At 38.5% G+C, this 72,089-nt stretch overlaps 1 protein-coding gene and 5 pseudogenes across 1 annotated transcript in view; 1 reads left to right on the top strand and 5 right to left on the bottom strand.

Annotated features, from left to right (window-relative positions):
* The window catches only part of LOC102482527 (40S ribosomal protein S7 pseudogene), a 12,381-nt pseudogene extending 6,678 nt beyond the window's left edge, over positions 1-5,703 (bottom strand).
* Positions 5,704-15,309: 9,606 nt separating this feature from the next.
* Positions 15,310-40,243, bottom strand: LOC102482110 (small nuclear ribonucleoprotein Sm D2 pseudogene; annotated as a pseudogene).
* A 2,109-nt stretch (positions 40,244-42,352) lies between these two features.
* Positions 42,353-42,907, bottom strand: LOC102481690 (adenylate kinase isoenzyme 6-like; annotated as a pseudogene).
* Positions 42,908-51,901: 8,994 nt separating this feature from the next.
* LOC106735387 (40S ribosomal protein S24 pseudogene) lies at positions 51,902-52,334 on the bottom strand (annotated as a pseudogene).
* Positions 52,335-56,893: 4,559 nt separating this feature from the next.
* Positions 56,894-72,089, top strand: part of RABGAP1L (RAB GTPase activating protein 1 like) — a 762,391-nt gene continuing 747,195 nt past the window's right edge. The window contains exons 1-3 of the mRNA XM_006153335.3: positions 56,894-56,912; positions 67,172-67,350; positions 69,941-70,130. Coding sequence (XP_006153397.1) covers positions 67,213-67,350; positions 69,941-70,130 — 328 coding nt within the window. The 5' untranslated portion in view covers positions 56,894-56,912; positions 67,172-67,212. The remainder of the gene's footprint in view (positions 56,913-67,171; positions 67,351-69,940; positions 70,131-72,089) is intronic.
* Positions 58,668-58,973, bottom strand: LOC102498501 (enhancer of rudimentary homolog pseudogene; annotated as a pseudogene).

The following is a 72,089-nucleotide window of genomic DNA, read 5'->3' as shown; positions in this document are numbered from 1 at the left end:
TGAACTGCTGCATAAGATAGCCCACTGCATATAGCATGATAAGAGTTCAGTGCCCTAGATACCTCACACCACTGAATGAAGTAGCTAATCTTGTTAACACCAACTCCCCTCCCCCCCCACTTTTAGAGACACGATAGGTTTCACAAATTGAGGTTATTAGAATCCTTCCAAATTCTACCACCATTTTTATTTTGGCTCAGAGTGGGATGTTCGTGTTTTTAATTTAAATTCTGTATACATTTCTATCTTAAAATACAGCCCATCTGACAAACCACTGAAAACAAGTGGTCTGGCTTTTTGGAGACTATCATGTGAAGTAGTCACAAATATGAGATTAATGCAGACCCGAAGAGAGTTTTTGTAAATGCCAGATTTCCAGGAAAGGAGCCTGTTGTAAATGGCAAATATAGAATTTATTTATATGTCAGTGAAGAATTTCTGAGTGTCACCTCTTCTTCACATATATACCCATAGTCTGTCCTCACTATCAGCAGTACACAAAATTATAGAACTTTAAAATCGGACTTTTACAGAGGATGCAAATAACAAACACTATTTTTAGAAATAATACAAACCTGTGGTTTTAAGTTTTGAAGGTGTGAGAGACATGTAACACTAGTTTTTGATAAGCCATACATTGTTTATTCTGTGCTTCTAGGTGTTATTTTTGTTATTTGAGGCTCTCTGCTAAAAGCATGATATAAATGCAAATAGTTGAAAGATTGTTGTTAGGAGTTTCTTTGAATAGTTTACTTCTCTGTGGTAAAATTTATCTTGCTATAACACTTTGAATAGATTACATTTCTGCTTTAGTGAAAAGTCAACCATTGAAGGGAACCTATACATATACCAGCAGACATTGTGGTTCCTGAGGTTGTTTTAACATAATTTTGTTATTCAGCAGCTATTTGCTATCACACCTCATTCATTCATTATTGTATAGTTGTCAGCCCTCATGTGCAGTTTCACTTTCTATGGTTCGAAAATGGGTGAGTATAGTACTGTACAATAAGATATTTTGAGAGAGAGAGATCACATTCTTATAACTTTTATTATAGTATGTTATAATTATTTTATTTTATTATTAGTTATTGTTGTTAATCTCTCTCTTTTTAAAAAGTGCTTGTTATAGGGTATGTGCGCTCACTAGTGAGAGACAGGGGAGAGAGAGAGAAAGTGAGAAATCACTATATCACAATATACTTGAAGTAGTAAGTACCTACTTAGACCCTGTGGCAGCTCATCTCTGAAACATTGGAAAAGCCTGCGGGACCAGCAGATGGCGTAATGGTTACATCACTGGACTCCCACATAGTTGATTGCAGTTTGAGTTTCAGACCTGGTGACTTAAAACTCAGGCTGGGTGCGTGTGCGTACATGTTCAAAATCCAGAGAAGAGAATGGAGGAGAAGGGATTGGGGTGTGGCAACTTCCCCAGGGGGGTGATTTCTCTTTTTCTATCTTACCACATGTGCCCTAAAGCAAAAATCTCTCTTTAAAGGAAAAAAAATGGAAAAGTCCACAAATAGGCTTCATTTTAATAAGAAATTTCTTATAAATAAAACTCTTCAAGTTCTCACTGGGAGCTTGCTTATTTTAGTTATAGTTTTTTTGTTTGTTTGTTTTTGTTTTCTGCAGTGCATATGTGCTCCCTCGAGAGAGAAAGAGAGGGAAAGTGAGAAATCACTCCCAAAGGGGGATGGCCATGCAGTAGTCCCTTCTCCATTCTTCTTGGGATTTTGGGCATGCACACACATGTTCCTGGTATGCTTTTCAAGCTGCCGGGTTCAGGACCCATGGCCAACCATGCAGTTGGCCATGTGGGATCTACCCGCCTTAACTTTCATGCCATTTGCTAGCCCAACTTATTTTTTATTTTATATATTATACATGTAGATTTTAAGCTTGTAGCAGATTTGAAAGAGGAGTCATTTAGAAGCAGTGAAGTGCTTCCATATACATACATACTGATAACAGGACAGTGAGATTGCTGAAAACATATGGCAGTGAAGAAATAGGAAAAAAGCTTTACATATACATGTTTATGCACATGCATGTGTATGTGTAAATATATATATGTTTGTATACATACACAGATATGTATTTGAGAGGAAATATTCAAATAAGCCGTAGTATAAGGGATAGATCCTTGGGTGACCTAATTAGTTTGAAGGATATCAATTGAATTTATAGTACTATAGAATATAATGAAAGTTTATCTTACTTTCTGTTACTAAGAAAAGGTTAAATATAAGATTGGTATTAGTGGGACCAGCAGTTAGCATAATGGCTATGTCGCTGGACTCCCACGTAGTCGACCACGGTTCAAGTCCTGGACCCGGTGGCTTAAACTCACGCTGGGCCCAAGTGCGTGTGTGCCCAAGATGCCAAGAGGAGAATGGAGGAGAAGGGATTGTGGCGTGGCCATCCCCTCTGGGGGGGTGATTTCTTGCTTTCTATCTCTCCGTCTGTCTCCGTCTGGCAAGCGCACACGCCCTATAGCAAAAACCTCTCCAAAAAAAAAAAAACCCACCTGGGTGCATGTGCATGCATACCCATGATCCCGAGAGGAGAATGGAGAAGGGATTGTGGTGTGGCCATCCCCATTGGGGGATGATTTCTTGCTTTCTGTCTCTCTGTCTCTCTGGTGAGTGAACATGCCCTATTGCAAAAACCTCTCCAAAAAAAAAAGATTGTTATTAGTATGTGAATTAGGGTTATCTAGAGAAACAGAATCAATAGATATATAGATATATCATTTGATAGGTGTAGATATATGAGAGGGGATTTATTATGGGAATTGGTTCACGTGATTTTGGAGTCTGATAAGTCCCATGATAGGCCATCTGCAAGCTGGAGAACCAGGGAAACCAGTAGCATAACTTAGTTCAGTTCCAAAGGCCTGAGAATCAGGGAAGCTGATGGTGTAACTCTCAACCTGAGGCCAAAAGCCTGAAAAAACCTGGGAGGCTGTTGATGTAGGTCTCAGAGTTGAGTGCTGGAGATGTCCTGGCTCCAGAAGACAGAGGGTGATTGAATTTACCTAACGTTCACTTTCTGTTTACCCTGACCCTCAGTGAATTGGATGCTGCCTTCCCACGGTGGGTAAGAGCGGGTTTTTCTTCTTTTTTTTTGAGAGGTTTTTGCTATAGGGCGCATGTGCTTGCCAGAAAGACAGAGAGAGACAGAGAGATAGAAAGCGAGAAATCACCCCCAGGGGGTATGGCCACGCCGCAATCCCTTCTCCTCTATTCTCCTCTCTGGATCTTGGGCACGCATGCACACGCGCCCGGCGTGAGTTTAAGCCACTGGGTCCGGGACTTGAACTGCAGTCGACTACATGGGAGTCCAGCGACATAGCCATTATGCTAACTGCTGGTCTCATCTTCTTTTTTTAACAGATTTTTGCTATAGGGTGCATGTACTCGCTAGAGAGAAAGAGGAAGACAGAGAGAAAAATCACCTTCCAGGGGCATAGCCATGCTTCAATTCCTTCTCCTTCATTTTACTCTTGGAATTTTGGGCATACACATGCGTTAGGAGTGTTTCAAGCTGCCAGGTCCAGGACTGGAACTGGGGTTGACTATGTGGGAGCCCAGTAATGTAATCATTACACCATCTGCTGGTTCCTTTTTTAAAAAAAAAAAAAAGAGGTTTTTGCCTTAGGGCCATGTGCGCTTGCGGTAGGTGAGAGGGGACAGTGAAAGGGAAAGGGAGAAATCATCCTCCCCACCATGCGGGTGGCCACACAGCAATCCCTTCTCCTCCATTCTCCTCCTGGGATCTTGGGCATGCCTGGTGTGATTTTCAAGCCACCAGGTCTGGGACTTGAACCACAGTCAGCCAGGTGGGAGTCCAGTGACGTAACTGCTACACCATCTGCTGGCCCTAGAGAGGATTTTTCTTAATCAGTCCACTGATTGAAATGCCAATCTCTTCCAGAAATACCTTCATGAATATACCCAGAAATGATGCTTTATCAGCTATTTGCGTATGCCTTAGTTTTCTCTATTTGACACCTAACATTAACCATTACAATGAGGGCATTAAACACATTTTTTTGGAGAGGTTTTTGCTACAGAGTGCATGCGCTCACCAGAAAGACAGAGACAGAGAGACAGAAAGTGAGAAATTACCCCTGGGGGGGGGGGGGATGGCCACGTCGCAATCCCTTCTCCATTCTCCTCTGGGACTCGAACTGCTGTTGACTACACGGGAATCCAGCAACATAGCCATTACACCATCTGCTGGTCCTGAGGACAGTGAAGTCTTTATATTAGAGAGATTTTCTGTATGAAATAGCATGAAAATCAGAGGTTAAACTTAACAGTTTACTAGTATAATGGTTACCAAATTGTTTATTTGTAATTAATGATTTCCAAAGAGGTTTGAATAACTTTAGATTTAATTTTCTTGTATATATGACACACATGGACCTACAGATTTTATGAAATAATATACCTAGTTCAATACAGTATTTACTATATAGTTGTAGCTAGAAGCTATTTGCTTATATAAGGCATTAGAGTTATGATTCTTGACCATTTTGACCAAGAATTTTTTTTTTTTTTTGGAGAGGTTTTCGCTATAGGGCGCGTGCGCTCGCCAGACAGACAGAGAGAGAGACATAGAGACAGAAAGCGAGAAATCACCCCCCAGAGGGCATGGTCACGCTGCAATCCCTTCTCCTCCATTCTCCTCTCGGGATCTTGGGCACGCACGCACACGTGCCCGGCGTGAGTTTTAAGCCACCGGGTCTAGGACGCGAACCGCGGTCGGCTACGTGGGAGTCCAGCTAAATAGCCATTACGCTAACTGCTGGTTCCCCCAATAATTTTTTGAGTGTGATTGGATAATCTCTCTGTTATGGATGGCACATAGTTGTGATCTTAGCATAGGCATCTTTTTTTTTTTTTTTAAACAGATTACAGTTAGGGTACTTTATTTAGTAATTTTCTTTACAAATGAAATTCTGAGAATTCAGAATTTACATCCTTGTAGGGACCAGCCGGTGGCATGATGATTAAGGTGCTGGATATTCCCATATGACCGACCATGGTTGGAGTCCCAGACCTGGTGGCTTGCTTTCTCACTTTCTCTGGTCAAGTGAAAATGAATGAATGAATAAATAAAATTTAATAAAATAATTTAACAAAAGATTAACATCCTTGCTGGTGAGCTTCTTATAGACACCAGAAAAAGTTTCGACCTTGTGCTTCAATTGTTCTACTAGACTTTGTCCAGGTGGACCTTGATGAGCGGCTGCCATCCAGCTTTGTATGGATGCTCTTGCCCATGATTTCACTGGGGAAGACCAAGTCTTTCAGGATGGTGTTGTGCAGAGCGGTCAGAGTGCGGCTATTGGGATGCTTTTGCTTATTTTTTGTACTTTTTTTTGAGTTGGCTTAGGCAGAATTATCCTCTGAGCAATAAAGACCATGTGATTCCCACTGAACAACTCCCCTCATGTACTAGCCGCACTTGGATTTTCTGGAAGGACTTCAGTTGAGGGACAGGAACAAAGATGATGATATTTTTCTGACCACCACTAACTTCAATTTCCTTGGCCACTGTGATGTTCAGCTTCTTGAGCTATGCCTTTAGGTCTGAGTTCAGTTCCAGCAGAGCCTGGGAGATGCTCGACTGGAACTCGCCTGGCTTCTCACCATTAGACTTCACGATCTTGGCGCTAAAGCTGAACATGTCTGCTCCTTGATGAGCGCTGGCTGAGGAAGAGGCCCAGCTCTGGCGAGAGCTCATCAATTCCCCAGCATAAGTATCATTTTGAAAGCCTTTCCGGAGACTCTAGAAATTCCTCAAGTGCTTTCAGGACATCCTATTCTCCCATTCTCATTATGGTACTCATCATATTGTATTATATATAACTCGCCTGTTTCTGCATTAGACCATAGCATTTTGAGAGTAGAAACTGTTGGGACCAGCAGTTGGTGTAATAGCTATGTCGCTGAACTCCCATGTAGTTGGCTGCGGTTCGAGTCCCAGACCTGGTGGCTTAAACTCTTGCTGGGTGCGTGTGTGTGCGTGCCCAAGATCCCGAGGAGAATGGAGGAGAAGGGATTGCGCCGTGGCCATCCCCCCTGGGGGGTGATTTCTCACTTTCTATCTGTCTGTCTCTGTCTTTCTGGCGAGTGCATGCACCCTATAGCAAAAAACTCTCCAAAAAAAAAAAGAGTAGAAACTTTAGGGCTCTGAAATTGGTCTACGTTAGGCTTGAATCCTATGTGGCATTGGGGAAGTTTTCTGTAAAACGATGATAATAGTACTTATTGTGTAGGATTATTTATCTTAGTAAGTTAATGAATGGGGATGAGGCATAGTGTGATTTGTGGTGTATAGTTAAATTCTCATACATGTGTCTTTCTCCTTTCTTTCTTGTTGTGCCTGACAGTTAGTACAGTTTAAGTAGCTCTTGTTAATGCATTATTCATCTTTCTAGTGTCTATCTATCATTAACCTTATTAAATGAAAACCTCTTAAAATGAATAACTAGTTGATCACAGAACAGTCTTTGAGAGACATAGCAGCAAATTTAGTCTCCAAATTAGATTATAGCCTAAAGATATTAAGAAAAATGTTTTTTTAAAGATGAAAAAGAAAGAGCCTGAAAACTAGCATTTTTCAAGTAGCTATAGCATCTGTGATTTTTCTTTTGTCTTGCCCCTAGATTTGATTGGTTTTATTGAAGGGTACTCCTTTTTTGGTTTGTCCATTTGCAGGGCTGGAAAATTTTACAGGGGAACAAAAATCAATGGATTGTAAAGGTATAGTTGTCTTATTACTTTATGATTTTGTCAGGAGCCATTTACTTTTACTTTAACCATCATTCCTTTTTGGGGAAAAAAAACTGAGTATATATAATAGTATTTAAAATACTATTTCAGGATCTGTTCCAATGTACACTATTTAAGCAGAATAATCAATATTTTTGGGGAGAGGTGGAAGTTAAGGTGATGTTTGTAGGGATTAGAAAAACAGGAAGAAATAGAAAGACTACTCTTTAGGGCAAATAGCATGAACAAAGTAATGAAAATTAAATAGTCTCAAGATCAAAATATCAAAATGGTTATCCTAAATTCAAGAGGTAGAACAAAAGAAAAATGACTACCTTAGAGTTCATCTGAGGTTTTCCGTAGATAAATTCTAATGTATAATATAGACCAGTAATGCTGGGGAATAATAGTCATTTATTGAGTGTTTTCTATGTGCCAGTTACTGATCAAAGTACACTGTATGTATTCATTTAATTCCCAAATTACCTTAGAAGGTATTATCTTCCTCATCCTCCTCATTTTACAAACAAGGAACCTGAGGCACAGAAAAGTTATGTTACTCATTTGAGATGAACATAATTAGTAAATAATGAAATTGGGACTTAAACTCAGACAGTTTCCAAGGCCTATACTTTTAGGGAGCACACTATAAATTATCCCTCAAATATTAAGAAATAAGATTATATGAGGAGGATGGTACTAGTTTATAGAGGAATCTTTCACATCAATTTGAACTTGATGCAAGAAACTCTCACTAAAGGTTTGATTTCAGTTGAATTAAAAAATAAAGTATTTGGGGGTCAGCAGGTGGTGTAGTGATTAAGGTGCTGGACTCTCATATGGCCAACTGCAGTTTGAGTACCCAGCTGCTTGAAACTCATGCTGGGTGTGTGTGTGTTTTTAAAGAATTATTTTATTTAACTTTGTTTCTTTATTTTAATTTGACCAGAGAGGGAGCGAGGGAGAGAGAGAGAGAGCACGAGCGAGTGAGCCAGGTCCAGGACTCGAACCGCAGTTGGCCATGTGAGAGTCCAGTGCCCTTAAACCACCATGTCACCTGTCGGCCCCAAAGTGGAACTATTTTTTTTTTTTTTGAGAGGTTTTTGCTGCAGGGGGCGTGTGCTTGCCAGCCAGACAGAGACAGAGAGACAGAAAGCGAGAAATCCCCCCCCCGGGGGGATGGTCACGCCGCAATCCCTTCTCCTCCATTCTCCTCTTGGGATCTTGGGCACGCACGCACACGTGCCTGGCACGAGTTTTAAGCCACCGGCTCCGGGACGCGAACCGCGGTCGACTACATGGGAGTCCAGCGACATAGCCATTACGCTAACTGCTGGTTCCCAAGGGTAGGATTTCAATATATGGATTTGGGAGAATTCAGACATTCAGTTGTACACCAACAATGGTATACATTTTCTATCTTTTTTTTTTTTCCTGTGGTTTGCTCTCTTCCTCAGTCTTGCCATCTGTAAAATGCTTATAAAAAAAAAAGGTGTGAAAGATAGAATCACTGCATTGTAAATGGAAATACTTCTTATAAAGAAGGATAACATTGAAGCCTACTAAAAATGGCAAAAAGGTGAGGGGACAAAACTTTGTCATAATTAAAATATGGTAGGAGCAGCAAAAATACCAAAGTTGTGTGGAAAACTTGTCAGGTTAGCAGTGCCCAGTTGGTGAAGTTGAACCTGTTGATCCTGAAGTAACAGATACACCCCCATCATCCACCTGATTCTCTTAGGAGTTTCAAACTCATGAAGATGCTTGGCCTGGATAGGCCATGATTATCCATTTATTTAAAGTGCCAGCAAAAACTCTGGGAAGAAAGTGGCAACAGATTTTCAAAGCATTATGAGCAGCCTCCTTTTATCTTCTTGCTTTTTACTTTGTGATGCTATTTTTTATTTATTTAAAATTAATTAAAAATAGAGTTCATTTTTTAAGGACAGTTTTAGGTTCACAGTGAAATTGAGGGAAATGTACAGAGTTCACTTATACCCACTGCCCTGCACGTATGTATTAATAGTCTCCTTACTGCCAACATTTCTTTTTTTGTTGTTGTTGGAGAGGTGTTTTGTTTTTTGTTTTTTCTTTTTTTCTATAGGGCGCGTGTGCTCGCCAGAAAGACAGAGAGAGACAGAAAGACAGAAAGTGAGAAATCACCCCCCAGGGGTGATGGCCATGCTGCAATCCCTTCTCTTCCATTCTCCTCTTGGGATCTTGGGCACACACGCACACATGCTCAGCGTGAGTTTAAGCCACCGGGTCTGGGACTCGAACTGCGGTTGACTATATGGGAGTTCAGCGACATTAGCCATTATGCTAACTGCTGATCCCGTCAACATTTCTTAATTAAAGTGGTACATTTGTTAAAATTGATGAACTTATATTGACATATGATCACAACATCTAAACTCCAGAATTTATTATGGGTTTTGACAAATGTATGACAAGATGTATCCAACCATTAAAATATCACACAGAATAGTTTTACTGCTTTAAAAATATTCTATGTTCAGCCTATTCATCTCTTTCTCCCTCCCAACTTCTGGCAAAAATATATAGTTGGAAACCCATAGTAGATAAATATTTAAAGTTTCTCTGTACATTTTCATGACTTGATAGTTCATTTCTTTTTAGTGTTGATTAATATTCCATTATGTGTACCACAGTTTATCCATTTACCTCCTGAAGGACATCTTGGTTGCTTGAGTTTGGCAGTTAGGAATAAAGCTACTATTATCGTGTGTGCAGGTTTTCTTATGGACCTAAATTTTCAACTTAGTTGAGTAAATACCAAAGAGTATGATTGTGGGATCATATGAAGAGACTGTTTACTTTTTTAAGAAACCACCAACCTGTCTTCCAAATAAGCAATATCATTTTGTATTCCTACTATCAGTGAATGAGTACCTGTTCTATATCTTTTTTTGGTCTTTGGTATTGTCAGTGTTCTGGATTTAAGCCATTCTGATCGGTGTACAGTGGTATCATATTATTGTTTTAATTTGCAATTTCCTAATGGCATTGATGTTGAGCATCATTAGATTTGCTTGCTTGCTACTATTTATATTCTTTGGTTAAGTGTTTGCTCAGGTCTTTCTTATTTCTTATTCTGTTATTTCTTAATACCCTTTTTTTAGAGGTAATGTGAGGGACATTGTATATTAATGATTAAGACTGGGTCCTTTAAACTCAGATCGACTGTATTAGAAACCTGGTTCCATCATTTAATAGCTATGTCACTTTGTGAAAGTTACTTAAGCTCTTTGTGCCTTAGGTTCTTTCTTATAAAAGGGAGTTAACATGTGTAAGGGAAAGTGAGTTGAAAATGTAAAGGGCTTAGGTTAGGGCCCGAAATGTAGTAGTAAGTACTTCATTAAAATACATTGTTATTAGTCTATTATTTTATGTATTTAGTATTAGTTTCTGCTCTTGATAATACTCCCTCTAAAAAACTGCTAAACTTATTTAAAGTGTAAATTATTTTGGGGGATATTTGTGACATTTGTATTTTTTACTCTTTATTAAATTTATAAAACCACATTGATACCACATGAACATATTCTTTTGGTAAACTATTCAAATCATACACAAGTGTATACAATAAAAAGTGAAAATCTTTTGTATGTAACCCGTGTAGTCTTCTCTTTCTAGCTGTAATCACTATTAACATTTAATCAATTAATAGTGGGTTGAGGTTGAGCAGATTGGTCTGAGATTTTCCATAGTAGAAAAACCCTGAAGGCAGCTTTTCTTGCCTAATGCTCTTTCTGGGAATATATGTTTGTATTTTTTTTTAAAATGAAATTTGTAACTGAAGTATAACACATGTATTTTAAAATGCATACACATGTGTATTGCTCAGTACATTTTTATGAAGCAAACACAACTTCATAACCCATAGCTAGATGAAGAAGTAGAACATTATTCACATCCCAGAAAACTTTCTATATTTCCTTTGTTTTTAAAAGTTTACTTATTTATAAGTGAGAGAGACAGATAGACGAAGATACATTACCTTTTACAGGGTCCTGACACCTCAGTCCAGCCCCCAGCCAGCCCAGATCATGGATATGCGTGTCTGATGTACTCATGGAGTTCTCCAGCTGTGAACAGGGAACCTTCCCATGTGGATTGGCCTTGCAGAGCATTGTGTTTTCCCACCATACCACTGTCTGTCTCTGTCTTCCCTTATATTGCCTTTAAATTTTTTTTTTTTTTTTTCTGTAGGGCATGTGTTTGCCAGAGAGCAACAGAGAGAGAGAGATAGAGATAGATAGGTCACCCTCGGGCTAGGTGGTGGGTGGGTCATGTCACAGTCTTTTCACCTCCATTTTCCTTTTGCACATTTGGGCCTGCATGCACATGCTTCTTGCATGTTTTTCAAGCCACTGGGTCTGAGACTTAAATTGTACAGTCGGCCATGTATGATCCAGCTGCCTTAGTCCCTACACCATCTGTTACCTCTCTGATATATTACTTTTTTATTTTTGGTCATAGGCTGTGTGTACTTGCCAGAAACAGAGAGAAGAAAAGTGACAAGTCACTCCTCCACGACCCCCATGCCACAATCCCTTCTCCTTGATTCTCCTGGGATTTGGGGCATACACATGGTTCATGTGATTTTCAAGTCACCGGGTCTGGAACTTGAAATGTGATCCACTGTGTGGGAATCCAGTACCTTAACCACTCTGCCACCTTCTGGCCCCCATATTGCCTTTTAATATTGCCTTTATATTCCCCCTAGGAATAATTATCCAGAAGACATGTTTTGTATCTGGCTTTTTTCACCCAACATAGTGAAATTTATCCATACTGTTACACATTATTACAGTTTTCCAATCCTCTTTGCTATATTGTATTAGATTGTATGAATAGACCGAGCTTATTCATTCTGTTTGTTGATGGACACATGGGTTATTTTCAGTTTAGGGCAATTATATTGAATATTCTTGTATATGTTATTTGCTTAATGCATATGTGCATTTTTTTAAAGAATTATTTTATTTTGAATTTATTCATTTATTTTTATTTGACCAGAGAGGGGGAGAGAGAGAATGTGAGAAAACAAGCCACCAGATCTGGGACTTGAACCATGGTTGGCCATGTGGGAGTGTCCAGCACCTTAACAGTTATGACACCTACTGGTCCAATGCATATGTGCATTTCTGTTGGCTATATACTTAGGAGTGGAATTATTAAGTTACAGAATATGTATGTTAGTTATCTATCCTATATAACAAAACAAATTACCCCCAAAAGTTAGTGATTTAAACGAATAAATATTTATTTTCTCATAGTTTCCTTGGGCAAGGAATCCAGGAGTAGCTTCGCTGAGTGTTTCTGGCTTAGGATCTCTTACAGAGTTGTGGTCAAGATGTTGCCCAGTCAGTGTTGTAGTCATCTGAAAACGTGACTGGGTTTGTGATACACTTCTGAGCTAGCTCACTCAGATGACTCTGGCAAGTTAGGTTAGCAAGCAAGTTTGTTGGCAGGAGGCTTTAGTTCCTCACCATGAGGATCTCTCCCTAATGCTGCTTGAGCATCTTTGACATGGCAGCTAGCTTTATCTAGTACAAGTGATGTAAAAGAGAAAACCAAAATGCCTTTTAAAACCTAGTCTCCAAAGTGACACTGCTGCTTTCTCCTCATGCTTTTCCTTAGAAGTGAGTCTCTAAAACAGTCCATACTCAAGGGAAGGGACATTATACTCCATTTTTTTGAAGGGAGGCATAGCAAGGAATTTATGGATAACTTTTTATTTATTTATTATCATCCTTACTAATTAATTTGACTAGGGTGAGAGAGAAGGAAAGTGAGAAAGCAAACCACGAGGTCCAGGACTTGAACTGCTACTGGCCATGTGGGAGTCCAGTACCTTAACTACTACGTCACCTGCTGGCTCCTGTGGATAACTTTTTAAAATACCAGTATGTTTAGTAGATACTGTCAGATAAGTTTCCAGAGTGGTTATTCTGACACACTTATGCAACAGTTTAGGAGCATTCCATATTCTTTTCTTTTTTTTTGAATAGAATTATTTCCTTTATTACTGTTATTATTTAATTTCACCAGAGCAAGACACGGAGAGAGAGAGAGAGAGAAAGCAAGCTGCCAGGTTCAGAATTTGAACTGTGGTCGGCCATATGGGAGTCCAATGCCTTTAACAACCACACTACTAGATAACTAACATACATATTCTGTAACTTAGTAATTCCACTCCTAAGTATATAGCCAACAGAAATGCACATATGCATTAGGACCAGCAGGTAGCATGACTATTAAGGCAGTGGACACTTTTCTGGCCCTGAGACTGTCTCCCTGCCCCCATAGTTCCATAGTCTTGCTAGTACTTGAAATTGTTCATATGTTGGGACCAGCAGTTAGCGGAATGGCTATGTCACTGGACTCCCATGTAGTTGACCACGGTTCACATCCCGGACCCAGTGGCTTAAACTCACGCCGGGCGCGTGTGCGTGTGTGCCTAAGATCCCGAGAGGAGAATGGAGAAGAAGGGATTGCGGCGTGGCTATCCCCCCCAGGGGGGTGATTTCTCACTTTCTGTCTCTCAGTCTCTCTTTGTCTGTCTGGCGAGTGCACACGCCCTATAGCAAAAACCTCTTAAAAAAAAAAAAGAAATTGTTCATATGTTAATTATATACAATTAAGAAAAAAAAGTCATTGAAACTTAAGTCAATTTGAGTCCTGTATCTAGAGGTTTGAAAATCAAGCTGGGTGCATGCATGCATGTGTGCGTGCATGTGCGTGTGTGTGTGTACACCTACAGTCCCATGAGGAGAATGGAGAAGGGTTTGTAACATGGCCATCCCCCTGGGGGGGGGTGACTTCTCACTTTTCCTCTCAGTGTCCCTTTGTCTCTCTTCGCTAAGTGCTCATATCCTGTGGCAAAAACCTTAAAAAAAAGAAAGGAAAAAAGAAAGATCGCTTTATTGAGAACTTTAACTCATCTGACATGACAGTGAAATCTTTTAGCCTGTCTGAAATGACAGTTGAATCTTTATTTTCACTTAAATTTAAAATGTCCAAAATGAAATCTGCCAGTCTCTTTCTTTTTTTAGTTTCTTCTAAAAGGTGCATGCCCTCACGAGAGAGAGAGAGAGAGAGAGAGAGAGAGAGAGAGAGGAAAAGTGAGAAATCACTCCTGAGGGGATGGCCATGCCTTAAGCTCCTCTCCTTTAGTTCTCCCGTACCCCCGTCATGGGATTTTGTGTGCACATTCACCCAGTATGATTTTCTTTTATTTATTTATTTATTTATTTATTTATTTAATTTTTGGGAGAGGTTTTTCTTATTGGGTGCGTGCGCTCACCAGAAAGACGGAGAGACAGAGAGATAGAAAGTGAGAAATCACCCCCAAGGGGGGATGGCCACACTGCAATCCCTTCTCCATTCTCCTCTTGGGATCTTGGGCACACACGCACATGCGCCTGGCTTGAGTTTAAGCCCCTGGGTCCAGGACGCGAACCGTGGTCGACTACATGGGAGTCCAGTGACATAGCCATTATGCTAACTGCTGGTTCTCACTTAGTATGATTTCCAAGGAGCTGAGTCTGGGATTCAAACTGTGCAACTAGTCATGTGCGATCCAGCACCTTAACCTTTATACCACCTGCTGGCCCTGTAAGTATTTTCTTATAAATTAAAAATACATCTAAGCTTAGGAAATCATCCTCCACAAGACTTTTAAAATATGCCAGACGGGTTAGAGTATAGTAGATTGACTTGAGATGTTCCTTCTGGCAACTGTACTTGCCTAGAATCTCTTTTTTAAAAAATATTTATTTAATTATATTTATTATTATTATTTTAAAATTTGCTGTAGGGTACATGAGTTCACAAGAGAGAGAGAGAGAAGTAAGTGAGAAAGCAAGAAAGCAAGCTGCCGTGGGATTGGAACCATGTTCGGCTATGTGGGAGTCCAGCGCCCTAACCACTAGACCACCTCCTGGCCCCCACTCCCCTGCCTAGAATCTCTTCTATTAGAGAAGCAGGCTTTTTTTCTTTCTTTCTTTCTTTTTTTTTTTGTAGAAGTTTTTGCTATTAGGCGCTTGTGCTAGCCAGAAAGACAGAGAGAGACAGAGAGACAGAAAGTGAGAAATCACCCCTCCCCTGTTGGGGGGGGAGGGATGGCCACACCACAATCCTTTCTTCTCCATTCCCCTCTCGGGATCTTGGGCATGCACACACATGCGCCGAGCATGAGTTTAAGCCACCAGGTCCGGGACTCGAACTGTGGTTGACTACATTGGAGTCCAGTGACATAGCTGTTACTCCAACTGCTGGTCTCATCTAATAAAGAAGTTTTATGAAATTTTGCAGTATTAATTCCTTGTACTCACCTCAATTTAGTGACTCAGTTTCCCAGCTTAAGATCCACTTCAATTTGTGGTAGCCAAAGGTAATTGACTTTTAACTTTGGCCCTTACATGCTAGAAATGTCTGATTTATTTTATAAGATGCTCAATATAAGTGGCGTGGGAGGTGATCCCACAGATCACTTAAGGTTGGGGTGGAGTTGTGGTGGCTCATCTTGCCTGCTTAACCTGTTGGTTGTTACATAGGGCAATGACTCTTGACCTCTGGACTCATAGACCCCATTGAAGAGTGTTTCTAGGGAATAGGAGGAATCTGAGAGGGAACTGTCAGTGTTCTCTGCCATCTTCTTCCTTTTGACAACAGTATCTGGGAAATGCGGGAAATCCTTGAGATGCCTTATAATTGTTTAGATCATTTTCAAAAGCTACTGGTTAGAATAAGCATGCCAGTCGAGATGGAGAAAATTGTATAACTTGCCTAGAGAATTACAGAACTAAAGCATATTAAAGAGTAATCTAAATTTTATTTCATTAGGATATTTTACTTACAATAAAAAATTTGGGGGAGTTTTATTTAAAATATAAATTATACATTGCATAGATAATGTAGATATATGTAGATATAGATTATGCATTGAATTACACATTCAAATAACTATTTTCTGAAATTTTTTAATTTTATTGATAACATTCTGGGTAATATATGATCATTGTAACACATTTGAAAGAAAAGTACAAGTAAAAAGTGAAATTCTACTTTCTCTATGTTTAATAAGCATACACATTTTTTAAAAAAGAAATGAATTTATAATGGACTTGGATATCTTTTTGTGACAAGTCTGTGGCAGTATAATATTATATAACTTATTGAACTGTTTCCTTATTATTATGATTCCCCCCCATTGAAAGCATTGCTAGCATGCATGTATTCATAATTGTATTTTTATTTTTTAAAGAAATATTTATTATTATTGTTATTTTTAAAATTTGCTTTAGGACGTGTGTGCTCATCTGAGAGAGATGGGACGTGGGTGGGGGGTATTATGAGAGAGCAAACCACTACATCCGGGACTTGAACTGCAGTTGGCCATGTGGTGGTCCAGTGCCTTAACCATCATGTAACATGCTGGCCCCTGTAATTATATGTTTTCTTTTTAAAAAAACATTTATTTATTTATTTGTCATGATTTTCTAGCTGCCTAGTCCAGGACTTGAACTGTGGTCTGCCATGTGGGAATCCAGTGTCTTAACTGCCATGCCACCTGCTGGCCCCATAATTGTATTTTCATATATAACTGTGTGTATATATGTAATTAAAGTACAAGTTTACTTTGGTGCAAAACCATTTTGTAATTCATGCATAGTTATTTCATGATACACATTTTCTTTTTTTTGGGAGAGGTTTTTTCCTATAGGGTGCATGCACTCGCCAGACAGACAGAGACATAGAGACAGAAAGTGAGAAATCACCCCTCAGGGGGGATGGTCACGCCGCAATCCATTCTCCTCTCGGGATCTTAGGCATGCACGCACAGGCGCCCGGCATGAGTTTTAAGCCACCGGGTCTGGGACGCGAACTGTGGTCGACTATGTGGGAGTCCAGCGACATAGCCATTACACTAACTGCTGGTTCCCCATGATACACATTTTCTATAAACTTTTGAAGGCCCCCCTCATAAATAAGTGAATATAACAAAAAGGAGATCAATTTCATCCTTGAAACAAAGATATGACAAAGGTAAATATCCTCAATCATTCTGTTTTTAAGGTAAGAAATTCTATTTTCAGTGAATGGTAGTGATTTTTCCAAAATCAACCTGTCACTTGGCTGTTTCATATTTTGACAGTTCGCATCCTGTAGATCTTTCATTTTATAATTTTTTTACAGTTAATCACTGTATATCATTACAACTTATAAACTTAATTTTCCAGCATGAATACACTGTATATTAGTCCAGTCAAAGATATTACCATACCTGTTAATATCAACAATTTTCCATTTTTGTGTCCCTTAAATGTTTTGTTTCTTTTTCCCTTTGACTCCCTTCCTTCCCGTTTCTCATCTTTCTCCCAGTTTCCAGTATCCATAATTGCTCTCCATGCTTTTATACCTTCCAATGTTTCAGTTTTTCTGCCAGAGAGTGCAAAAATTAAGTATATATTGAGTGGGGACATACAGTGCCTCTCTTTCACAGTCTAGCTTGCTTCACTTAGCAGTAAATCTTCCATATTTGTCTACTTTCTATCAAATGGCTCTTTTTTTTTTTTTTTTTAAGACCAAGTAGTATTGTGTAGCGTATATGTGCCAACCCTTTCAGGCCATTTATCTGTTCATAGACATTTGGGTTGGCTTAGCAATTGTGGATAATGCTGCAATAAACATGAATGTGCAAGTAAGTACTCTTTTGATAGAGTGTATGAGTGTATTCTTATCCTTTGGGCAGATACCCAGGAGTTGAATTACTGAGTCATGTGGTAGTTTTATTTGTAGGTCTTCGAGGAACCTCCATATTGTTCTCCACAGTGGCTGTACTAATTTACATTCCCACCAACAGTGTAGGAGAATTCCCTTTTCACCACAGTCTTGCCAGGACTTATCATTCTTTATTTTTTTAATCTTAACCATTCTGACAGGGGTTAGGTGGTATCTCATTGTGATTTTGATTTGCGTCTCCCTTATGATAAGGGATATTGAACATTTTTTTCATATGCCTTTTTGTCTTCCTTAGGGAGTTGTCTGTTCAGCTCATTTGGCCATCTTTTAATTGGGTTGATTATTATTTTTCAGGTTAGCTGCTTGAGTTCCCTGTGTATTCTGGTTACCAGTCCCTTATTTGAGGTATAATTTGCAAATATATTCTCTCATTCCAAAGGTTGTTGATTCATTCTAGTTATTGTTTCTTTTGCTGTGCAGAAGCTTTTTAACCTGATGTAATCCCACTTGTCTATTTTTGGGATTATTGCCTGTGCAATAATCTTATTTACGTCTTTGCCTACTCTGATGTTTACAAGAGTTTCCCCTGTGTTTTCCACCAGTAGTCTTATAGTTTGAGGTCTTAGGTCTTAGGTTTAGATCTTTGATCCATTTTGAGTTGATTTTTGTTAGTGGTGAGAGATAGGGGTCCAGTTTCTTTTTTCTGCAGGTGGATATACAGTTTTCCCAGCACCATTTGCTAAAGAGATTTTCTTTTCCCCGCTGGATTTGTCAAAAGTCAGTTGGCTATATGTTTTGGGGTTTATTTCTGTGCTCTGAGTAGTGTTTGGTTTATGATCAGAAGATTAAATATTTGTAGACTTAGTTAATCAAATGTTTATTAGTTGCATACAAAGCATGATGTGCTATGGGGACACTAATAAAATGCCAATTAGTCAACTTAGTGGTAGCCTATAGCATGTTAAAAAAATATTTGCCAGAGGTACATACACTTGCTGAAGAGAGAGAGAGAGGGAGAGAGAGAGAGAGAGAGAAAGAGGGAGGGAGGGAGGGAGGGGGAGGGAGGGAGATACATAGGCAGAGAGGGAAAGTGAGAAAGCAATTCTATTGAGGATGGGCATGCTACAGTCTCTTTTCAGTTTCTTCCATGATGTTTGGGGAGTTTGGGCACACATACACATGCACCTGGTGTGTTTTTCAAGCTACGGGTCTGGGACTCAAACCATACAGTTGGCCCTGAGGGATGTAGCTGTCTTTACCACAGGCTGACCTTAGCACCTTTTTCAGTGGGGAGAGAGATGGAGAAGGAAGGAGAGAGATGGGAAGAGAAAGCGAGAGGACACATGCCAGTTGGAGACTCGAGAGGGTCTTGATATTTTGGGCAGGGTCTTGCCATGCTGTGTCCTCCTATCTCCTAGTTAGCTAGGATTATAGACTTGTACTACCATGCTGTTTTAGGTTGGTCTGAGAGCCAAACTTGGGCCTTGGGCCTCCCATGTGGTGTCAGCCTTGTACAGTGGTGTCTTACTTATTGTGCCACCATGACTGGGCCCGGTAGCACATTTTAAAATGGAAATTTGCATATCTAACTATGTATTATATTTAGTAAAATATGAGACATTAGAAAATTTTCAGGTACTAATACTGGATAGAACATGTAAATTTATACTAAAATGAACATGAGACTTTTAAAAAAAGACTATTTATTTAACTTCATTATTTTCATTTTCCAATTTGACTGGAGAGAGACAGAGAGAGAAAGGGAAAGCAAGATAGCAAGCCGCCAAGTCTAGGACTCGAACCTTGGTTGGCCATATGGGAATCCAGCACCTCTATCCAGCATGCCACCTGGGAGCCCCAGATATAAAGCTTTTTAAAACATGAGGGGAAGTGTTGCTTATTCTTATAAAAGTAGTCATCCATTTTTCATTGACACTGTCTTGAGAATTTTAATCATCTTGTGGAAGTTTTGAAAAGCTAGGAAGGTCATAGGCACTGTTAATAATTTTAGATTTGTTGTTGTTGTTAAGTAATTAAAGTTTTCCTGGTGACTCTACATAATGTAATAATGCTTACTCTTTAGAGAACCAAATTGGCTTGAAGTATAGAACCAAAACTGAAGCGTAGGTAATTAAAGCTAAACTAATACACTGATATTCTAATTTGTTATGTCTCAAGCTCTGTTGTGCTTATTAATAAGGTATGCTGAGATAGAATGGCAGGCATCATTTGTAAAAGTTTTCCTCTTTAATTGCAGTTTTGTTTTTACATGACCAGAAATTGTCTGATTTGGCAGTGTATACTTTACATAAAAGACAGTTAATGTTTGCTGTTTGTTTTATATTTCATTTAAGAAATGTGGTTTCTTAACTATGGTTAAGGGATTAGCCTTTTAACTCCCATTAGGTGTGGGACGAACAGTTGGTGTAATGGCTATGGTCGCTGGACTCCCACGTAGCTGACCATGGTTTGAGTCTTGGACCCAGTGGCTTAAACTCACATTAGGCGTGTGTACCCAAGATCCAGAGAAGAGAATGGAGGAGAAGGGATTGCGGTGTGGCCATCTCCCCTGGGGGTGATTTCTCACTTTCTGTCTCTCTGTCTCTGTCTTTCTGGCAAGTGCATGTGCCCTATAGCAAAAAAACTCTCTCTCAAAAAAAAAGATACCATTAGGTGTGAAGTGGATTTGGATTTGATATTTGAGTTGTCTTATGTAACTAAAATCTTTGATAATTTTCTGTGTTGAATGATCTTTCCAAGTAGAAATTATTTCTTCAAATGTGTAAATTTAGCATACTCATTTAACAGGTTTTATGAGGTGGTATACCATGTTCTTTATACTTTCTAGGAAGCCGAGAATACAAAGATGAATAAAGTGTGGTTGTCCCAGAAGAAATAATTCTAATTGATGAGATACACATAAATATATTATACAGTTGGGACCAGCAGTTAACGTAATGGCTATGTTGCTGGACTCCCATGTAGTCGACCACGGTTTGCGTCCTGGACCCGGTGGCTTAAAACTCACACCGGGTGTGCGTGCGTGCATGCCCAAGATTCTGAGAGGAGAATGGAGGAGAAGGGACTGCGACGTGGTCATCCCCCTGGGGGGAGATTTCTCCCTTTCTATCTCTTTGTCTCTATCTTTCTGGTGAGTGCACATGCCCTATAGCAAAAACCTCTCAAAAAAAATATATATATATATGATACAGTTAAGTGGTAGATCAGGAATATAAAGTATGTAAAGTCTAAGTGCTGTAGCAGCAGTTATTGTCTCTTTCTGGGAGAATTGGAGAGGATTTGTTAAAGACTTATTCAATTGTTTGGGTTTTTAACACCTTCTTTCTCTGCAATTTGTATAAAACAGGGCTTCTTAAACTATCAGCAAAGAATCTTTAAGGTAGGTGAGAGTAGGAGTATCCTTTAGGAGTTTATGATATACCTTAGAACAGCTTCAAAATTTCTTGAATTCTTTTTTATCTTAAGAATTCATGTGATTTTGCATTTTGTTGCATAGTGTTTATATAGATATCCAAATATAGAATTTTTTTAGGTTGTTGGAAAAGTCTCGAATGAGTTGAAAAAACCACTCTCTAAGGATGACATATAAATAGCCAAAAGGCAAATGAAAAAATGCTCAACATCCCTCATTGTAAGAGAGATGCAGATCAAAACCACAATGAGATACCACCTAACCCCAGTCAGAATGACTAAGATTAAAAAAACAAAAAATGATGAGTGCTGGTGGGGGTGTGGTGAAAGGGGAACTCTTACACTGCTGCTGGTGGGAATGTAAATTGGTCCAGCCACTGTGGAGAACAATTTGGAGATTCTTCAGAAATCTACAAATAGAACTACCATATGATCCAGCAATCCCACTCTTTGGTATCTACCCAAAGGACAGAAGAATCTTCAGTCAGAAAAGTGCTTGCATATCGATGTTTATTGTGGCATTATTCACGATTGCTAAGACATGGAACCAACCCAAACGCACACAAACAGATGAATGGATTGAAAAAGTGTGGCACATATACTCTGTGGAATACTACTAAGCCATAAAAAAACAACAAGACCCTGGATTTTGACAGAAAGTGGAGGAATATGGAAGATTTCCTGCTAAGTGAAGCAAGCTAGGCTATGAAAGAGAGACATTGCATGTCTCCACTTAATATATACCAATTATCCACACACTATGGCCCAAACTGAATGACTAAAGGATATAGAAACATAGCCAATGGTTGTGAATACCAGATACATTGTGGGAAGAGGGAGGGTGAAGGAGTAGAGTCTGAGAAAGTACATTAAAGAGAAAAATAGAGAGACAAGGCATTTATGGGACAAAGAAATGGGTTATTATCTGTTGAGGGATAGCCTTATAGTATTGTCAGCTGGACCAGTGCGAAATGCACACAGGTTGGAGTTTTAACTTTGCAAGCTAAGTAATGTGATTGATGATAATAAAACAGATAAAGGGTTTTTTTCCCCCAAAACCCAATAATTACTACCAGAATAAACAAAACATTTCCTGCTTGTCTCTTGGAAACTGGGTTAAGTGAAGAGAGTGGACAGCACATACCAGGTTTAGCATCCACCTTCTTTTTATTGTATCCCTAGGATATTTCAGCTTATGTCTGGGGATAAATGCTGCTGGTTTGAGAAAAAACAGACTAATCAGTCAGATCATGGAGCATTGCATTTTCTTTTTTACTCTTACTATAGTGTATCCTTGGGGGAAATTAATTTGGTCTGCCACCTATATATTTGAAGACAAAAGTCTGATTGCTTTTTTCTTCCAGAATTCTTTCCAAAAAACCTGGGGGAATTCATGCCCACAAACATTAACAGACCACTTTGGTCCATTGATAATAGGACTCTTCCTACATCCTGGCCCTGGCATTGCATTTTTACATGCATAGTAAGGCTTATATGTTAAAATAAAACACATTCTTTTGTTGGTTTCTTCCAGGAACAGAGACCTTCCTTTCCAATCACCAACCTATAAATTTGTAAATCCACCTATAGCCTACAAACCTCTGCTTCCAGATGTCCCACGTTTTTGGGCCAGAGCAATGAAAGATTCTTTACACTAAATTGTAAACTTTGTGTCTTTAACTCTTGAAAAAATAAAAGGGAGCCACTGTGTGTGTCTGAGCAGCATGAGAAACATGCTTGTCTTTCCCCAGGCCGGTCACTCAATATCATGCCTAGTAATAACCACATTAATTATTATTTCTATGGAGTTGGTTATTTCCATCCACATAAATTAGGCTAGTAATGTGTGCCCATTCTTTTGTTTGGAGGAGATCATGTAGTAACTGCTCATTAAATATTCATCACCTCTTTTCCCCTTTCCTTCCCACATTCTGTTGCTTTCTTTCTCCTTGGCTTTAACGTTGGTCTTATAACTGCTTGGTGTGGCACGATTAGCTTGCTTACTGTCCTGTCAGGTTTTATCTGCCAGTGAACAGAGAGCACAATGTTAGCAGATGCTTGGGGCATAACCAGATAAGTACTGAAATTACAGAGACAAGCTGAGGAGCAGTCGTTACATAGTGAAATGATCAGATTTAGCATCAGAAAGGCTCCTATGTTAATAAGGGGAAGATGGGTCAGACTATAAAAGTTGGGGTAAGAATGTAGGCCTCAGTGCACTCAGAGTCCATTTCCTGAGCAACATCAAAAGAGGCGGTGTTGACTTCATTTTTTCCATAGTGGTCAGAGTAAAACCAAATGGTTTGAGGATTTTCAGACTGAACTAAGTGTATGTTCAAGAATAAATAATTTCTGAAACTGTATGGTTAGACTCAACAAATTTATGTTCCTTTTTTTTTTGTAAATGATAATAGCTGTCCCCATGATTCTCTTGCTATTTATAACCAGCTTCTTGATCTCAAACCTCATCTTTTTCGCCAGCTATACTGTGCATGTCAGTTGGAGGCTCAAGAGAGTCCAATTAAGTCACTTAAGAATTTCTACAGGTTCTTAATTAAGAACAGAAATAAGACAAATTTGCATAAAGATAAATTACTAAATGTTATTATTGGTGAAGGTATATTAGAAATCAGAAGAAAATTCTAGTATTTCACTCTTTAGCAAGAAAAGAAACTCCCACATAAAAATAGAAGAGAGGAATAGGGTTTTGTTTTTAGTGCAGTCATGACACCTGCCATTGCAATAGTCCTTCCAGATGGAAACGTGGTGCATGAAACTAGGCAGGCATGTTTTAAACCTTTTAACTGGAATTCCTCCTTCATTGGGCTTATAATGGGTACCTGACCAGTGGACAATCATTATTGTAGGAGATGTATTACCACAAAATGAAATTGATTTACTTGTTCTAGTCAATATAGCTACATAAATCCATATTTAATCCATATTTAGTCAATGTAGCTAATTAAATTCACATTTAATCCATGTCATATCCCACTGTGTCTGGGACTTGAACCATGTAGTTGGCCTTAGATTCAGCTGCTGTAGCCACCACACCACCTGGCTAGCCCAAATTTGTAAATTAATTTGAGTAGAATTGACATTTTTAATTACACTGATTCTTCCAGTCTAAGAACATGGGATGTCTTTCCATTTTTTAAGGTATCATATTTAGTGTCTCTTTTCAGTTTTTCTTGTAGAGTCCTTTCACCCGTTTGGTTAGGTTTATTCCTAAGTATCTTATTTATTTATTGGCTATCTTGTAAATGGGATTGCTTTTTTCAATAATGACTCAGTCTCTTCATTGTTGGTGTATAGAAATGATACAAATTTTTGTATGTTGATTGTATTCTGCAACTTCATCGAACTCATTAATCACTTCTAGGAGTTTTTTGTTGATTTTTTTAAATTTTCTCTATATATAATCCTGCCATCTGCAAATAGGGAGAATTTTACTTCTTCCTTTCCTTTTCAATGATTTTTATTTTATAGTACCTTTTAGTCTGAATGTGTTGGCTAGGACTTCCAGTACTGTGTTGACAAGGAGTGGAGAAAGTGGCTGACCTTGTCTTGTTTCAGTTTTAGGGGGAATGCTTTCAGCTTTTCCTCATTCAGTGTGATGTTAGCTATAGGTTTGACATATATGGCTTTTATTACATTGAGAAATGTTTCTTCTGTATCTATTTTGTTGAGAGTCTTAATCATTCTTTTAGTAGAGCAAATTAAAATATGTTCTTGGCTTATAGAAGTTTGACGTATTTTGACAAGATTATAACAAGTTATGAAACGCTTTATCATTTGAATTTTTTTTTTTTTTAATTGCTAGAGTGTGTGTATACCCACTAGAGGGAAACAGAGAGACGGAGGGAGAGAGGGAAATGGTATGGTTATGCTGCAATCCATTCTCCTTTTCCTTTATTCTGTTGAGATTTTGGACACATATGCACATGGTATCTTTTCCAAGCTGCTGGGTCTAGGATTTGAACCTTGGTTGGCCAAGGGGTCTGGCTCCCTTAACTGGTAGGCTACAGGCTGGTTAATATCCTTTTTTTCAATTAAAAATTTTTTTAAGCTCTTGTTTTACTACCGATTAGTCATAATGTCAGGTGTTATTGTAGTTGTGTGTTAGGGTTATAATAAAACGTGGATAATATTTAACATATTATGCACAAATTGCTTAAATGACAAATTTATTGGTTAATTTAAGGTGCCAAAGTGGCTTTGACTAGTAAGAAAAAAATTATTTAAAAAAAGTAAAGTTCAGATGTAGCAGTAACTACTCTGGTTTCTGTGATTATCTTAGAAACAGTTTTCCATCTGTAAATTTTAGTTTACAGGTGGTAATTTTGTTATAAAATATTTGAGTTTTTATCTGAATTCCTGTGTTCAGAAGAAGGAGAGGGTTCCTGCCTTAATTTTGGCCTCTAGGGAAAAAGTACAACAAATAATATTTAGCTGTGTGTTAAAAAATAAGTGGAGAGGGACCAGCAGTTAGCATAATGGCTATGTCGCTGGACTCCCACGTAGTTGACCGTGATTCGCGTCCCAGACCCGGTGGCTTAAAACTCATGCCGGGCGCGTGTGCGTGTGTGCCCAAGATCCCGAGAGGAGAATGGAGGAGAAGGGATTGCGGCGTGGCCATCCCTCCTGAGGGGTGATTTCTCGCTTTCTGTCTCTCTGTCTCTGTCTGTCTGGCGAGCGCATGTGCCCTATAGCGAAAAATACCTCTCCAAAAAAAAAAATAATAATAAATAAGTGGAGAATTTAATGGGAATAAAACCTGATAAAACCTGTTGTTTTCTTTTTGGGGAGAGATTTTTTTTTTTTTTTGATAGTGTGTGTGTGCGCTCACCAGAGAGACAGAGATACACAGAAAAACAGTGAGAAATCACCCCTGAGGGGGAATGCCCGTGCCCAAATCCCTTCTCTTCCATTTTCCTCTTGGGATTTTGAGCATGCATGCATAGTTGCCTTCGTGTTTTAAGCTGCCAGGTCTGGGACTTGAACTGTGGGTGGTCAGAGTAAAACCAAATGGTTTGAGGATTTTCAGACTGAACTAAGTGTATGTTCAAGAATAAATAATTTCTGAAACTGTATGGTTAGACTCAACAAATTTATGTTCCTTTTTTTTTTGTAAATGATAATAGCTGTCCCCATGATTCTCTTGCTATTTATAACCAGCTTCTTGATCTCAAACCTCATCTTTTTCGCCAGCTATACTGTGCATGTCAGTTGGAGGCTCAAGAGAGTCCAATTAAGTCACTTAAGAATTTCTACAGGTTCTTAATTAAGAACAGAAATAAGACAAATTTGCATAAAGATAAACTACTAAATGTTATTATTGGTGAAGGTATATTAGAAATCAGAAGAAAATTCTAGTATTTCACTCTTTAGCAAGAAAAGAAACTCCCACATAAAAATAGAAGAGAGGAATAGGGTTTTGTTTTTAGTGCAGTCATGACACCTGCCATTGCAATAGTCCTTCCAGATGGAAACGTGGTGCATGAAACTAGGCAGGCATGTTTTAAACCTTTTAACTGGAATTCCTCCTTCATTGGGCTTATAATGGGTACCTGACCAGTGGACAATCATTATTGTAGGAGATGTATTACCACAAAATGAAATTGATTTACTTGTTCTAGTCAATATAGCTACATAAATCCATATTTAATCCATATTTAGTCAATGTAGCTAATTAAATTCACATTTAATCCATGTCATATCCCACTGTGTCTGGGACTTGAACCATGTAGTTGGCCTTAGATTCAGCTGCTGTAGCCACCACACCACCTGGCTAGCCCAAATTTGTAAATTAATTTGAGTAGAATTGACATTTTTAATTACACTGATTCTTCCAGTCTAAGAACATGGGATGTCTTTCCATTTTTTAAGGTATCATATTTAGTGTCTCTTTTCAGTTTTTCTTGTAGAGTCCTTTCACCCGTTTGGTTAGGTTTATTCCTAAGTATCTTATTTATTTATTGGCTATCTTGTAAATGGGATTGCTTTTTTCAATAATGACTCAGTCTCTTCATTGTTGGTGTATAGAAATGATACAAATTTTTGTATGTTGATTGTATTCTGCAACTTCATCGAACTCATTAATCACTTCTAGGAGTTTTTTGTTGATTTTTTTAAATTTTCTCTATATATAATCCTGCCATCTGCAAATAGGGAGAATTTTACTTCTTCCTTTCCTTTTCAATGATTTTTATTTTATAGTACCTTTTAGTCTGAATGTGTTGGCTAGGACTTCCAGTACTGTGTTGACAAGGAGTGGAGAAAGTGGCTGACCTTGTCTTGTTTCAGTTTTAGGGGGAATGCTTTCAGCTTTTCCTCATTCAGTGTGATGTTAGCTATAGGTTTGACATATATGGCTTTTATTACATTGAGAAATGTTTCTTCTGTATCTATTTTGTTGAGAGTCTTAATCATTCTTTTAGTAGAGCAAATTAAAATATGTTCTTGGCTTATAGAAGTTTGACGTATTTTGACAAGATTATAACAAGTTATGAAACGCTTTATCATTTGAATTTTTTTTTTTTTTAATTGCTAGAGTGTGTGTATACCCACTAGAGGGAAACAGAGAGACGGAGGGAGAGAGGGAAATGGTATGGTTATGCTGCAATCCATTCTCCTTTTCCTTTATTCTGTTGAGATTTTGGACACATATGCACATGGTATCTTTTCCAAGCTGCTGGGTCTAGGATTTGAACCTTGGTTGGCCAAGGGGTCTGGCTCCCTTAACTGGTAGGCTACAGGCTGGTTAATATCCTTTTTTTCAATTAAAAATTTTTTTAAGCTCTTGTTTTACTACCGATTAGTCATAATGTCAGGTGTTATTGTAGTTGTGTGTTAGGGTTATAATAAAACGTGGATAATATTTAACATATTATGCACAAATTGCTTAAATGACAAATTTATTGGTTAATTTAAGGTGCCAAAGTGGCTTTGACTAGTAAGAAAAAAATTATTTAAAAAAAGTAAAGTTCAGATGTAGCAGTAACTACTCTGGTTTCTGTGATTATCTTAGAAACAGTTTTCCATCTGTAAATTTTAGTTTACAGGTGGTAATTTTGTTATAAAATATTTGAGTTTTTATCTGAATTCCTGTGTTCAGAAGAAGGAGAGGGTTCCTGCCTTAATTTTGGCCTCTAGGGAAAAAGTACAACAAATAATATTTAGCTGTGTGTTAAAAAATAAGTGGAGAGGGACCAGCAGTTAGCATAATGGCTATGTCGCTGGACTCCCACGTAGTTGACCGTGATTCGCGTCCCAGACCCGGTGGCTTAAAACTCATGCCGGGCGCGTGTGCGTGTGTGCCCAAGATCCCGAGAGGAGAATGGAGGAGAAGGGATTGCGGCGTGGCCATCCCTCCTGAGGGGTGATTTCTCGCTTTCTGTCTCTCTGTCTCTGTCTGTCTGGCGAGCGCATGTGCCCTATAGCGAAAAATACCTCTCCCAAAAAAAAAAAAAATAATAAATAAGTGGAGAATTTAATGGGAATAAAACCTGATAAAACCTGTTGTTTTCTTTTTGGGGAGAGATTTTTTTTTTTTTTTGATAGTGTGTGTGTGCGCTCACCAGAGAGACAGAGATACACAGAAAAACAGTGAGAAATCACCCCTGAGGGGGAATGCCCGTGCCCAAATCCCTTCTCTTCCATTTTCCTCTTGGGATTTTGAGCATGCATGCATAGTTGCCTTCGTGTTTTAAGCTGCCAGGTCTGGGACTTGAACTGTGGATAACTATGTGGAGATCAGTGATGTATCTATTACGCCACCTGCTGGTCCCCAAACCTCTGATTTTTGACTTTGTGCTTGCGTATTAGTTTATCATTGTAAAATTCCCACATGTAGACTTTGGGAATCAGATTACTTGTATAAAGTACATTACTATGTTTAAGGCTATATATTTATTCTCTGGGCTTGGTTATAGCTTTTAGTAACAGTGAATTTTAATTTTGTATTTATAACCTATTCTGTGTTTTTTAAGGTAGAAATAATTACTGCAAAAATGCATCACAACTTTTCTGATGACCCAGTAGAAAATACCTCTACTTAAACTGAACTTTAAAATATCCAGCAAAAAAGTAATGTAAAAATGGTTTGGGATACCAGAATGCACTTTTTCAGTGTAATTAAATAAGACTATCATGTAAGAGGATCTATATCAACCTTAAACTTTTTTTAACTGATAGAGTTGGCCTGAACACTATATTTTTGTAGTTGCCCGAAGCTTTCAGATTGTCAAGATATTTTTTATATTTCAGGTTTTGACTTTAGCTTTATAATGTGACATTAGTTAAAACTGGGAATGTATAAGATCACTTTTCTTCTTTAACATACTTCATAATTTCTAGTGGGATTTGGTTTTAGGCTAAAAATATAGCTTGATCTTTCTTTTATGTCTTTCTTTCATCTTATGTTTGTTTATAAAAACCAGTAAAGTACAGAGTTGAAAGTTATTATCCTGATGATTGAAGTTGTAAAAGCCTGGAGTATTTGAATTCATATAATTTACAAAGGCACGAGTGGTTTTCCCTCAAAAGGAAATCTAGCTATTAGAATTTACTGAGGATCATGTTAAAAAACTGTATTACGTGATCAGCGACTCTAAGCTATAATAGCTTAGAATATAGTAGTTTCTCCCATGGTTCTGAGATGTAGAGACCCACTTTTGGAGAACGTTAGCAAAGGATTTGTGTGTCCATTCCAATGTTCAAATCTCATGGCTTATTAGGGAGATGAATATGTACTTGTGCACCCTACCCCCCATATTTTTTTTAGAGAAAAGAAATCTTAGCACACACAGAAACTTAGGCTTAAGTAGCATACTCTTGCTAACCACAGAATTTCTGTTTATCAGCATATCATTTTACATACATTTTCCTTCTCTTTGGAATATTTTTGCATTTAAGTGTCAGTTACACTTTTTTTTTGAGTTACAATTTACATGCCATAACATTCACTATCTTAAGGGTACAGTTGGATGGGTTTTAGTATGTCCACAAGGTTGAATATGTACCAATGTCTAATTCCAAGTACAGTATACACTTTAAAGGAAGATGTTTCTTATATTTTAAGTAACCTACAATTTTCTTTTCTACTTTAAAGAAAACCTTTTTTGTTTTTGGGCTTTCCTCTGAGCTCCTGTGGAGTTTTCTAGTTTTAGTTTGAATGGTTATCTTGTGGCTTTTTTTACATTAGTCACTGGTGCTTAGTACATTCTAATTGCTGGATGCTGTCTTGAGGAAAAATTGCCTTACCAGTTTCAAGAAACCCTAAACATCTATCTCTGTATTAATTTATTTTCTATTCTACTTTAGAGTAAGAGACAGTAGAAAACAATATCATTTTAGGTTATTTTGCCTTAAGTTTAAATGTTGTTCTTTGACAGTAAAACTTTTTAAAGTGAATTTTGCCTTAGGGCACATGTGCTCGCCATAGAGAGAGAGAGACAGACACAGCGAGAGGGAAAGTGAGAAATTAATCCCGAACTTCATGCTCTTCCTGGGAATTTGGGCAGGTGTGCAGCACACGCCCGGTATGATTTTCTTTCTTTTTTAAAAATGTATTTTATTTAACTTTATTTTATTTTTTTTTTTGTTTGTTTGTTTTTAATTTGACCAGAGAGGGACAGAGTGAGAGTGAGAGTGAGAGAGAGAGCAAGCAAGCTGCCAGGTTTGGGATTCGAATCTTTGAACCATGGTCAGCCATGTGGGAATCCAGTATCCTTAACGACCATGCCACCTGCTGGCCCCAATCCTGGCGTGATTTTCAGGCCACTGGGTCTAGAATTCAGACCATGGTCAGCCATGTGGGAGACCAGCGATATAACTGCTACACCATCTGCTGGCCCCAACACTAAAACATTTAAAAATAATTTAATTATTCACTTTTTTCTTGCATGACCAGTTAAAGTTTATTATATACATTAGTATTGAAAAATTTTAAAAGTTGGGGCCAGCAGGTGGTGTGGTGATCAAAGCGCTGGACTTCCATACGGCGTACAGTAGTTTGAGTTTTGGACCTGATAGTTTAAGAATCATGCCAGATTGGGGCCAGCAGGTGGCGTAATGGTTATGTTGCTAGACTTTCATGTAGTCAGCCATGGTTCAAGTCCCAGACCAGTGGCTTAAAACTCATTCCAGGTGCATTTGCATGCATGCATGCTCAAAATTCTGAGAGGAGAATGGAGAAGGGATTGCAGTGTGGCCATCTCCCCGGGGGGTGATTTCTTGCTTTTTATCTCTCTCTCTCTGTCTCGGGTGAGTGTATGTGTCCTATAGGGAAAAAAAACAAAAACAAAAAAACAAAAATATGCTGGGTGCATGTATGTGTGTGCCCAAAATCCCAAGAAGAGAGTGGAGAAGGGATTCTGGCCATGGCCATCCCTGCTGGGGGGGGGGGTGGATTTTCACTTTCCCTCTCTCTGTCTCTCTCCTGTGAGTGCATGTGCTGTATGACAAAACCCCAAAAAACAAACAAAATTTAAAAATTTTATTTATTTATTCCACAAATTAAAGAGTCAGACAGAAAAAGACAGCACCTTTACCCCAACAGGGTCCTGATTCCATGATCTTCTAGCTTCAGCCAGCCCCAAATCATGGAAGTGTGTGTACTCCATATACTCATGAGGTCTAAGAATTTGAACTGAGAACCTTCCCATGTGAGCTTGCCTTACAGAGCATTATACTTTACCCCTGTGCCACAGTCTGGCCTCCCAGATTATATTTTATAGACCAGCTAAAGATGATCATTAGCAGCTTATAATACTGTCATGCAAGTATTTTGTAATCTGCCGTGGTTCTCCTAAATAAGTATCTTCATTCCTAAAGGAGCTTTACATTTTTTTTCTGATCTGAATGATAGCAGTAAAATTTATACAGGGCATTATAATTTTCTAACATACATACTTTCCTTGGACAGTGAAAATATGTGTTTATATAACTTTCTACATAAAAATACTGGATTGTCAGGAAAGTCATGACACATTTTTGCATAGAAAAACACGTTCTGAATTTACTGACGACCTAATAAATAGGGAGATGATAGATACAGAATTTAGCTTTGTCCACTTTGCCTATTATATATTAGCTGGTTTTCTGAAAAATATTTCATGTTTCTTTCCATCCTACTGTTACTCTTGATTCAAAAAACTAGGAGTTATCTCATTAGCCACAAAGCATGTCTCTGGTGGTGCTTTAGTGTCTACTGATGTAAAAACCTTTTCACTTTTTAGAACCACCCTTTACCCTTTCCTTGACACCTGAGATCTCTTGCAGACCATCTCTGTATATTATACAGCCCAGAGGGAGGACAGCTTCTCTGTAGTCTGAGATTGTTGTGATTACCCATGGCTGTCCCCATCTACCCCCCTCTTTGCCTCTTTGTAGATAATTGTTTTTACTCCTTGTTTTTTTTCTGTGTACTCAAAATCTATAGGTATAGATTTTTCTTCAGTTTAGAAGAATTTCTAATATGTTTTCTTAAAAGTTTATTTTGTTTATGAGAGAGAGCATGTGTGCATGTGTATGTGAAAAAGAGAAAAAAACGACCCTCAAAAAGGTCTGATCATGTTGTAACCCTTTTCCTCAGCTCTTCAGCTGGTTAGGTATCAGGTGTGTCCTTAGGTGCCTCTGGCACATTTCAGGTCTATCAGGCTGGGAATCTGAACTTGTGGTTGGCCATTTGGCTTCCAGGACTGCAGTCTAGTACTCTGTGGGCTACACTCCTTGACTGGGCTGAAATATTTTTTTGAGGGACATAGTATGGTAGTTAAGACCACAGACTGAGGAACCAGGTTGCTTGGTTTCCAAAGGTGAAGGTCTTATACTATTAGGTTGTTCGAAAGTCATGCCGTGTTTTTCTGTGGTTTTCTATGCAAAAATGCGTCATGACGTTGGGCAAAATTCTTCTTTCTTGTGCCTCAGTTTGCTCATCTGTAAAATGGGGATTTTTTTTAAAAAAGGTTTTTGTAATAGGGTGTGCTTGCCAGAAAGAGAGAGAGGGAGAGAAAGTAAGAAATCACTCCCCTCCCCGGGGGCGGGGGGGGAGCACACTGTAGTCCCTTCTCTAGTCTCCTCTTGGAATTTTGGGCATGCATGCACACATGCCTGGTGTGATTTTCAGGGCACCAAATCTGGGACTTCTACTGCATAGCTGGTCATATGGGATCAAGAGCCTTAACCTTCACACCATCTGCTGGGCCAAAATGGAGATATTTACAATAATAACAGATTTATTTGAAAATACATCCATTCCTTGGGACCAGCAGATGGCATAATGGTTACATTGCTGGACTCCCATGTAGTCAACTGAGATTTGAGTCCTGAATCTGGTGGCTTAAAACTCAAGCCCGTGCATAAGTGTTTTCCAGGAGGAGAATGGAGAAGGGATTGTGGCATGGCCATCCTCCTTTTTGGGGGATTTTTTGCTTTCTGTCTCTGTCTCTGTATCCCTGGAGAGCACACATACACCCTATAGTGAAAATCTCTCTCTTAAAAAAAAAAAAGAAAGAAAATACATCCATTCTTTACTTAATGACTTACCATTTAATGACTGTTTGGACTGACTGATTGGACTTACTGCCAGGTCTTCAGCATGGGGAATCCCCTGTTTCAATAGGTTTGTCTTGGGAATCTCTCTCTCTCTCTCTCTTTTTTTTTTTTTTAAACTCTTTATCTCCTTACCACAGTTGATTAGTATTCATTACATGACGTGTTCACAGTCACCACACAAAACTACAAATTTTGTTTATAAATTTGTACTTTATTGTACACCTATAGTGGTATTCAGAATAAATAAAAACTATTATGCTGAATTTATTGTGTTGTGTTGTATCTTGTCACTTTTCTGGTAGTTATCTACTGTATGCTTTTGGTATGGGTAGAATTATATTATTCAAATGAGGTATTTTGTGATATCTATTGAAAAATAAATATCCTGTGGTACACTTAAGACATCCGCCTTATTTTATTTTATTTTTCTTATTTTGGAGAGGTTTTTCCTATAGGGTGTGTGGGCTCTTCAGAAAGAGCAACAGAAATAGAAACAACAAATCACCTCCAGGGGGGATGGCCATGCCACAATCTCTTCTCTTCCATTCTCTCTTGGGATCTTGGGCAAGCACGCACACGTGCCTGGCATGTTTAAGCCATTGGGTCCAAGACTTGAAACACAGTCGACTACATGGAAGTCCAGCGACATAGCCATTAACGCTAAATGCTGGTCCCAAGACATCCGCCTTTAAGTTCCTTGCTTTTACACGAGTTTACTATAACCCACTTGTGGGAATGGAACTTGGTGGGAACAGAATTTGGTCGTTAAGTGAGAAGTGCTTGTAGAATTAAAAGTTTATGACTCAGATGCAGTGATGCAGTCAATAGGGTGCCATCTTGAGATACTGGAACTGTATGGAAAGGCCCTGGATTTAGTTTCTTGGTTGACCTGAACATGTGGGCACACTTGTGATCCTGGCTGGCTGGAAGGCTGGGAGAGAGCTTGGGGTATGGTGAGACCCTGTGACAAGTACCTGTGTGTATTTCTCTTCCTCATGAAAAAGAATAATAAATTTTGAAAAAGTTTATAAATAAACTGCCAAGAATAGCACTTGGTACATTCTAAGAATTCTTTGATTTTAATTTTTTTAGAGAAACAAGGTCTTGTATCTTCCTGCCTCAGTCTTCCTAAGTATGTGAGACTACAGGCATGCTCCACTGCTCCTGGCAAGAATTCTTATTATTACAATAGATTTTACTCTTCTTACTTCAATTCTGTTTCCTTTTTGTAGAAGTACTGTCTTACTTAGATGACCTCTTTTGAATCTGATCTCCACATTTTGTTTCTCTCAATTTTTATGTTTCTTAATTCTTTTATTGTTTCTGGGACTATTTTTTGAGTTTTTAAAAATTTTTAAGGGACACATGTACTCCCCAGAAAGAGAGAGTGAGTGAGAGAGAGAGAGAGAGACACTTGTTTGCATGTGCATATGAAAGAGAAAGGGAAAGTGAGAAAGCATCCCAATAGGGGATAGTTATGCCACAATCCCTTCTCTTCCATCTCTATTTTTGGAATTTTGGGCATGCATACTCATGTGCCAGGTGTATTTTTCAGGCTGCTGTGTGTAGGGCTCAAACTGCATAGTTACCCATGTGGAATCCAGTTGCCTTAATTACCATGTCACCAGCTGGCCCTAGTTTTTGAGTTTTAAATCTTTTTTATTTATTAATTTGATGTACTGAACTATCTAATATGCTGGCCAGGACTGCTGTGGTTTTCATTTGATAATCATGTTTTGTCTCTGCAATTTATCCTAATTTTAGATTCTTTTTCTTAACTTCTGGTTCTAGTTTCATGTTTGTAAATCTCTCTTGAATGGTTTGAGAACATCAATTAGAAACTTGATAAATGTGCTTTCCTTTATCTTATAGTAAATCTATTTCAGAAGACATTTGCTTTTTTGTTCAGGCTAGTGACCATAATTTGAATTGTGGTATGTTTTTCATATTAGGTTTTTTCTTGCTCATTTTTATAGTGGAAGGTCTCTGATAGCTCAGTATTGGTCCTAGCATAAGGTAGAATTTGAAATGTATTATAATTGAGGTACATATGGGTCAGACTAGATCCTTGGCTTAAGAAAAGTGAAGGGAGACCATGTTGTTTGAAGCCAGGCAATGACCGATTCCAGGTTTGCACTATCATAGGAAAGAACAGAAAATGATAGTTGCTAATATTTATTCAATTAAAAAATATGTCAGACCCTGTTCTAAGTAATGTACATATGTTATTTAATCTTTCCCAACAACTCTAAGGTTGCTATTATTATTTCTCTGTTTTATACTTAATAAGGTTGAAGTTTAGATATTTAGTCACCAAGGTGAGATAACTCATAGGTGGTAGAACTAGGATTAAATCCAGTTGAAAGTGTCTGACTCCCGTAGTTGGAGGCATTATAGTTAGGATATAATGACCTTTCCTCAATATGTCAAAGGACTTGGACTCTTGTAAGCAGGTTTAGTTCCAAAATGAGAACACTGCCTCATTCTCTCCTGATGGTTAGTAGAAGATGTATTTAGATCCTTCCTGGTGAAATAATCCCCCAAAGTTCACATAATGTAGTTTGAAAAAACCACAGAATTTGTTTTTATAACTTTGGGCATTCACAAATAATCCCACTCATTGCCAAACTGCTTGATTACCTTTCTTTTGTTTTTGTTTTTGCAATAGGGCACGTGCATTTGCAGAAGAGAGACAGAGAGAGAGAAGGTAAAAATCACTCTCTAGGGGCCAGCCACACTACAGTCTCTCCTCCTCCACTCTTCTCTTGGGATTTGGGTATGTATGCATACATACCCAGAGTGATTCTTAAGCTGTAGATCTGGGACTCAAACTGGTTGGCCAAGAGGGAGTCCAGTACCTTAACCACCATGCCACCTGCTGGCCCCAGATTATGTATTTCTTTTCTTTTCTTTTTTTTAAAGAATTATTTTATTTAACTTTATTTATTATTATTATCATTATTATTTTTCAGTTTGATCAGAGAGAGAGAGAGAGAGAGAGAGAGAGAGAGAAAGAGAAAGTGAGAAAGCAAGCCACCAGGTCCAAGACTTGAACCATGGTAGGCCATGTGGGAGTCCAGCACCTTTAACCACCATGCCACTTGCCGGCCCCTGTATTTCTTAAACATAGCATAATATACCTGATCTCTTGCTTTTAAAAAATCTGTTCTGGTCTTTTTTTTTTTTTTTTTTAAGATTTTTGTCAAAGGGGGTATGTGTGCTCGTAGGAGAGAGACAGAGAGACAGAAAAGGAAAGTGAGAAGTGACTTTCTGGGGTGGAGTGGCCATACTGCAGTCCTTTCTCCATTCTTCTCAAGATTTTGAGCATGCACATGTGTGCACTCAGCATGTTTTTCAGTCCACCAGTCCTGGGCCTTGAACTGCATAATTGATCATGTGTGATCCAGCACCTTAACCACCACATCACCTGCTGGCCCTATTGTGGCCCGTTTTATATTATACAGATATTTTTGGAGATCTGGTATGAGCCGAGAACCTTGTTTAACAGAAATGTGTTTTCAGAGTCTACCATGGACTGTATCACAGAAGATATACCCAATATTTATTGATTGGATGAATATTGTATAAATTAAATCGACCTGGTTATAGTGGCACATGTCTGTAATCCCAGTTTCTCAGAAGGCTAAGGTAGGAAGATCTTGAGTTCAAGGACAGCCTGTAATAGTCTCCAGCTATTCAGGAGGTTGAGGCAGGAAGATCATAAGTTCAAAGATAGCTGGGCAACCTAGTGAGACCCTGTTTCTTTAAAAAAAAAAAAAAAATTAGATAAGGAGATTTTGTAGTGTAAATTCTCCAGGATGAACATATTTAAGGTGGTTTGAGTGTGTGTATCATAATCAGCTGGGAACCTTTTTTTGAAATACAGATACTTGTTATGACTTACAACCATTCACTGTTTTAAGATTTTGAGTGTAATTGGAGACTATAAAATTACTGAATAGTTCTTGGTAAATTGCTGTTTTTCGTAAGTTGTAAATGTTCAGGTTATAATCAAATGGTCAAACCCGTAGTGTATATAGTTTGGACTTTGTTTATGACATACAAAGAAAGACTGTTCAAGACTTTCATGTGACAATTACACATCATTGTATAGTTCATTATGAAGTTATTTACTGTACTAAATTAGTCTCATAGTGACTTGCAGATTATAAGATACACAATAAACAGCCCTTAGATTTGAGGACTTGACCTTATGAGAGGAAATATAGAATAGATACGTTTTTAAACTCTGAAATCTGGGAGAATATTTTGATTTATTAAGATGGTTGGTGAGGTTATATAAAAATAAGTCTTTCCAGGGCCAGCAGGTTACACATGGTTAAGGTGCTAGACTCCCACATGGCTGACTGAGGTTCGAGTCCTGGACCTGATGGTTAGAAATGTATGTCAGATGTTTGTGTGTACCCACAATCCAAGGAGGAAAATGGAAGAGAAGGGATTGTGATATGGCAAAGTGATTTCTCACTTTCTTTGTCTTCCCATCAAGCACACACCCTCCTGATAGTAAAAGTCTCTCTTAACAACAACAACAAAAAAGTCTTTCCAAAGTGGAAATATATGTAGTAATCAAAAAGGAAAAAGTTTTCTGATCTGCAACTTGGTACATTGCTCTGTACTGAAGAATTAATAATGTAAAACTAATATATTTAAAATTCATGTTACCAAGGAAAGTTAAAAAATTCAAATGACTTCAGTATAAACACTTAAAATTATAGGACATGTCAGACCTAAATTTCATATAATTGTACCTACTTAACCAGTAGGGTCTTTAGTCATAGATCTTAGTGGAGGAAATTTTATTCATACATCATTCCTTGGTTCTAGAGCATTCACATTTTAAAGATTGGGACTGGGACCAGCAAATGGTGTAATGATTATGTCACTGGACTCCCATGTATCATCTGTGGTTCGAGTTCTGGACCTGGTGGCTTACACCAGGCACATGTGAGCACATACCCAAAATCCTGAGAGGAGAATGGAGGAGAAGGAATTGTGGCAGGGCCCTGTGGGGAGTGATTTCTCGCTTTCCGTCTCTCTGTCTGTCTCTCTCTCTCCTGGGAGCATACATGCCCTATAGCAGAAGTCTCTCTAAAAAAATAAAATAAAAAATTAAACATTGGTAGTTCTGTTCATTAGATCATTAATAGTGCATTTTTCTATAATCGTGAGAACCATCTTAATTGTCTTTTGTAAGTTTTAATTCATAGGGCAGAGATTGCTTTGGATTTCCATTGCCTTTAAAATCCATGCTCATTTTTCTGGTTTGTCCTTCCTCATGAAGTGGTTTGGGCACATTGCTTCAGGGAAATAACAGTGAAACTGGTTGAAAGAAAATTGGAAAACTATGAATAAGTTATAACTATTCTTAGAATTATTGATTATGAAAAAAATACTTCCTTAGATTCATTCTAGTGATGATCATTCACTGGAAACAACCATGAGATTTATAGTTTTAAATTCAGCTAAAATAGAGACTTAGCTGTCTTTATATAATAAGTTCTTGTGTAGGTGGTAGCTAACAATCTGATATTCCTAGAATGTGAAACATATATATCTTACTCTGGCAAATTAGTGGAGTAAGCTGGCCTGTCTATTCCTTTTACTTCATTTAGTCCAATAGTCCAATAGATTATTATCTCCAGTTACTTGGATATGAGCTAAAAAAAAGCTTTTATGTGTGCGTTAGTAGGTGGTGACTCTCAACCCCCTGCCCCTTTTATTTAATTAATTAACTTATATTGACAGATATTTTTGCTATAGGGTGTGTGAGCTTGCTGGAGAGATGGAGAGACAAAGAGACAGAAAGTGAGAAATCACCCCCCGAGGGGATGGCCACACCACAGTCCCTTCTGATTTTTGGGCATCCATGCACTCGTGCCCAGCATGAGTTTCAATCCTCTAGGTCTGGGACTCGAACCACGGTTGGCCATGTGGGAGTCCAGCAACATAATCATTAAGCCATTCACTGGTCTTCCCCGCTTTTAAAAAAATTATAAATATATACAATTAATACCATCTCACTGGAGGAGATTTCAGTCTGGTGGAAAGATTGTTGAAACTGGTTTGAGAGTTTTGAAAGATACAAATTTTGTTATATATAGTTTATGCTACCATTAGTACTTCTGAGATTTTATTTTTTTTGGTATCTCTTTAGTTTGTTTTTGTGAACTTGTTCTTTCTAGGATTGAGTAGTGTTTGTTTCCTGCCTTATTTTTTTTTCTTTTTTTTTAGAAAAACACAGGACTTTATTATTCCCGTCACAAAGGACGGGTTTTGGCAGGACAGGGAGTGTGTTCTGACAGTGGGGAAGAAGCTCTGTTTGCCAGTGATGAGTGGGTTCTGCAGGACCACAATGACCAAGTTTCCACGAGAAACATCTTGGAGATGTAGTGGTCCTTGTTAACTGGCTTGGACTTCTTGCCCTTGCGACTCTTGGGAACCTCAGTCCACATCTCCTTCACGTTCTCCAGCACCATGTCGCAGTGCCTGTCGAAGGCCTTCATGTGGCCCATGACTTTCTTGTTGTGGCAGTGGATGAGTACTTGGGTGTTGTTCTTGACTGACTGCATGAGCACAGAGTGTGGACCCGTGTTAAATTCTTCCTCCTCTCGCTTCTGCAGCTCCTCTGGAGTTATCTCACTCTTGGGCTTGTTGAGGAGGCTCATGGTGGCGACTATACTCTCAAGTCACTACTGTCCGCTCTGCGTTGCTTCGGCCTCTAAGGCCCCTGCCTTACTTGTTTTATAGCCAAATTGATCCCTTGTGTTTCTAATAATTATGCCACATTCTTATTTGGTACATAAAATTTCAGCCATGTTCTCTTGTCGCTATTGATTATATTTTGCATTTATGAAAATGACCTTTAGAGAATACACTAAGTACCTTTTACCTTGACAAAAGACAAAAAGTCTTTCTAGTCAGTCCCCATTCTGTTGCAGTCATTCACATCTAGAGTCATTGTAGCCTTGCTTGTTTTCCAAGTTTCTTTTCTTGTCCTTGGAGAAGCAACCACCAGGGTCATTGTTTTGTGTGTCATTTTCCTTTGACTCAAAAGGAGGTGCTCACTTTGGTCATTAGTTTTTGTTTTTATTTGCTGTCATCATTCTGGTAGCTTATAGAAACTGCTCTTTAATTGTGGCATGTACTTTACTCTTTCATCATTTATTTTATCTAGGTATCACATAACGTGCTAGATGCTAAAGGGGAATGCATGCTTGTGTTTTTTGTTTAATTTTTTTTGTAAAACTTACTCTCTATACTGTTATTACTTTGATTTTTTTGTTTGCTAGAGGGTACATGTACTTGCTGGAGGGGGGGGAGGGAGGGAGGTAGAGAGAGGGAGAGAGAGAAAGGGAGGAGAGGAGAAAAAGTGATAAAGCACCCCCAAGGGAGATGGTCATGCCATAGTCCCTTTTCCTTCATTTCTCTTTTCAGGATTTTTGGGCACGTGTGCACACATCTGGCATATCCCTCAAACTATTGGGTCTGGAACTTCCACCGCGTAGTTGGTTGTGTGAGATCCAGCTGTTTTAACCACCACACCACTGGCTGGCTCATTATTTTGCTTTTTTAATCTTCTTGGCATATTTGAAGCATATACAAAATCAAAGAAAATAGTAAAATGACCATTTACCAACTTAAATAATGACCAAATGATAACATCTTGTATTCTCTATGCCTTCACCTCCCTCCATTCTACCCAAAAGTGTATGAAGCAAGTCCCAGACAATCATATCACTTAATCTGTAAATTACAGTATGTATTGTTAATAGACAAGGACTCCCATATAACCATCTGCACACTTTCAAAAATATCAGCAATAATTACTTAAAATTGTTAACTGTTAATCAGTGTTCTCCTCTTCCTTATAAATAGGGTTTTTGGAGAGAAGTCTCTAACATTTTAACTCTGTCTTTAAAAGTTATCTATTGATGGGGACTAGCAGGTGGCATGGCAGTTAAAGTTCTAGACTCCCACATGGATGACTGCAGTTTGAGTCTTGGACCCAGTGGCCTGTTTTCTCACTTTTTATTGATCTCTCTGTCTCTCTTTATATCTCTGGTGAGCACAGGTATCCTATAGAAAATTAATAATAATAATAATAATAATATTAAATGAATTATTTAAAAAATTATCTGTTGATTTCTTGGGTCATAATCTTTGGAAGTTCAGGAATGTGGCTGACTGGTGGTTATCCAGTGAAAAAAGCTGTCAGTTATGTTCAGTGCCACAGTTCTTCTGATCAAGCTGTGGTTACTCATCCTGGATATTTATTTATTTACTTTTATGCAACAAATATTTAGCTGTCTGCTGTGTGCCAGGTGTTCTAGGTGCTTGGGTTATATCAATAAGTAAAACAAAGATCCTTGCTTTTTTTAAAAAAAGAATTATTTTATTTAACTTTATTTATTTATTTGTTTGTTTAATTTGATCTGTGAGGGTCAGAGCAAGAGAGAGAGAGAGAGAGAGAGAGAGAGAGAGAAAGTGAGAAAACAAACAGCCAGGTCTGGGACTTAAACCATAGTCGGTCACGTGGGAGTTCAGCATCCTCAACCACCACGCCACCTGCTGGCGCCCAGATCCTTGCTTTTGACAGTGGTATATTCTAGTGGAAAAGATAGAGAATAAATGTTTAGTAAAACAAATTAGATTTTATATTAGAAAATAAATGTTTTACAAAAGAAAAGTTAAGTAGAGCAGTTTTAAAGGGGATTGGAATTTGATGGTATTGGAGAATGGCATTAGAGTAAGTGATCATGATAACTTTCTTCCTTTTTTTATTTTTTTTTTAATTGTAAAGTGGCCAGTTTTATAAGTAAAGAACTGTGATCTTTGATCCACTGCTCAATCCATATCAAGATTTGGTTTATATTATCCTCTAGCTCTTCTGGTTTATTGCTGGGCAGCTGATGCACAATTTCTTCCTTGTAGGATGATGTGGCTTCTTCATAAAGCACTTGAAAAATCTCACACTGAGTATTTTCTTTTAGTTTCTTTTCACTATAACCCCTTGTTTCAAGTCTTTTGCACAATGTATTGTTATCAGTTCTCAGCAAAAAAACTACATGAAACCAGCGTTCCAGGGAAGAAATCACAACCATGGTAATCAACAATAACTCCACCTTCTCTCATTTGGTTTTCTGACTCAATAGCTACTCTGTCTTCATCTAAAATGGGAAGATCATTTGCATCATAGCCATCAAACAACTGCCCTTCTCGAGTTAAATCGTCCGCATTAATGTATTTCAGTCCTGATCTCGTTGCAAGTTCTTTGCCTAGTGTGGTTTTTCCAACCCCTGGTGTACCTTCAGCAAGATGTTTGTAAGCACCATAGTCTTCACAGCGATGGCTCTGGGCGCCTCAGCTTAGGCGCGCTGCTAGGAGTGCTGCACACCACAGGAAGGCAGGATAGCTTTCTCAAGAAGGGATCTGAGCAAAGATATGAAACGGACTAAAGATGGCAGTCCAAAAAGATATCTGAGAGAGGAGTGTTCATTGTGACGGAACAGCCAGGGCAAATGTGCCAGGCTTGTTTGAAAGAAAACAAGGACATCACTGTAGTTGGAGATGAGTAAATGGGGGGGGGGAATTATAGGAGATAGACTACAGAGGGGAGGTAAAGTGGGATTGAGGAAGTTGTGGGGGGGGGATGGTGATGGGAGGGGGACTTTGTAGTACCAGGCATATAATGCCTTTGAAGGTCATTTGGTTTTTTTGCTGAGTGAAATGGAAGAATCACTGCAGGATTTCGATCAACCTCCTGACAGGAACTAAATTAAAAGGATCACTATGGCTCCTTTTTTTTTTTGAAAATAGACTGTAGGGGGCAAGTAAAGAAACAGGAAGGGGGGAACCAGCAGTTAGCGTAATGGCTATGTCGCTGGACTCCCACGTAGTCGACCACGGTTCGTGTCCCGGACCCGGTGGCTTAAAACTCAGCCGGGCACGTGTGCGTGCGTACCCAAGATCCCAAGAGGAGAATGGAGGAGAAGGGATTGCGGCGTGACCATCCCCCCTGGGGGGTGATTTCTCGCTTTCTGTCTCTGTGTCTCTCTCTGTCTGTCTGGCGAGCGCACGTGCCCTATAGTGAAAATCTCTCCAAAAAAAAAAAAAAAAAAGAAACAGGAAGGCTAGTTAGAAGGCTTTTAAAATAGCCTACTTAAGAGGTGATGATGATGGCAACAGGGTAATGGCAGTGGAGGTGGTGAGAAATAGATGATTACGGGATATAATTTGAAGGTAGAACCAGAGGAATTTGCTGGCTGTAGATGTAAGTTGTATGTGTGCATTGGAGGCAGAGAGGCTGTGTATATTTGAGGAAGGAGAAAGAAAGAGTAGCAAAACTGAGAGTTATGGCCAGAGTAACTACAAGTAACTACAAGTTGATGAAGCAGTTATCAGCTAAGATGAGAGAGTCTTTTGGAGGGTAGTTTAGAGGTGAGGGCAGTTTAGAGGGGGAAAGATAAGAGGTTTGATTTTTAAATGTGATGGAGCCGAGAACTCTTTAAGATACCTAATTATAAAAGACTGCCTTATAATTGCTTTTCAAGTAATGTGTTCAACAAGGGCCGGCAGGTGGCATGGTGGTTAAGGGCGCTGGACTCCCACATGGCTGACCACGGTTTGAGTCCTGGACCTGGCTGTTTGTTTTCTCACTCACTCACTCACTCACTCACTCTCTCACTCTGTCTGTCTCTCTGTTTTTCTCTGGCCAAATCAAAATAAATAAATTTAAGTAAAATAATTCTTCAGGAAAAAAGAATTTAAGGAATGTTTGGTTAAAGAATGAATTAACTGGGGTCAGCAGGTGGTGTAGTGGTTAAGGTGCTGGACTCCCACATGGCTGACCACAGTTTGACAAAGCAGCTTGAAAATCATGCCAGGAGGAGAATGGAAGAGAAGGGATTAAGGTGTTGCCATACCTCCTGGGGGTTATTTCTCACTTTCCCTCTCTTTGTAGCTCTTTCTTTCTCTGTCTCTGGTAAGCACATGTGTCCCATGGCAAATACTTAAGGAAAAAAAAAAGAGAAAAAAAAAGAGAATGAATTAAGTGGATCATCTGTGAGCAGCATCTAGGAGATTGTGGTTGTAATATTTGATTCTGTGTTCTCGGTATGATAACAAGTCTGTTGTGGCTTGTGACCCAGGATTTAAAGGCCTGAAAAATGCCAAGATGGACATCAACATGCAGATTTAGCAATAAGAGTAACTCAAATATTACATTCCTAATTTTATTTTATCTGAAAGTAGGGCCAGCAAGTAGTGTAGAGGTTAAGGTGCTGGACTTCCACATAGTCTACCACCATTCAAGTCCCTGATTCAGTGACTTGAAACTGAAACTGGGCACTTGTGCCTGCGTGCCCAAACTCCCTAGAGGATAGCAGAGGAGAGGGAACTGTGGTGTGGCCATCCCTCTAGTGGGGTGATTTTTTTTTTTTTTGAGAGATTTTCACTGTAGGGCGCGTGCACTTGCCAGACAGACAGAGAGAGACATAGAGACAGAAAGCGAGAAATCACCCCCCAGGGGGGATGGTCACGCCGCAATCCCTTCTCCTCCATTCTCCTCTCAGGATCTTGGGCACACACGCACACGTGCCCGGCGTGAGTTTTTTTAAGCCACCGGGTCCGGGACACGAACCGCGGTCGACTATGTGGGAGTCCAGCGACATAGCCATTACGCTAACTGCTGGTTCCCTAGTAGGGTGATTTTTCACTGTTTCTCTCTCTCTCTCTCTGGTGAGCCCATGTGCCCGATACCAAAACTCTTAAAAAAATATAAAAAGTACTTACAATTTTTTGGGGGGGGGGTTTGCTGTGGGGTGCATGGGCTCACCAGAGAGACAGAGATATAGAAAGCAAAAAATCACCCCTACGCCAGAGGGATGGCCATGCCACAATCCCTTCTCCTCCAGTCTCTTCTTGGGATTTTGGGCAGGCGTGCACATACGCCCTAAGTGAGTTTTAAGTTACCAGGTCAGGACTTCAACTGCACTTGACTATGTGGGAGTCTAGCAATGTAACCATTATGCCATCTACTGGTCCCTAGAAATGTTCTTTAGATAGGATATTCAGTAGAAATGATTATGAAGCCAGTAGGTTTTGCTGAAGACATGAAAGAGTTGTTTTTCGGGACCAGCAGTTAGCGTAATGGCTATGTTGCTGGACTCCCATGTAGTTGACTGCGGTTTGTGTCGCGGACCTGGTGGCTTAAAACTCATGCCAGGCGTGTGTGCATGTGTGCCCAAGATCCCGAGAGGAGAATGGAGGAGAATGGCTTGCAGTGTGGCCATCCCCCTGGAGGGTGATTTCTCGCTTTCTGTTTCTCTGTCTGTCTGGTGAGCGCACATACCTTATAGCAAAAACCTCTCCAAAAAGAAAAAAAGAGTTGTTTTTCTAATTATATAAAATACCTTTGGATTTTTTTTGCATTGTGAGAGTAAAAGATGGGAAAAATCAAGTAGAAAAATCTAGCACTAGAACAACTTTTTACTTTTAATCATTTTCTAGTTAAGAGTGACTCAGTGTTTGGTTTATGGTTTCAACTCAAGACTTGCTTCCTCTTTGCTTTTGTAAACACGTGACAAATAGTTTCGTTGATACTACTTTTGAAATTTTAGGTACATCATTATATTTCCTAAATATTAACTTCAGATCTTTTTCCTTCTGGGTGCTTTTAGTTGTGTTTGTTCTGATTGATTATTGATTGTATATCTAAATTAGCAATGACTTGTATGACAGAGTTTGAAAATCCTTGCTAAATACGATTTCAAAACATTTTTTCCATATTTCGTAACTTTCCTTGTAATTGTCTTGCTGAATCATTTTATTAAGAATAGTAGGAAATAGTCTGAACTATTTACTTAAGAGAGTAAGCTATCTCTTCTTTATTATAAATTGTACCAAATCAAAGAAAAATGTTATTTTTTTTTAATCTTGTGAAATTGAGTTTTCATTAATTGTGGATTCTTTTATATGACTCTGTGCTTCTTAATTTTCATGAATTCTATAGAAATAGGCATAAATGTATATACACATATAAACATTTATGCACACAATTACACACTATATGCCAAGAAGCTTTTAAGTGTTCGTACATACTTCATTTTGTTCTTCTGATGGGTTAGATGTATTACTAGATATATCTCAGATATATTCTAGTAAACCCAAAGGATCTGTGCTTCAAAGACAGGTGTTTGCTTTGAAGGTTTTAATGGGAAAAGAAAAATGGATGATTTAGGACCAGCCAGTGGCATGGTAGTTAAGGTGGGTGGATCCCACGTGAAGAATGAAGGAGGAAGAAGAAGGGTTGGCAGTCTGACTATCACATGGGGGTGCTTTCTCATTTTCCCTCTCTCTGTCCCTCTCCCATGAGTACACACATTCTCTGGCAAATTAAAAAAGAAAAATGGATGATTTTAAAGTATTATTATTTATTTTTTAAAGAATTATTATTTTTTTAACTTTATTTATTTAATTTGACCAGAGAGAGAGAGAGAGAGCGAGCAAGAAAGAGAGGGAAAGTGAGAAAGCAGGCTTCCAGGTCCAGGACTCAAACGATGGTCAGCCATGTGGGAGTCTAGCACCCTTACCCACCACACCACCTGCCAGCCCCCCAAAATAGATCATTTTAAAAACTCATAGTCTCTTCCTTAGGTCAGTACTACTTATTCTTTTTTTTTTGGGGAGATTTTCACTGTAGGGCGTGTGCGCTCGCCAGACAGACAGACAGAGACATAGAGACAGAAAGCGAGAAATCACCCCCCAGGGGGGATGGTCACGCCGCAATCCAGTACTATTTATTCTTGAATAATGATTGCTGATCTTGTTTGGACTAAGCAGTTGAAGAAAACAGAGAAGCTTCAGAAATCATCTCTAGTTGTCAAGTTCATGAACTTTTGGTTTCTATCTTGAATCTCTTTGTGCTAGTTGTACCAACTATATATATATATGTATGTATATATGTGTGTGTGTATACATACATACACACTTATGTTTATGTATATATTTTTTGTAGAAGGATCTTTTAATTTTTTTGATTATGAATACAATGATGTTGTGGGAATAGGGTCATAATTGAAGACCTTTATCCGTATCTCCTTGAGAGACTGATTTGTTAAGTGTTCTTTTTTTTTTTTTTTGAGAGTTTTTTAAAATTTTTTTGCTATAGGGCGCGTGCCTTCGCCAGATAGACAGAGAGAGACAGAGAGATAGAAAGCAAGAAATCACCCCCCAGTGGGGATGGCCACACCGCAATCCCTTCCCCTCCATTCTCCTCTCGGGATCTTGGGCATGCACGCACACGTGCCCGGTGTGAGTTTAAGCTACCAGGTCCGGGACTCGAACCGCGGTCGACTACGGGGGAGTCCATCAACATAGCCGTTACGCTAACTGCTGGTCCCAGTGTTCATTTTTTATTTTCTGATTTTTGTTTAATTTAAAGATAGTATAATAATATTGAAGAAATTTACAGATAGTAGATAACTGCAGTAATGATTGCTGTGATAATACTTTGTTGCAATACTAAAAGGTTTGATGACTTACAATAATAAACTTTTTTGTATTTGTAAGTGAGAAAGCAAGCTTCCAGGTCCAGGACTCAAACGATGGTCTTCTACTTCTCCATCCTGTCAGGGTTTTGGACATGCCTGCACACATGCTTGGTGTGTTTCTTAAGCTGTCAGGCTCAGGACTCAAACCATGGTTGGCCACATGGGATCTAGCTCCCTTCACCATTAAGCCATGGGACTAACACAACAAACTTTGATTTTATATTACTTTATTTTCATATTATTATTATAAATAATTAATTTAATTTATTATTATTTAAAAAAAAAATTGACCACAGAGAGAGAAAGAGAAAGTGAGAAAGCAAGCCATGAGGTCTGGGATTCAAACGGCGATCAGACATGTAGGAGTCTAGCGCCTTAACTACCACATCACCTGCTGGCCCCCTATTATTTATTTATTTACTTATTTTGGAGAGATTTTTGCTATAGGCTGCATGTCCTCACTGGAGAGATAGCGACAGAGAGACAGAAAGAGAGACACACACACACACACACACACACACACACACACACACACACCCAGGGGCGACAGTCGTGCCACAGTCCCTTTTCCTCCATTCTCCTCTTGGGATTTTGGGCACTCACACATACGTGTCCTTCATGAGTTTTAAGCTGCCGGGTCTGAGACTCGAACTGCAGTTGACTACATGGGAGTCCAGTGACATAACCACAATGCCATCTACTGGTCTTGTGCCCACCATTTTGAATTCCTCTTTTGTCTTATGATTACTTCCTGTTCAGGTTATAAAATATTTTACTGCCTTCTAAACCATCCTTGGACTGTAAGCCCTACTTGTATTGCCTTTTCTCCCCTTGTACTTCAGGTAAGTTTTTTCTCTGTTTTTTAAAAATAGTTCTTGCTTCCTCTACTCACTATATTATTTATCTGGGAAATTACTGTGAACTTTTCAGATTTTTCTCCTCTTCTTTCAGTTAGATTGCTGTTCTCTTATTTGCTACATGAAACCATACTGCCACTTGTAAACTATTTAATCTGTATTTTGTATATAGCTATTGCTAGTATATGATTATGTAAGAACTTTTTACACATAAACAACAGAACCCAATTCAAACTAACTTGTGCAAGAGGAATTTATTGGAAATGATATTTCATTGAATTAAAACACAGTGTCTTTATCAAGACTGAGTAGGAACAGGTGGATCTAGGCTTCAGGAATAACTCAAAGTATTTCCTTGGTTAAGGCCCTCTTGCTTGTCTGAGTAGGATTTTCTTTTCTCTCTCCCTGCACACTGGCCTTCGTATAAGAAATAATACATTCACCAACAATTCCCACTGACTTCTTGAAATTTTCTGTTGTAAGAGAGACACTGTCATGATGTGCTCTTTGGTCACCAGTCCTAATATCTTGGGAACTGGATTAATTGGTCTAGCTTAGATTCAGTATCTGCCTTTGGATCTGTTTGGTCATGAATTTGGGATGTCTGTGAGAGCGGTTTGAGGCTCAGCTGCATTGGCAGAGGTGGTTGGGTGCTGCGTCATGGTACTAGAGCCATATGGGAATGTCAGGGGCTTGGATCCTGAGCATGCAGGGTATGCCTACAGGTGTACTCATGATCCTAGGTGACTGGAACACTTGGCGTATAGGGGTCATGTCATGTTAGACACTGTTCAGGGGTCCTTGGTGCATCTCTTTCATGAAATAAATAAATAATTAATTTTAAAAGTGGTTTGAATAGAGGGAAAGCTTATTTCCAGGGGGAAAAAAAGGCTTAGGGATTATTGCTGGATCAGTGAAGTAATGTGAATTAATAAAGTTATGTGTTGGCCTTTTGAAGGCCAGGGACATACTTGCACACATGCATGCATATTGTTGTGGCTCTTTCCTGGGAACTGGAATAATGAATTGATTGTTTAGTAAATAGAAGTCATGATAGTTTTTTCCTGGACTGGGTCAGGTTGATAAAATACAGAATAATTTTGGTTGGTGAATGTTCTACATTATTCATGTCCATTTTCTTACTGTAAATATTTCCTTTTTTACCTTTGAAATGGGTTTGCTTAGTTTTTCTAAAGCTCTTGCCTAATAGTCCCCCAACCCTATCCAGTTTTGACTCATGCTTTTATTTTTAGGTTTCTATTTTATTTCAAGAGCCACTCGAAGATGAATAGGTGCAAACATGTAATCTAAAGCAAGAAGCAGGCTAGCCACATTTGGCATGGAAGGAAATTAGATCACATGCACTGCCATTTTATATTTTTGAATATGTTCAGTTATTTTGGGAAGAAAAAGCTTCTAGTCAGACTTTGCTGAATGTTGTTATACTGTTTCTAGTATATGTGAAAATTGTAGTTTTGGGCATCCAAGTGAGGTGTTAATTTAGATAGCATCATCATTGCTCATTTAACAAAAATGATGTGGCATTGAAGAAAGCATTAAAGTTGCTTCACTTGGTAGAATTGGTATAAGTGTCTTTAAGTGCTTCAGGTCAATCTAAGTAATGATTGAATGCTTGTGTGTGCAGAGCAATGGAAAAGGGGTGGATAAATGAAACACACACAGGGGCCAGCAGGTGGTGCGGTGGTTAAGATACTGTACTTCCACATGACTGACCACAGTTCAAATCCCAGACGTAACGACTTGCTTTCTCTCTCTGTTTCTGTGCATGTGTGTGTATGTGTGTGTGTGTGTGTCTGATTGGTGAGCACACATGCCCTATAGCAAATTAAAAAACAATAGTAATGGATCCGGTAAGTGATGAGATGGTTAATGGCACTGGATTCCTACAGGGTCGACCGCAGTTTGAGTCCTGGACCTGGAGGCTTGCTCTCCTCCTTTCCCTTTCTCTCTCTCTGGTAAAATTAAAAAATAATAATAATGACAAATGGAAATAAATAAATAATTCTTAAAAAAAACAAAGCCCATTAAAAAAACAATAATAATAATAACAAGTAAAATTAAATAATTAAAAAAAAGAAACACATACTCCTGGTTTTCTGTATCACTGATGAGTTGTTTGTCTTACTCTCATACCTTAAAATAAAAACATTTATTCCTACGCTATAGGGCTACAGTACTGATTATTGTTTTATTGCACCTGAAGAGACATAAAATTCTTTTGTCAGTTTTTAAAATTAATTAATTAATTAATTTTAGTTTTTGTCAGAGGGTACCAGGAGAGACAGAGAGAGTAAATGAGAAATCATTCCTGGGAAGGGGATGGCCATTGCCACAGTCTCTTCTTTTCTTAGAATTTTGGGCACAGACACACATATACCTGGTGTGATTTTCAGTCCTCCAGGCCTGAGACCTGAACTGTGGTAGGCCATGTGAGAATCTAGTGCCTTAAGTACTACACACCTGCTGGACCCCTCTTGTTAGATTTTATATTCTGATTTTTGGATTGTGACAGAGCAGTGTTTCAACGAAATGCTTTTTTTTTTTTCCCCACATTAAAATTTTTTTTTTTTTGAGAGTTTTTTTTTTTTGCTTTAGGGCTAGTTTGCTTGCCAGACAGACAGACAGAGACAGAGAGATAGAAAGCGAGAAATCACCCCCCAGGGGGGATGGCCACGCCGCAATCCCTTCTCCTCCACTGTCCTCTCGGGATCTTGGGCATGCATGCACATGTGCCCGGCGTGAGTTTTAAGCCACCAGGTCCGGGACGCAAACTGTGGTCGACTACATGGGAATCCAGCGACATAGCCATTACGCTAACTGCTGGTCCAAAATTTTTTTAGTTTATTAATCCTCGCATGAAAATTCTGCACAATCACCTCAGATAGTCATTATAGAATCTTTACTCCTTCAACTTTTTGCCAGCACCAACATTGGCCTTTGCAGGCCCCCTGATTTTCTTCATTCTGTTCTTGCGTTCCTTTCACTGTTTTCTTGACATCTTTTTCTTCTCATAAAGGCCATGTCTTGCAAGTCTGTGTTTAGGTTCATCTTTCTTCACATAATCCAAAGAATTGTAAATCATGCCAAAGCCAGTTGTCTTGCCACTACCAAAATGGGTTCTGAACCCAAACATAAAGATGATATCTGGTGTGGTCTTGTACATCTTTGCTAGTTTTTCCCGAATTTCTGTCTTAGGTACTGTTGCCTTCCTGGGTGAAAGACATCACTGATCATTTGTTTTCTCTGAACTAGCCGGTTGGTCATTAATTTCCTGGTTCGGATAGTTACTGTATCATTCATGATGGTGGTATATCCTCAAGCAGCCAGGGAGGAAAAGACTAAATGCTTTTTTCCGCGGAGAGGTTTTTATTTGCTCTAGGGCGCGTGTGCTCACCAGAAAGACAAACAGAGAGACAGAAAGCTAGAATTCCCCCCCCCCAGGGGGATGGCCATGCTGCAATCCCTTTTCCTCCATTCTCTCGGAATCCTGGGCACGCACGCATGCGTGCCTGGCATGAGTTTAAGCTACCAGGTCCAGACTTGAACCGTGGTTGACTGTATGGGAGTCCAGCAACATAGCCATTAAACCAACTACTGGTCCCCTAAATAAAAACAGACTTGCTTTAGTGCACTGTTTTGTTGCACGTGCTAGACTGAAATAGATATATTAGTCTTAGTTCATAGAATAGTGAACTCCATATTATTTGAAAGACCTCTGAGAATTTTCTGCTGTTTATTTTGATCTAAAATAATAATGGATTGCCATTTATAAAGAAGTTAACAGTTTGTTTTAGCACACTGTCATATAAAGATAGACTTAGTAAATGGTATTATGATTTTACTTACCGGGATGTGGTCAGGAATTGACTGGATTCTTTTACATATCACATAGGATAAGAGTCTTAAGAATAAGTGACTTTTGGGATTAGCTAATGGCTATGTCACTGTACTCCCATGTAGACAATCCCGGTTCACGTCCTGGACCAGGTGGTTTAAACTCATGCCAGGCACGTGTGAGTGCATGTCCAAGATCCTGAGAAGAGAATGGAGGAGAAGGGATTGTGGCGTGGCCATCCCCCCTGGGGGGTGATTTCTCGCTTTCTTTCTCTTTGTCTTTCTCTGTCTTTCTGGCAAGTGCATGTACCCTATAGCAAAACAGAACAAAACAAAAAAACAAAACAATAAAAACTCTCTCTCTAAAAAAAAGTGACTTTAGAATTCAGTCATTTCAACTTCCTACCTGATGTTTGAGTCCATCTTGCTGTATCCAAAATAATTGACTTGCTTATTAAACTTATATTTATTGAGCTCCTACTGTGTATAGGCACTGTGCTAAGGATGTGTTGGTGAATAAGGTAGAAACATACATGATCTCTGTGCTAGGAGTGTAGATAGTTCATTGGTCTGCCTTTGTAGTTGAGTGACTCAAGTACGTTGCTCAGTAAATCCCAGCAAATTATTTTTTGAAACTGAATATGCAAATTGGTAGGAGTTAACATCTTAAAAATAGTTTCCTTATTCATGGACCATTGAGTATATTTCCATTTACTTAGATTTTAAAATTTTTTTCCTCAGTGTATTGTAGATTTCCCTTATAGATTCTATACACATTTGTTAAATTTATACAGTGTGTTTTATATTTTCCCTCACTCTTGTAAATGATACTGCTTTTTTTGAATTTTAAACTCCAGTTGTTAATTGTATGTAGGAAAGGCATTGACTTTTGTATATTGACCTTGTATCCTGGGTCCTCTCTATATATGCTAGAAGCTATATGGTTCTAGGAGATTTTTTGTGAGGGATTTTCTACATTGACAGTCATATAATCCGAGAATAAAGACAGTTTAATTTCTTCCTTTTATTTTTTATTAAAAAAATAAATAAATTTTGTTGAGTCAAAATGCTGAGGGGTCCTCCCTTGCTTTCTTCCCAGTCTTAGGGAGAAAGTGTCCAGTCTTTCACTATTAAGTATGGTGGTAGCTCTAGGGTTTTTTTTTTTTTTTTAGTACTTTTTTTTTATCAAATTGAGGAAGTTTTCAGTTGTTTGAATACTTATGAACGGGTGTTGGATTTTGTCAAATGCATATTCCAAGTTAATCCATGTGACTTTTTTTTTAGCTTGCTGATAAGGCTTGGTTACATCAATTTGTTTTTAAATGTTGACCGAGTCTTAAGTACTAGTATATGTATAATTTTCTTTCTTTCTTTCCTTTTTTCTTTCTTTTTTTGTCAGAAGGGGTGTATGCTCTCTGGAGAGAAACAGAGAGGTTGGGTGTATGTGTGGGGAGAGAGCATCCCTCGGTGAAATGTGGCCATGCCACATTTTCTCCTTCACTTCTCTATCTTTTTAGGATTTGGGACACACACACATGCACATATGCTCATTATGGGTTTTTTTTTTTTTTTTTTTAAGCCTCCAACCAAGTGGTTGAGCTGCAGTAGGCCACATGAGTTTGGCTCCCTTTAATCACTGGGCTATGGGGCCAGCTCCATGTAATTTTTTTCTGTAGTGTTGGATATAGTTTTGTAGTATTTTGTTAAGGGTTTTTGTGTGTATAAAATAAGAGATACTAGTCTATAGTTTTCTCGTAATATGATTTCAGTATTTGGGTAATGCTGGCCTCAGAAAGAGTTTCTCACAGAGGAAGTGCTCTCTTTTAGGAGAGATTGTAGAATGATACTGTTCACCTTAATTGTTCAGTAGAATTCACCTATGAAGTTACCTTTATCTGTGTTTTCTTTTTATGAAAGTTACTAAATATTATTAATTCACTTTCTTTAAAAATATAGAACTATTTAGGTTATCTGTGTCTCCTTGTGTCAATTTTGGTACTTTATGTATTTCAAGAAACGGATTAATTTCATCTAAATTACCAGATATGTAGGTACAGAGTTGTGTGTTGTTTTCTATTATTGTCTTGCTATTGTCTAGGGGATTTTGTAGTTATGACATTAAAAGAAAACTTTTGATATTGATAATTTTGGTCTCTTTTTTTTTCTTATTACCTGGCTAGAGATTTATCAATTTTACGGAATAGCTTTGGTTTGGATTTTACATTTTTCTTTTTCACTTTCCTGTATTCAGTCTCATTTAATTCAGCTATATTTTTATTACTTTCACTTGCTCTCCTTTTCTAATTTACTAAGGTTTCTAAGGAGATTTATATTATATATTTGACATTTTTTCTTTTCTAGTATATTCATTTAATCCTGTAAATTTGCCTTTGTGTACTACTTTCATTGTATACCACACATTTTGAGAAGTGGTACTTTCATATTCATTTAGTTCCAAAGCATTTTAAAATTCTCCTTGTCGGGACCAGCAGTTGGCGTAATGGCTATGTCACTGGACTCCTGTGTATTCGACCGTGGTTCGAGTCCCAGACCAGGTGGCTTAAACTCACGCCAGGTGCATGTGCATGCGTGCCCAAGATCCTGAGAAGAGAATGGAGGAGAAGGGATTGTGACGTGGCCATCCCCCCTGGGGGTGATTTCTCTCTAGCAAAAAAAAAGAGATCCTTCCTTTTAAGAAAAATATGTTTTGTTTTTATGGCCTACAGTGTGGTTTACTTGAGTGACTGTTCCCTGTGAGGGTAAGAAGTATAGATGTAGCATTTTATAACTCTTATTTAGAACAAATTGACTGATGTGTGTCAAGGTCATTTGTGTCTTTATATTTCTACCTGCTTGATTTATCAATCTGAGGGAGGGGTATTGAAGTTTCTTACTATGATAGTAGATTTTTCTTTTCTTTTCTTTTCTTTTCTTTTCTTTTCTTTTCTTTTCTTTTCTTTTCTTTTCTTTTCTTTTCTTAAGAGATTTTTGCTACAGGACATGTGTACTCACCAGAGAAAGACAGTGACAGAAATTGAGAAATCACCCTCTAGGGGGATGGCCATGCTGCGGTCTCTTCTCTATTCTCTTCTCTAGATTTTTGGCACACACGCACACATGTCTGTGTGTTTTAAGCCACCAGGTCTGGGACTCAAACCACAGTTGACTATGTCGGAGTCCAGCTATGTAACCATTATACCATCTGCTGGTCCCAATAGTGGATTTTTCTATTTCTTATTTCAGCTTTATCAGTTTTGACATGTATTTTTGACATTCTTAGGATTGATGTATACTTATTTAGGATTGTTGATCTTTTTGGAGAATTGACCCCTTTATTATTATGTAATACCCCTCTTTAGCTGGGATAATTTTCTTTGTTCTAAAGTTTATTTTGTCTAAAATCAACGTAGCTATATTAGCTCACTCACTTTCTTTTTTTGGTACAGAGCTTATGTGCTCACTGGGGGATGGGAGTGGAGAGAGAAAGAGAAATCATCCCGCAAGGAATATGAGACACTACAGTCTCTTCTCCTCCATTATCCTCTCTGGATTTGGACACGTGTGCACACATGTCCAGCATGTTTTCTAAGCTGCTGGGTCCAGGACTTGAACCTTGTAGTTGGTCATGTGAGATCCACCTGCCTTAAACATCATGTTACTGGCTAGCCCCTTTTTCTTCTTGCCATCAATTTTTAAGCTTTGAATGTTAGAAATGTCTTTATTACTATTAACTGACAGCTTAATATTGCAGAAAAATTTAAATGACCCTTTTGCCCTCTCTCTTCTCACCTCTAAAGTTCTTGATGCTTTGCTTTTTCAAGTAAGACATGCTTTCTTTTCTCTTTCATATAAAACTTCATAAAGTAAAGGCAAAAAGCTATTATACATCTTGCTGTTAAGAGCTGGCCACAGTTGTGAAGACAGTGTTAAACTCAGATTTCCTTTATTGTCCAGGTCCTGAAAGTCTTCTGTTCATGAACTGTCTCTTCAGAAGGTTTGTCCATCACTTTGCTGGATTCATCATCCTGAAGGTCAAAAATTTTCTTATAAGGTCTCGGTCTCTTACACTAGGTCCTGTAAGTAGGCCCTTATCTCTTCAGTTCTGTTTGCAGGTTCAACATAAATTTCATTAAGTGGGCCTTCCAGGAATGGGAAGATTAGTGATTCCCAGTATATGTATACTTTTCTTACCTTGGTTTTGGAGTTAGACTTTTAAAGCTTCATGAGCCAAATACAGATGAATATATTATCAAGGTCCTATCAACGTCATTAAAAAAAGTTAGATAATATTTATTTTTGTTTCTTGAAATAAGCATGCAAACATCTTTAATAAATACTTACTGCTCATTTTGTTCAATACAGCTTTTTTTTTTTTTAAGTTTTTTTCGAGAGTTAGTTTATTGAATGTGAGAGAGACAGAGAAAAAGAAAGAAACAGAGATATAGCATTCCTGACAGGGTCTCAGTGCTATGATACACTCCTAGCCTCAACTGGCCCAATCATGGGCACACATTCTCAGGGAGGTCTCTGCATGAACTGGCAACTTTAGGTGGGTTTGCCTTGCAGAGTGTCCCATTTTACTCTGTACCTCTATTTAGTTCCTCAACACAAATTCTGATACTAGAGTTCTATATGTAGTAGCAGGTTTTTTGATTTTTTTGTTTTGTTTTGAGTAGGCACATATAACATGCGATCTCCCTCTCTTCTTCCTGCCCCTGGCATCTGCTATGCTGCTTTCTGCTTACATGAATTCAAATGTTTTCAATGCTTCATGTAAGTGTCATCATGTAGAACTTGTTCTTTGACAGAAATATTTTACTTTTGTCCTTATAGTTTATCCATGTTGTTGTATATGGCAGGATTTTCATCTTTTTATGGACAACTGATAGATATTCCATTGTATGTGTGTACCATATTTTCTGTGTCCATTCATCCACTGATGGACATTTAGGTTCTTTCCACATCTTAGCTATTGTGAATAATGCTGCAGTGAACATGGGGGTGTGAATATCTCTGTAAGATCCCAGTTTCAGTTCCTTGGATAAATAACGCAGAGGTAGGATTGCTGAATCATATGTTCTATTTTTAACTTTTTAAGGAACCTGCATAGGTCTTCCATAGAAGCTGTTATCATTTTACATACCTACTAGTATTGTAGAAGGCTTCTAGTTTCTCCACATCTTTACCACACTTGTAATCTTTTTTTTTTTTTTTTTTTAAATTTTGGCCTTTCTAAAAGTTCTGAAGTGATATCTGTCTGAAATGATTTTTATTTTCCTGATCATTCATGATGTTGAACTGATTTTTATACACTGTTGGCAATCCATATGTCATCTTTAGAGAAATATCTGTTCAAATAGTTTACTCATTTTAAAATTGGATTATTATTTTCATTGTTATTGTCTGATATTGAGTTTTAGGAACTATATATAAAGTCTTTTTTTATAATGAAAAAACTTTTATTTATTTTCACTAAGACTTTATCTTGAGGACATAACTAAACTGTGTCATTGCCTCCTACTCCATCTTGAAGGGTTAGTACAGTGAGTTTTACAAAACAGATATGAACGGTTTGAAAGATTGGCACCAATATTAACTGACAAGAAGCAACCTCCATCTAAATCATCATAAAAATGTTTAAAAAAAAGGATAAAAAGGGGCAGCAGGGGTTGAGATTGAGCAAGGTCCTCACATTTCATCTAATACATTCAATCTTGGCTAGAGTGTAACAAATGGAAACAGGGTACTATGCTACAAAAACTTTCACTACAGCAGGCTGTACACACCTGTATTCCAAGTCCACTCCCACCCCCCTAAGGCTTCCAGCTCAGTTATTTCCCAGCTTGTTGGGCCTGCTGAGGAAGGAGCACATAGATCTTCTCTTTAATCCAGTCTTTGTTATATGGCTGATATGTCTTGGTATCAGCTGGGTAAACAAGGCAGCTGAGGTCTGCCAGATCCTTGATGAACTAAAACAACTGACTGGTATCGTATGTGATGGAGGAGGGACTGTTGGGATTCATTCTCTTCAGATGTTCTTCATACATTTTCCAAACACCTTCCATGCTTTCATTCACAGATTCATAGTCAGCATAAATTCTGCTTTCTGGCTTCTTGATGGGCTGTACCAGCAAGATAGTGTGTCATCGCACCAAACTCTCTTCACTGCAACTGCTGCTGACACTGCCACCACACACCAACTTCATATAAAGTTTTGATGTTAACTCTTTATCAGATATTTGCTTCAAAAATATTAACCCTCCCATCCCACCTATCGGTTGCTTTTTCACTCTGCTGATGGTCGTTATTTATTTATTTTTTTTTTATGCAGCAGTTTTTTTACTTTGATGTATTGGATTGTTGGGAAAGTCATGACACATTTTTGCAAAGAAAAATATAGAAAAATAAATCATGACCTTCTTGGCAGCCTAATACTTCTGTTTCTGTTGCCTGATCTTTTGTGTCATAGTAAAGAAATCATTACCAAGACCAGTGTCATGAAGCTTTTCCCTTTTATTCTAGGAGTTTTACATTTTTAGGTATTACATCTAAGTGTTTGATCCATTTTGAGTTCATTTTGTATGGTATAAGTCATATTTTATTCTTTTCATGTGGATATTCAGTTTTCCCTGCACCATTTGTTGAAGAGCTATGCTTTCCCCTTTGTATTCTTGGCAACATGGTCAAAGATTAGTTGACTGTATATATATTTTTGTGGGTTTATAGGAGGATACATTTTTTTTTGTAGGGGTTTTTGCCTTAGGATCCAGTGCTCACTGGAGGAGGGGGAGGGCAGAAACAGTGAGAAGGAAAGTGGGAAATCACCCCCTAGGGGGAATGGCCATGCCACAGTCCCTTCTCCTCTGCTCTCCTCCTGGGATTTTGGGCATGTACCCACACACGCCTGATGTAAGTTTCAAGCCACTGGGTTGGGACTTGCACCACGATCAGCTATGTGGGAGTTCAGCAACGTAATTGCTATGCCATCTGCTCGCCCCAAGGACTCTTCCCCCCCCCCCCCCTCTCAGCCCCCCCCCCCCCCCCCCCCATTGGTTTATATGTCTGTCTGATGCCAATACCATGCTGCTTTGATTACTGTAGCTTTGTACATTTTTAAAAACTTTCCTTCTTTATTTATTTATTTTAAAAATTTGACGTGAGAGTGAGAGAGAGAGGGGTAAAGTGAGAAAGCAAGGCACCAGGTCTTGGACCCAAACCCCAGTCAACCATATGGGAGTCCAGTGCCCTTAACCACCATGCCACCTGCCGGTCCCTCTTCATAATATATTTTGAAATAGAAATGTGAGACCTCCAACTTTGTTCTTCTTTTTAAAGAATGTTTGGCTGTTTGAGGTCCTTTGTGGTTCCGAACCACAGAACATTATTTTTTAGGATTTTTTTTCTATATCTTGAAAGACTGTCTGTGGATATGGATTGCCCTGGATGTGTAGATTGCTTTGGGTAGTATGGACAATTTAGCAATATTAAGCATTCTCTCGTCCATGAACATGAGGTGTCATTCCAATTTTTTATGTTGTCTTTAATTCCTTTCAGCTGTGTTTTGTAGTTTTCAATGTATAAATCTTTGACCTTCTTGATTAAGTATATTATTTTATTTATTAGTAATTTCTTATTAAAGTATTTTATTCTACTTTATGTTATTATAAGTAGAATTTTTTCTTCATTTTTTTCCCCCTAGATTTCTATTTGTTAGTACACAGAAAAACATATGATATTTGTAAGCCAATTTTGTATTCTGCAACTTTGCTGTATTTTGTATTTAGTTTTTAGTGGAATCATGTTTAGAGTTTTCCACATACACGATCACATCATCTGTGACTAAAGATAATGTTACTTCCTCCTTTTTGATTTGGATTTCTTTTATTTATTTTTCTTGCCTATTTGCTCTAGAGAGGATTTTCAGTACTTTGTTGGGTAGATTTGGGAGATCCTTTTTTTGTTTTGTTTTGTTTCTGGTCTTAGCGAAAAAGTTTTCAGGTCTTCACCTTCTCCCCTCCTCTCCCCCCGTTCCCCCTCAGGTTTTTGCCATAGCGTGTTTGTGCTTGCTGGAGAGAGACAGTGAGAGGGAAAGTGAGAAATCACTCCCCAGTGGAGATGGCCATGCCACAATCCCTTCTCCTCCATTTTCCTCCTGGGATTTTGGGTACAACTACACATGTGCCCAGCATGATTTACAAACCACCAAGTCTCGGACTCAAACTGTGGTCGGCCATGTGGGGATTCAGCACCTTAACCACCATGCCACCTCATGGCCCCAAAGCTTTGTTTTTCACTACTGAGCATGATTTGACTGTGGGCTTTTTGTATATGGGATTTATTGATTGAGATAATTTCTGACTATTTCGAGTTTGTTGAGAACAGCTTTATTCTATTTTTTCTTTCTCATTTTAATGCCGGAGGGTGTAAGTACAAGAGAGACAGAGAGAGAGAGAGAGAGAGCGCGAGCGCAAGCGAGCAAGCAAGCACTAGAGAGAGAGAGCGAGTGAGCAAGCGAGCAAGCAAGTGCTAGAGAGAGAGAGCGAGTGAGCACATGCCTCTGAATGGGGCCTGGTCATGCTGTAGAGACTCCCTCCTCCATTGTTCCTTCTTATGAGGATCCTTGGCATATATGCATATATGCCTGATGCATTTTTTCCCCCAGGCTGTGTTGGGTAGAATTTGAACCATGATCTGCCATGTGAGATCTGGCTTCCTCCACACAGCACTTAACTGCTATGTGTGGGGCCAACCCAGCCTCATTATTATTATTATTTTAAGAATTTATTTAGTTTTTGGGGCTGGCAGGTGGCATGGTGGTTAGGGGTACTGGACTCTCACATGGCTGACTGCTGCTCGAGTCCTGGACCTGGTGACTTGCTTTCTCACTTTCCCTCTCTCTGTCCCTTTCTGGTGAAAATTAAAATAAATGAATGAATGAATCAATCAATCAGATTGAGAATAAATTAATAATTAAGTTGAATAAAATAATTCTTTTTAAAAAGAATTTGTTTAGTTTTATTCATCATTATTTTTTTAAAATTTGCTACAGGGCACAAGTGCTCACCAGAAAGCAAGAAAGAAAGAAAGAGAGGGAAGATGAGAAATCAAACTGCCAGTTCTGGGACTGGAATTGTGACTGGTCATATGAGAGTCCAGCACCTTAACCACCCACCACCTGCTGGCCCCTGCCAGTCTCATTCTTAATTTTATAGTCATTTAAGGATACGTTTGCCTTGAATTGATAGATGGCTTCATCCGTGATATCTGTATCTATTGTCTCTCTGGAGGCAGGTCCTTTGAACTGACTTCTGATTAGTAATACTGTCTTGTTTCCAGTGAGTTTGGTGTCAGGTTCCATGAGAAAAGAATGGTGGGCTAGTATTTTTGGAGCCTCAAATCTGGAAGGGCTTGCCTGTTAAGGTTTAACAATTTCAAAGAATGGACCTGGAGGTCCAGCAGCGGAAAACACGAGTTTATTTACATAGAACAGAGCAGGATGGGATGTATCAGTGATGCCTGGCCATAAATGATCCAATGACAGCTGGGTGGGGTAAGTGATCTGTGCTTTCAGAGAGCATAGGCTTAGGTGATATAAGTTAAGAATAATGCATTTGTGGGACCAGCAGTTAGTGTAATGGCTATGTTGTTGGACTCCCATGTAGTCGACAGTGGTTCGCGTCCCGGACGCGGGGGCTTAAAACTCACGCCGGGCGTGTATGTGTGCGTGCCCAAGATCCGGTGAGGAGAATGGAGGAGAAGGGATTGCAACGTGGCCATCCCCCCTGGGGGGTGATCTCTCGCTTTCTGTCTCTCTGTCTCTTGCTGTTTGTCTGGCGAGCGTATGCGCCCTATAGCAAAAAACCTCTTTTAAAAAAAAAAAGAATAATGCATTTGTAAAGCAATCAAAGATCAGTGCAGGCTTTCTGCCTTCAAGACAGAAAGGGTCTAGTTTCTGCACACTTTGAGGATTACAATAAAAGGTTATCTTATCAGTTAACAGAATAACAGTGTGTGTAAAGGGTTTAGTGTCTCCAATCTTTTGATGTTGGTATGGGAGGTGTGTGCATACTTCCAGAACTCCCTAGCCATGGGCATATTCCCTGAGGTAAAAGTAAAGATCATGTCTTTGACTGGATGGATGCGCAGTGTATTCATGATGGAAAAATTTATTTGGTATGTTGTAATGATACACAGTGGTTAAATGTATTTAAAAAAAAGAAAAAGTAATGGTCACAAAATACTTAGGAGCCCAGCTGTGGCCTATAGTGTGTGTCAGAAAAACGGGGACAAAAGGGGAGTGAAGGACATTCAGTGTATGGAGCATACACACACCAACTTCTCTCTTGTAAGGGACTGATGCTGACTTCTGAACTCTACCTAAAACCAGATCTTGGATTGTCTTTTCATTATTGAGTTGTAAGAGTTTCTCATATAATGAGGATATAAGACACTTAGAAGGTATATATTTTCTATCAATAAATATTTTCTCATCCTGTGGATTTTCTTCCCCCATTTTCTTTTTTTTTTTTTTGGAGAGGTTTTTGCGATAGGGCGCATGCGCTCGCCAAACAAGAGAGAGACAGAGAGACAGAAAGCAAGAAATCACCCCCCCCCAGGGGGAATGGCCACGCCGCCATCCCTTCTGGAATCTTGGGCATGCACGCACATGCGCCCGGTGTGAGTTTTAAGCCACCGGGTCCAGGACCCGAACCGCAGTCGACTACATGGGAGTCTAGCGACATAGCCATTACGCTAACTGCTGTTCCCTCCCCCATTTTCTTGATGGTTTTATTTTCAGCCTAATTATTATTATTATTTTGCTAGTGGATGTTGTGCTTGCCAGAGAGAGAGAGAGAGAAGAGGAAGAGAAAGAGCACAATAGTGAGTGAACAAAAGAGAGGAGAAAGCACCTACCATGGGGAATATCATACCACGATTCCTTCTCTTCCATCTCTCCCTCCTTTTAGGATTTTGGGCACACATGCACACATGCCTGGCATGTTTGTCAGGCCGCCAGATCCAGGACATGAACTGTGTGGTCAGCCATATGGGATCCAACAACCTTAACCATCAGTCCACAGAGCTGACTCAAGCCTAAATGTTTTTAATTTTGATTTGATACGGTCTATTTTTTTTTTTTTTCTTTTCTCATTTGTGCTTTTGATATCTTATCTAAGATACTATTACTTAACCCAAGGCCATGAAGATTTACTACTCTTTTTTCCCTCTGAGTTTTATAGTTTTAGTTCTTACATTTAGATGTAAGATCCGTTTTAAGTTTTGGGTCTTTTCTAAGACAGAGGCCGACTTCATTTTTTGCATGTGGGTAGTCAGTTGTACTAGCACTATTTGTTGAGGAGACTGACCTTTCCCTATTTATATCTTACTATGAATCTGAAATACTTTAAAGTATGGAGTTTGCTATCCTCAAATTTTTGTATTTGTGTTCAAATTTGAGAAACTGTGTCTTCTTTGTGTTCAGGTTCAAAACAATGTTCCACCAAATAAGGTATCTTTAGGCTACTGCTAAAAGTATCTCTGTGGCCTGTGGATGAAGTGTTTTCTTCTTATCTTGAGAGGGCTCCTAATTTTGAGTAGAAGAATAAGTTCTGCACTGTGTTCTGCAGAGGTTACAAAATTACATCCTGTAAACTAGTTTTTCTGTTAGCTTGACAAAATGGCTGACATTCCCCTGAATTAAAACTACTTTCAAAATGAACATCTTATTTGAATGGAGCAAACACTAGTAGCAGTTAACATGCAAATTCCAACATAAGTTTCAGGTAATCTATATATTACTTAACTGAGAAGAATGCTTTGGAGGAAGAGGCAGGAAAGTGCTGATGGAGGAGAGAGCATGGGGGGATTTAATGCATAGTTATGTTGTCCTGAGGTTGGTTCCTGCACTGGGTTTCATGAAACAGATAAGGAGACTTTAAAAGACTGTGTAATGTAGTGACTCAGATCACGTACTCTGAAGGCAGGCTACCTGGTTTGAATCCTGGTTCCATATGTGCTATTTGTGAGAACTTTGGCCTAGTTTAAACAACTTGCTCAACTCATTTATTGAGTATCAGTTATACTGCACTACCAAGTGTTCCTTGGTAAAGAAAAGAGAATTTTGAGATCTAAAGGACTCATTCATTGTAGATAACCCTGGCATCGAGTGACTTCAGACTTCTCTGCCTGATTTCCATATTTCATCTCATTTTACTCACACCCACACTTTTTATTATCTAGCTCCCGTGGTCTCCTTTCTCTTCCTCAGGAAGTCCTTCCTTGCATCATTACTTTTGTATTTGCTCTTTCTTCCACATGAAGTTCTTTACCCCTATTTCTTTCCATGGCTTGCTCACTCATTTAAGTCCAAATATCAGCTAGGCTCACACTGCCTCCTGCCTTCTCGTTACCTTCTGTAGTACTTATTTGTAATATGTAATCCTCATTTATTTTCTTCCATATTGTCTTTCTCTTCTGTTAGAATGTTAGCCCTAGGAAGAAGGGGACAGCAGTGGTCTTACTCAGCATTGTGTCTCCAGTTCCTAGTGCAGTTTCTGTTACATCATTAGGGAGTGATTAAATACATGTTAAATATGTGATTTAAAACCGATACCTGAGAGGGACCAGCAGTTAGCATAATGGCTATGTCGCTGAACTCCCACGTAGCCGACCACAGTTCAAGTCCCAGACCCAGTGGCTTAAACTCAGGCCGGGTGCATGTGCGTGCATGCCCAAGATCCTGAGAGGAGAATGGAGGAGAAGGGATTGTGGCGTGGCCATCCCCCCCGGGGGGTGATTTCTTGCTTTCTGTCTCTCTGTCTTTCTGATGAGCGCATGCGCCCTATAGTGAAAACCTCTCAAACAAAAACAAAAACAAAGACAAAACCAAAAACCAAAAACCAAAACCAAAACAAAACAAAAAACTGATACCTGAAGGAGCCAGGCATTTTAAGGGGAGAAAAAGAGCTAAAGTGGGAAAGAGCACAGAAAGAAAGCTGGAATGTGTGATATCTTGGCAATCAAGGATTCATGGTAGTGCAGCATAGAAAACTATAGACATGGCTTATTATACCACATAATGTATTTTCATAAATTCAGAATATGCAGAGTGAGAAAAACATTTAGAGGGCAGATGAATGTGTTTGAAGGGTTTTAAAAAGAAAGTATATTTACACACATAACAAAAATAATAATGGCTAACTAATTATACTAGTCTAGGAGCATAGTTATTTATTTTTATTTTCTTGGAAACTTTTTTTGGTAAAGATGGACAGTAATTCATTTTTAAAAGTGTAACTTGAGGCTGGAAGTATATATATATATATATTTTTTTTTTCCCTAACAGTAGTGGTGATAGTGCCACCTAATGGCGAAATGAAATATTGTAATCACATTACTATGTGACAATGAAAAAGTAACCTAGTTAGAGAAAAAGAGAACATTTTGGGGAGTATTTTGGGCATGGGTCAGTATGTTCTCTTGTTCCCGCCTGTTTGTCCTGCTTGTAGAGTGATTTTGGGATTATCTTATTTGCTTGCTGGTTTCCTCACTAGTGTGTAAATTCCAGGATCTACCTTGTTCACTTGTGTGATCTCAGGGTTGAGCACAGTATCTGTTTTATAGAGTATGTCTTCAGTTAAAAAGAGTTGGGTAAATATATAAACTTCTGGAAATTATAGGGAGTTGAGTTTATGTGGTGTAAGAAGTAGAGTTCTATCCAGAAAACAGAATTACACTGTATTTGATTGATTATTGAAACATGTTTGCTATGTGACTCCAGTGTTGAAATAATTTTTCGTTTGTATTTGGTGTTGTAAGTGGCAATGTGTCTGGAGAAGAAGAGATAAATGACTTAAGGTATTGAAATCTAGATTAGTCAGTCACCTTCAATGACCCAGAAAAAGTATTTTAAGCTATAGAACTTAGTTTTGAGGAGGTAAGTTTTTCAAGAAGCATTTGGAACTGACAAAATAACTTCAGTGGATGTATTTTTTGTCTGAATTTGTAGGCATATCACGATTAATTATATTTATTACAAAGAACAAAAACAGTATTTCTAGGAGAAATAAGAGGAGAGCATGAGATAAACAGTGGTCATTCTGTTTAGTTGAGATACGGGCTTGTTTGTGTTGTTTTTCAGGGAACAATATGGTTCTTTTAGTCTGGAAGCTCAGGGTGAAGAGAGTACATTTCCATTATGTGGCCCTCCCAAGAAATTAGCCTTCCTGATTTTGCAATAGTTATCTAGACAGCAAAATTCTTCTTCAGATGGACCATTTTTAAAGCTCTATTACTTAATGTTTTTATTTAACACATATATATTTAAATCCTGCAGTTTTGGCAAGTGGATGTGGAAGAAAAGTTTGCAGAACAGAAATGGAGGTCAGAGCTTCCTTACAGAAGGTTAGTGGGTCATCTGATTCTGTGACTGCCCTGAACAGTGAAGAATTTGTTTTGGTTCCTCAGCACGCAGATGATACTTCTCTAAAGGATGATGAAAAGCCTCAGCTGAAGGTATTTCTTTCATTTCTAATATGTTAATATATTTAATTCACTTTTAAATTTAAACTAGTTGAATCTTATTTTGGGGAATGTGTAGAACTCAAAGTTTTTTCCCTGAAGTATTGACCTTGAGGGTAAAATTACTGTTTAATTTATCCAGAGGTTAGCTCTTGGGTTTGTATATTTTTAAAGTTTTTTGCTCTTGGTATTTACCTTCTTATTTACAACTTCTGGAAGAAAGGATAAAAGGGGAAAAAGAAGAGAAAGAATAATTGTTTGGTGAATTAGATCTAACGGTTAAATCCGATATAAGTTTTTGTTCCTTGTGCTCCTGGGTTTTAGAAGTTATTTATATAAATAGTTATGTTTTGCTTTCACTTAGATCTTTTTTTTTTATGGCTTGTATGTGTTAAATTAGCTGCTAACAGTCTGTTATGTGATTCAGCAGTTGACTTATCTGAATTTTTAAAAAAGTTTGTCATATTTTTAGCAGTTGAGCTCGTATTTGAATGTAGCCCTTTTTCTTTTTCATTTTTGTTGCTTTTTCTATATCAAAGAAAAAGGAGCAAGCAGACCTAGGTATATATATGCATGACAGTTATACAGTCAGCCTCCAGAAATAGTCATAGAAAACATAGTCAAAAGTGTTACATATTATATTTATGACTTTTATTTTGTATTAACTGTGGTATCAAAGGTATATTAATAGTAAGATATAGTGTATGAAATGAGACTATAAAAGTGACGGGTGAGTATGTGGTGCAAGGGGAGGAAACATTTGATAGGTGGAAAAATTAAAAAAAAAAAGTTTACCTTTTATGTATATTTCAGTTAAAAAAAGGAAGTAGGCAGAAAAGTGCCTGTTTAAAACTTTCACAGTCGAGGCCAGCAGGTGGCGTGTTGTTGAGATGCTGGATTCCCACATGGCCGACTGCAGTTCCAGTACCAGACCTGGCAGCTTACTTTCTCACTTTCCCTCTCTTTCTTTCTCTGGTCAAGGTTTAAAACGACAAAAAAAGAAATAATAAATAAAATAATTCTTTAAAAAAAAAACTTTCACAGTTTACATGTTACAACATTTTTCCTAATGAGCATGATAAAACCCCCAAAACAAACAAACAAAGACATCATTATTGAAGTGCCCAGATAATTATGATGCAAATGGCCTACAAACCCATGGTAAAAATGTTCAAAGCAGTACTTTACCTTACCTATAGAATTGGATTTTTTTTCTCTTCAGATTAACTTATAACTGGGTTATAATCAAAATTTTGTTCAACTCATGTGGAGCTGTAGGCTTCCGCCCTGGTAGGTAAATTCTAGACCGTAGCAGTACCTTACTTTTCAAAATGTAAGTAATAGCTGCCTTTGTAGGACAGATGGAATTTTGCTCAAGCATTTAGCCAATCTCTTATAATGAAATGTGGCTTCACCGTATTAATTCTCAAACAAGCACATGCTATAAAAAAAAAAAGGAGAGAGAATTAAATGCTCCTTTAATATTATGCTGAGAATATTTAGTTTTAAAATTTTATTCAAATGATCAATGGCCTTATTTTTAGATACCTGTATTTTTAGCATTGTTATGTGTAAGACTTAAGTTATTTACTTAGGTTTTGGATCTTACCTGTTTTTGTTTGTTTGTTTTTAAGATTTTTGCCATAGGGTGCATGTGCTCCCTGGAGACAGAGACAGTGAGAGGAAAAGTGAGAAATCACCTCTTAGGGGGATGGCCATGCAACAATTCCTTCTCCTCTTTTTTCCTCCTGGTATTTTGGGCACTCACATGCCTCTGGGACAATTTCAAGCTGCCCAGTCCAGGACTGGACCATAATCAGCCATGTGAGAGTTCCATATCTTAACCACTATGGCACCTGCTGGCCCTTCTTACCTGATTTGAAGAAAGAGATGAGTCAACCTAAACTATTGTAAATAAACCAGAAATATATTTATGCTTTGATAATAAATATGACCTTTAAAATGATATCTTAATAGACTATTTAAAAATCTGTTTATTTCCTTTAAAACATGTAAATTTAAAGTTATCGGGTTTTAAAGATGTGTTCCCCAAAAATAAAATAAAAATAAATCCCAGTGCTTTAAGTATTTTATGAAAACTCCTTTTGTGAAACTAATTATCCTACTCTAATTTAGTTGGTTTTATTATTCAGGATTTGAATGTATTGTATCTATGTGAAATTAGGTTTAAGTACATACAATTTTTTTTTTTGGAGAGGTTTTTGCTATAGGGTATGTGTACTCGCCAGAAAGAGAGACCGAAAGTGAGACGTCGCCCCCCAGGGGGTTGACCAAGCTGCAATCCTTTCTCCTCCATTCTCCTCTCGGGATCTTGGGCACGCACACACATGTACCTGGCGTGAGTTTAAGCTACCAGGTCTGGGATTTGGAACTGTGGTCGACTACATGGGAGTCCAGTGACATAGCCATTACGTCAACTGCTGGTCCCAAATATATGAATTTTTAATGTTCACTATATTTATATTTAAATATTTAGATTGTTTTAATTTCTTCTAGAAATGAAAGATTTTAATAAAAATAAGTTTAATGGGATTGAAACAGAATTGTCTTGCTCTGTTTATAGATAGTTTCTAATGGTGATGAACAATTAGAAAAAGCCATGGAAGAGATTTTGAGGGACTCTGAAAAAGGACAAAGCAGTCTTGTTGATTGTCAAAGTTCCACTGAGATTTCAGACCATTCATTTGGAGATGATCCAGTCAGCCAATCAAATAAACCATCTCTTCAGTTACTTTTGGATCCATCTACCACAGGTACTGTATCGCACTCTTTGAAACCATAGGAGAAATGTCATACAGTGATAGTAAAAATTTTAAGATGAAAATTAGGCAGTTCTATTAGCTTTGTGTTATAAGGTCAGCTCCGGGTGAAAGTCCCCACTTTGGTTCTTATGTTTCTGCTTGGATCTCTGCCTGTAAAGTTGGATTTCATTGTTCAATGTCTTTTGAGAACAGGTACTATCTGGGTCGTTATTTTTACCCTCTGGCTTATGGTAGGTCCTCAATAAATACTTACTGAACAAATAAGTAAATCCTTGGGCATCACAGAGAAAAGCTGGTCATGTGGGATCCAGCTGCCTCCACATACTGCTTAACACACTGTACTGTGTGGTTGGCCTGCACTAAATGAACTTTAAGAAGTGTATCTTTAACTGGGTATGTAAGGGGGAAAGAAGAATTTTCTTTCTTGGGCCAGAGTGTGATGTGGGGGCTAAGGTGACTGGATCCCACATGGCTGACTGTAGTTCAAATCCTAGAACCAGTGGCTTGAAGAACATGCCAGGCATTTGTGTGTGCCTGCCCAAAATCCTGAGGAAATGGAGGAGAAGGCCTTACAGCGTGGCCATCTTTTCTGTGGAAGAGTGTTTTCTTATCTCCCCACCTCTCTCTCTCTCTCTTTCCCACAAGCACACACACTATCTGGCAAACTTGAAAAAAAAAAGTGAAAGTATTTCCTTTGTTTATGGTAATTTATTGTACTTTTTTCTGGTTATGTATTTTTAGTTTTCATTAATGAAAAGAAAATGTCAGGAGGTGCATGTGCTTGCCAAAGAGAGAGGAGGGGGAAAAATCTTCCTTCCATCCCCAGTGGGGTGTGGTCATGCTGCAATCTCTTCTCCCTTATTTCTGCACCCTGTAAACACTTTGGGTACATATGCACATGTGCCTGGGGTGTTTTTCAGACCATTGGGCCTGGGGATTCGAACTGAGTAATTGGCTATATGGGATTTGGCTCCCGTGACCACTAGGCCATGAGGTCAGCCCTAGTTTTTATTTTTAATAAAAGGAAATTTTTATTGCTGTTTCATAGTTATAGTATAAACAATTTTTGCTAGTAGAATTGTTATGGTTGGTTTAAAATGACAGATAACGTCAATGGCAATAACTGTATGTAACTCTCTAGACAGCAGTGGTTTAAACTGAACATTAAATATACCGTTTGCCAGTTACAAACTTGAGATAGAGCCTTTGTTGCAAGTTTGATAACTTGATATTTTTCATTTGATGATCTTATATCCTAGCTACTTAAATTCAACTAACAGGAAATCTTGCTGTTTTACTGTTTTTTGCTAACATTTTGCTTATATATGAAGATGAGTCTTTTCTTTCATGCTCTTTGTAGCTCTTTAAAACTTTTTTACTGGGAAATGTATGAGAAAAATTAAAGAAGTGTGACCTGAATAGGACTAATGTGTATTTATTTAAGTGGCATTGAATCCCTTAATAGTAGTGTGTGATTTTACCAGGTCTAAAAGCCTTGTCTTATTAAAAATATTTTTGCTGGGAACCAGCAGTTAGCATAATGGCTATGTCACTGGACTCCCACGTAGTCGACTGCAGTTCACGTCCCGGACCCGGTGGCTTAAAACGCACACCAGGTGCGTGTGCATGCGTGCCCAAGATCCCGAGAGGAGAATGGAGGAGAAGGGATTGCGGCGTGATTTCTTGCTTTATGTCTCTCTGTCTGTCTGGCGAGCGCACACGCCCTATAGCGAAAACCTCTCAAAAAAAAAATTTTTTTTTGCTATTTGCTCATTTAATTGAGGATAGTTACTGATCAGTATTGCGTACATGAAGATTATATTTAATGATACATTTAGTTGTGAAGGGGATAAGATCTAGGTCATGCTTGAGATGACATTTGTGTGCCGTAGTTAGTTGCTGAAAGTACTGCGAGGTTTAAGCATTTTCATTTATTTAGTGTTTAATTCA

The sequence above is a fragment of the Tupaia chinensis genome, unplaced genomic scaffold (assembly GCF_000334495.1).
Source record: "Tupaia chinensis unplaced genomic scaffold, TupChi_1.0 Scaffold000369_1, whole genome shotgun sequence".
In the NCBI taxonomy this organism is placed as follows: Eukaryota; Metazoa; Chordata; class Mammalia; order Scandentia; family Tupaiidae; genus Tupaia; species Tupaia belangeri.
Note: the sequence above shows the minus strand (reverse complement) of the source record. Positions and strands in the feature narration are given on the sequence as shown.